This window comes from Ammodytes marinus (assembly GCF_949987685.1).
Source record: "Ammodytes marinus genome assembly, chromosome: 1".
In the NCBI taxonomy this organism is placed as follows: Eukaryota; Metazoa; Chordata; class Actinopteri; order Uranoscopiformes; family Ammodytidae; genus Ammodytes; species Ammodytes marinus.
In genome coordinates this window covers 29,092,551-29,164,639 of record NC_137230.1, presented here as the reverse complement: position 1 = coordinate 29,164,639, position 72,089 = coordinate 29,092,551, and the positions used below count along the sequence as shown (strand labels likewise).

The 72,089-nt window shown below is 40.7% G+C and overlaps 4 protein-coding genes across 6 annotated transcripts in view; 2 read left to right on the top strand and 2 right to left on the bottom strand.

The window, feature by feature from the left end:
* Positions 1 to 15,941: 15,941 nt before the first annotated feature.
* Positions 15,942 to 23,537, top strand: e2f8 (E2F transcription factor 8). Of its 3 annotated transcripts, none has more exons than XM_080025290.1 (14): positions 15,942 to 16,172; positions 17,292 to 17,349; positions 17,515 to 17,775; positions 17,874 to 18,027; positions 18,479 to 18,802; positions 18,937 to 19,098; positions 19,482 to 19,619; positions 19,791 to 19,997; positions 20,094 to 20,175; positions 20,556 to 21,051; positions 21,306 to 21,572; positions 21,703 to 21,838; positions 22,059 to 22,375; positions 22,700 to 23,537. In XM_080025290.1, the coding sequence occupies exons 3-14, from the start codon at positions 17,605 to 17,607 to the stop codon at positions 22,865 to 22,867; spliced, it is 2,622 nt and encodes an 873-aa protein (XP_079881416.1). In that variant the 5' UTR covers positions 15,942 to 16,172; positions 17,292 to 17,349; positions 17,515 to 17,604; the 3' UTR covers positions 22,868 to 23,537. The 3 variants fall into 3 exon arrangements, with proteins under 3 accessions (XP_079881416.1, XP_079881417.1, XP_079881415.1); XM_080025289.1 differs by lacking the exon at positions 15,942 to 16,172 and adding an exon at positions 16,857 to 16,911; XM_080025291.1 differs by lacking the exon at positions 17,292 to 17,349.
* A 2,720-nt stretch (positions 23,538 to 26,257) lies between these two features.
* On the top strand, positions 26,258 to 28,525 carry csrp3 (cysteine and glycine-rich protein 3 (cardiac LIM protein); the record flags this gene model as incomplete). Its single annotated transcript, XM_080033547.1, has 5 exons — positions 26,258 to 26,369; positions 27,148 to 27,319; positions 27,560 to 27,689; positions 28,224 to 28,317; positions 28,452 to 28,525. The coding sequence occupies 5 exons, from the start codon at positions 26,258 to 26,260 to the stop codon at positions 28,523 to 28,525; spliced, it is 582 nt and encodes a 193-aa protein (XP_079889673.1).
* A 995-nt stretch (positions 28,526 to 29,520) lies between these two features.
* zdhhc13 (zDHHC palmitoyltransferase 13) lies at positions 29,521 to 38,939 on the bottom strand. Its single transcript, XM_080031069.1, has 17 exons — positions 38,853 to 38,939; positions 37,203 to 37,408; positions 36,027 to 36,149; positions 35,509 to 35,586; positions 34,964 to 35,108; positions 34,752 to 34,816; positions 34,230 to 34,392; positions 33,938 to 34,063; positions 33,681 to 33,814; positions 33,455 to 33,558; positions 32,890 to 33,014; positions 32,732 to 32,794; positions 32,548 to 32,641; positions 32,173 to 32,256; positions 31,918 to 32,075; positions 31,155 to 31,252; positions 29,521 to 30,059 (listed from the first exon to the last, which is right to left on the bottom strand). The coding sequence occupies exons 1-17, from the start codon at positions 38,874 to 38,876 to the stop codon at positions 29,921 to 29,923; spliced, it is 1,929 nt and encodes a 642-aa protein (XP_079887195.1). The 5' UTR covers positions 38,877 to 38,939; the 3' UTR covers positions 29,521 to 29,920.
* Positions 38,940 to 69,892: 30,953 nt separating this feature from the next.
* The window catches only part of mpped2a (metallophosphoesterase domain containing 2a), a 50,921-nt gene continuing 48,724 nt past the window's right edge, over positions 69,893 to 72,089 (bottom strand). The window contains exons 5-7 of the mRNA XM_080027997.1: positions 71,489 to 71,604; positions 70,516 to 70,629; positions 69,893 to 70,032 (exon numbers count right to left, since the gene is read on the bottom strand). Of these exons, the coding sequence (XP_079884123.1) occupies positions 69,914 to 70,032; positions 70,516 to 70,629; positions 71,489 to 71,604 (349 nt within the window). The 3' untranslated portion in view covers positions 69,893 to 69,913. The remainder of the gene's footprint in view (positions 70,033 to 70,515; positions 70,630 to 71,488; positions 71,605 to 72,089) is intronic.

Sequence of the window (72,089 nt, the reverse complement as noted above, 5' to 3'; positions counted from 1 at the left end):
GCTATCCAATTGCGTGCAGTGGTATTTGAAATGCAAGCGTAGGTGCTGTCCCTTAAGTTGGGAAGGTCTATTGATCGTGGCCAGACCCTATATCGTTCTAGATGTGGGTCTGGATTTCCAGGCTAGTCTTCAGTTGTGCCAGGCAATAATCACTCCTAATATCAAGCCATACATGAACCATCATTTTGCAAAGTGAGATCCCGTCTACAATAGGATTTTTTAGGCCAAACCTCATTTCAAAAGTTAACTTTATAGCTTTTCTCATTTTATACAGTATAAACACTACTAAATACATGCAAATATGGGTTTGTAGCATAGAAATAACAAGGGCAGAATTAACAACATCATTCACCGTTCTCTTTACAAACAACAGAAGATGTGACATTCAGTAGGCAATGGGCAGACATACATGTAGGTGCAGTTTTTGTTTCCAATGTATAAATTGAATGTCTGACCTAAAACCACACCGACAGTAAATTGGATCCGCCAATCTAATTTGACATGGCCTTCCGACTCATTACAATGTGGTGGTGTACATACTCTTCTGTGAGCTTTTATGACCTATTAATCCCCAAAAAATCCTTCTTTGTGTTATCCACAAAGATGATTACCTGTGTATTTGCAGAACTAAAATTTATGTTTGGCTTGTGGCAGAATGCTCACTGTACAAAACAGTTAGAGATACTGAATTGACTAACAAGCTGATGCTGGTTCATTTCAGATTAAGAAGTGGCACATTCTGCTTATGATCAAGACAACACATTAATATAATTATATGTAAAATGAGTCAGTTATTGCACTGAATTGTATAATAAAAACTGTTACATTAGGTTTCAAGTAAGTGGCCCTGCATGGAAGTACAGTACACATCTACATTATTTAATATATTTGGCATCTGCACAAAACTCCAAAAGCCTTGTAATCTCATTTATTACTTACTACATGTTTTTAGATGTCAAAATCCATCCCTTCATCCCATTAATCAATGCATCGTTGTTTACTTGGTTGGAATTGCGTTCTAATTCCGTTCCGAAGGTGAAGCCATTTTCTTTGCAGAAGACATAGACCGACAATGTAAGACATTCTTTTAGTGCCACCCAATTTTTAGTGGATTATTTTAGCTTGAAGAGTTGTCGTGAAGTCACTCCAAAATTTAAATAAAAACCTCACTTAAATGCAGGTGTTGCATCACACCAGATGCAAGCGTCTCCAGAGCATACTGCATCATAATTATCCTAAATTAGGCTTTCACTACTCAACATTGGCCCTCGTCTCTATGTATCCACTATCTAGGAAGAAAGGAACCAGCAAAAACCATCTTTAATGTTAGCTAATCAAAAGGTCAGTACTAAGTCTGTATAACTCCTTGCAGTTGCAATTCAAGGGCACACTTCAGTCATTGACCCGCCACAAATAATTTCCAAACAAAAACTGATTAATTGTGCTTGAATAAAGCATTTCCTCTGATGTCTGTATTTTCTCTGGATCCCCCTGTGCTCAACACATCTTGGAGATGGCTTATGAGAACCAGGTGCGGGTGATCAAGTGTCCTTTTCTGGGTTCTTGATTCCAAGCAGGAGGCCACAGTCTGGGCTAAGCAGCTGTGTATACACCGTACCTGGATCAATAAAGAGGAGAGCCTGTATTGATTATGTGTGTAAGTGATCCTAGAAGTGTTTTTTATGGAAGAGGATGAGGGAGGTGGGAGGTAGCGGGCTCGGATTAAGGTAACAGGGATACAGCCTTGTGGTGACTCTGGTTGTGTGTGTGTGTGTGTGTGTGTGTGTGTGTGTGTGTGTGTGTGTGTGTGTGTGTGTGTGTGTGTGTGTGTGTGTGTTGTGTGTGTCAGTCATAGAGGCAGGCTATATTTGTAACAGACAGCGATTTCATATTATTCACTACAGGTTTACCCCTGAATTCCAAGGCTATCACATACCTTACATGTCCTTGTCTGACCCCGCAACACATGCTTCACTTCACATCAAAAAATACCTTAGACTTAATAGCAAAAATATCTACACTTTCATTAATGTTATAAACTGCCTCAGCATAAAACAATTTATCTGCAGCACTCTGACTTTTCATGAAATGTATTGTAAATTAAATGTTATTGTAATCCACTTTCTTTAGGTTTTAGATACAGCACACAGTAGGGCATGAACATTTTACTCAAAATGTAAACGCTGAAAAAACAAATCTATTAATAATTATTCTTATACAGTAGATATTCACAAATGAGCATCCCCTTCCTCCTGAAATAGAAGCCCTGACCCACCTTTCATCCCAGAGGCCCACATTGATTGTGCCGTTGCGTAGAAAGAGTGACATGAAAAACATGGACTAAAGCCAAGCTTAGTGCCCTCCAAGGAATTGAATAGCTCAATTACAGCAGATCCCCATATCTGCAGCACTACCCTCCAAAATAGTCAGCATCCGGCGGCCATCGGGGGGACCCAACATGGTCTCCTGAGAGCCAAAACGTAAGATCCTCTAAACATTCAGGCAGTGTCATATTGAGTATCTCTGTGGGATCCCCGGTAATGTGTTTCAAATGTGTTGTTGTGAATGTACAATCAGTTCCCTTCTGCAACTTCTGACTCTGGAGCATGGCTGGTACAAGGCAATATTTTGAATTACCATTGACATGAGAGTTTGAACCCTGGGATAGATGCACTGCATAGTTTACAGTATATTCTAAATCGCAGCAATTGAGACTTGCTAATCGCATTGTTACATATAGAGATATCAATTTGAAATAGAAAGCAAGTCTCCAATTATCAAAGTGTTAAGGTGATCATTTCAAATGAGATCGTAGTGGTACATATAGTTGTTGTTTGCTGTCTGACAAGCAAAAGCAGAAAGAAGAAAAAAGCAGTCATAGATAGCCACATTTACCAGAGAGTGCATTTAAATGCAGAGAAAGGCAACATCAGTGTCTGGGAAGGTGGAGACAGGTGGGGGAAGGTATTGGAGACAGAAAATCCTTCTCTGATTCATCACTTCGGGTTCAGCGGATTACACACTATGAGAGACACTGGTGAAAATCTTCTCCATGAATAAAACAGGATTATTTATTCATGAATATAAAAGAAACATTGAGTTCTATTCTCTACATTGGATTGCAAATAAATTCACACTTTGTTATCTGGGTACCTGTGTTATATGTGCCTAGGTTTATGTTTTTGGCTTGGTCTAAATATTAACCCAGATGGTGCCGAGTAAAAATTGACAGGCCTTGACAAAATGTTTAAAGCAAGGCCCCATGTTCCCTTAGTACCACGGTTAATCATCACAATGCCAATTGTGTTTCCTTAGCCCCGCAGGCAAACACTGTCCAGCAATATTTCATTGAACATGACAGAAATCTCTATTTATTGTAACAAAGGAGGCTGTTAAAGTCCAAATTAATTCTACTTCTCTTTCCTTTATCTGCAGCTTCCAAATACAATCTGAATTCCACTTCAAACACAACAGATTTACTCTAAAGGTGCGAACACACTAGGCACTTTACACGCATACAGACGCGTATAAAATCGGCCGTTTTTCCATAGGGAACCATTGGTTTACGCGCGTACATGGCGCGTAGGTGCGGCACTCACGCTAAAGCAACATTTTAGCCGCGTTAGCCGCGTAGGAGCCGTGTATATACGCACCTACGCAGCTACGCGAGGAGTTCAAAAAATTGAACTTTTTACGCTCCTACGCGTGACGATTAGCCGCGTTGGCCAATCAGCGTTGGGCTTGACCCGACGTCACATACATTGGCACGGTAGGAGAACAGTGTACACAGAGGAGGAAAATGGATTGCGGGCGGCCGGTGCTGTATGAAGCCACTCGGGGTTAGAAGACGTGGGGAAAGTAAACCAGGAGAATGGACTTCCTGGTTAATTCAGTGAATATGTGTAGCTGTGCTTTAGCCGATAAAACAAGTTAGCGCCGTATAGCATTAGTTAACTTGTTGTGTGCGGGCGGCTAGCGCCTCATATTGTGAACCCAAACATGACGACTATGTCCGCGGGACTTTCACGACAAGTACACGAAGCACCGGTGTTGATCTACGCCAGCCACGGTCCCCTGTCACGGTCCCCTGTCACAGCCAGGTAGGGTAGTTTTGACTACTTGCCTTTATGTTGTGCCGCCGTGCACCGATGCTGCTGTAACTGTGTTTTTTATGTAGCTGCCGTGAATATGCAATGCTGTTTTAATGCTAGGCTATTTGTGCTGTTCAGTTTGTCTTTTGGCACAGTTGTTGGCCGTGTTGTTGTTGTTTTTGTGCGGACATGCACGCTGTTGTGTCGGGTTGGGTCTGATCGCAGCCATGGTTGATAAGGGAAATACAATATCGGGAGGGAGACTAGGCACGTTACGCGCGTATAACCATTTTTGACACAAAATGATCAAGCAACATTTTAGCTGCGTTACGCACGTAAATCTTACGCGTGTAAAGTGCCTAGTGTGTTCGCACCTTAAGGACTCAACGATGGACATAGGGCTATAAGGGTAAAAGGCTGTGGAGTGTGTGTCTATGTGTGTGTGCTGTGTATACTGGTTGGCAGGAGGAATTTGAAAAACCTCCAGCTCCACACTTGGGGCTAAGATGAAAAACAAAAATGTTCCCCCTCATTCCTTGTTATCACTTGGAAAATTCCTGGTGTGTAAAGTTGAATTCAGATTGTATTTCCCAGGATGATGAGGAGAGGGCACGGATTAGAAAAAAACAATGTGTAGAACCTGGGACAACCTAAAAACACTTCTCAATCCCACTCTTACACACACACAGCTACACACACACACACACACACACACACACACACACACACACACACACACACACACACACACACACACACACACACACACACACACACACACACACACACACACACACACACACACACAAACTGCAGACACAAGATAACAGGGGTTCTGTCTTTCTGTAACAAAAACCAAAATGGACTAACAATAAGCCAGTGAGACAAAGACTAACTTACTTCCATCATCATAGTTTAGGCTGATCTGGTGACACTGTGTTGTTGCATGTGTTCACACAACAGCACCGACAAAGGACATAATGCTGTTTTCAATCTTGAATCTTACCTTCCTGTTTCTATATATTCGAGTCACACATACAGCCTGAGCCTCAAGCTATTCTACCAGCTGCTGCACATGAATTGTATATGTTTTATGAGTTTGAAATGAAAAAACAAATGCATATGTAATAATATTAATTAAATCCACTGGCAAAAATCCAACAAAGTAACTGCTCTTAGAGGAAAAATAATGAAACTGTTAAAGTGGAAGCAGCATTTATGTCTGAAGGTAGACTGATTTTAAAAATCATCTCTCTCTCCCCATAATATGAAAAATGCTGGCTATCAGCTTTAATTATAACTGAATTATTCATTGAAATAAAACCAATGACAAAAGACTCCTTTATTTATTAAGATGGTTCACAATTCACACCCACCTGCTGAAATGATTAACCAACAAAAAAACATGCATGTGTTTGAATATGTATAAAGGCCACAGCAAAGAGGAAATCCCATCACCACAGGAGTGAGCTGAAGCACCTGTTCATCAGCAGAGCACGTCCCCTGAACCAGACTGAACCAGATCCTGCACACTGACCCCCCAGACAGGGATTACAATGTTGTGTAAGTCAGGACAGCCGGACCATCACACAACCTGCTGGGTGTGTAACTGACACCATTTGTATGACCATATAGACTAGAGCTGTTACAAAAAGTTTAAATCTACTGAAAATGTTTGATATATTTGTAGGATCCAAAATCAGTGTTATGTTTTACTGTTGCCATTTCTGCCTAATGAAAGAGAACAAGTGTATCACTACTCTTTTCTCAGCAGTTCAGAAAATTAATTGAGGCTTGGGGCAAAAATACTGGTTAAATTAGAAAAAAACTGTTGTGGAATTAAAATGAGGGGGGATCATGCAGCTTTTATGTGTTCACTTGCATTTCAATCAGTCATTTCATCTTTTATGTTGTTTGATGAAATTTGGTGAGATAACACTCAGTTTATCTCTAATTTTGTTAAATTGTCGTATAGGTTTCTGATATGTTACAAGTTTGTTCTCACTTACAGAAGATTAGGATATTTTTGTTATAACATATATTGTATAGTCTGAAGTAGTAAAATAAAACTTGTTATAAAACTATAAAATGTCTATATTTTCTATCACTAAAATACATGTATTACATCCAATTTGGCAAACAATTGAAAATAAACAACACAATAACCTCGAATTACAGACTGAAAGCAAAAATAAATTGTATCAGGGTCATCAAGGATGTCCTTGCTGACATGAAGCTGAGCTGGGGTTTGGTATGTGAGGGGCTGGCATTGTAGGGAGCCCAGTTAGCCAATCGTGTTGTCCTAAAGCTGAAGTCCAGGCTGTCCCACCAGCCCCTGCCACCTGTCCTTCACCATCCCTCAGGGTGCGGGGAGAGGATGAGGGCCAGATGGCTCTTGAGGTTCCAAACAGCATCCTGAGTGCAGCAACCTCCCCACCCCCAGCCTCAGAGCTACTTGCCTGGTCCCACCTACACCCTCTGACCCACTCCCCTTCCACAATCCAAACCCCTGAGCCCCAGCGCTCGTCAGTGCTGCATGACTGGGCAAACACAGTCCTTCACCAAAATAAATCCCCTGTCTCTCCTCTGCAGCTGCCTGGTTTGCAAGAAAAGCTTAGCCAGAGCCTTAAAAAGCCCTCATCTCTTCTGGCAAATCAACAATCATGACATTAACATGTTCCCTATCACAAAGTGCCAGAAACTGCTCCTCAGGCTGATTCTTTACTGGTTAGCTGAAATTTTTTTAAAGAAAATGGTCTATGCATGCTTACGCTATAGTACCTGGGCTAAATGAGAACAAGAGAGCCAACCACTACGATAACTGAAGATGGTAAGAATCACTTATCTGATTGATCTAGTCAGGGGGTAGCTAGAAAGGGGCAACTGAAAGGTGGATAATGTCAGCAAAAGGTTCTAAATAATCTCTCAAGGCTGCTCATTTATCATCATGCTATCCTATCGCTCAGATATTACATTCAATTAGTATCAGATAGCAGCAGTGCAGGGCACAGGCATGGATAATCAATCAAGCCCTGTCAATGACAAAATGACAGCCCTCTAGTCCCTCTCCATATCTAGGCATGAGGCCAAGAAAACAGTAGAGATATTATTTGGGGGCAGTGATCATTAAGTCTAATGGATTTCTGAAGTTGTTCCAGCTTTAATTATGTCTGAGGACAAACACAGGGGTCATTATTCTAATCTATTCAGGTAACGGCAAAAAATAATCATTGCAACTGGTCAAAAAAGGTGTGTGAAAAACAACAAACAGAGAGATGGCTAGCTCTCCTTTTAGTCTTGTTTATAATGAAGAGAATAATGTAAGAGGCCACTGACTGCACCATTCTGAGAGGTGGTTAGCACAGATGTTGCAGTCCTAATGAACAGGTTGGCAGCTCAGGGAGGGTACAGCTACAGTGACCTTCCCCATATGTCTGGCTAAGTGTCCACTGTTGCAGGAATCACTGTATAGAAAGCAGTAAAAGCAAGTTTTGTTTCTGTTGCCATGATTATCTTTATGGTGAAGAGCTCAGACAACCGGAAATATATAATAGCAGGGACAGGATGCCACCTTGGTGCCTCCCTGTGGAGGTATTCCACACTAGTCTAGCAAACGCCCCAGGGACGACGGAGAATCTGCTACTGAACGGATTACATATTCAGTCTGCAATGGGTTTCCTTAATAGGAGCTAGGGGGAGTATAGGGGAAAGGGTCAATGGGCTACTATGCTTGGCCGGCTGCCACCATGACAATGGATGGATGGAGGTGTTGCTGGTGGACATGTAAACATAAAGTACAAATAAACTCGGAAGGATTCTTAAGATTTATATCTTACTAAAGATATATTTTTTTAATTAAATAGATTTTTTACCACAATGTGGCTGACTGTAATTGTCTACCATAATGACATATCAAAAGACGTATGCGCCGTGAATCAGTCTAAAGCTCCATTTTCCAGTTTACCTAGAGACAAGCCAATGTCCAATCATCATTTCCTACCGATCCCAGGGTGAATGACACTAGAGCATGCCAGCCATGGGAAGACACCTTAAGCAAGTGCCTTTTCCACTGTGTAAGAACTGTATCATGAGGTTCAGGATTTAGCCCATCTTGTGAAGGTAATAAACAAAGCCATGTAGGGTTTACGATCATCGGTGTATCTTGGCTAATTACGAGAGAATGTTAGAGAATGACTGCAGCAGAGCAGTCAGCAGCACACACATCTACTGCAAACACCTCATTATCCTACAGAACTCCACCCAACCATATCAAACGCCCCTTAATGAGCATTCAGAAATGACTAGTGAAAATAAATACATGGTTTCCAATAGTAATGATTGAGCAATTAGTGTCAGAATACCCTTCATCCTTAACGAGTTGAATCAATAATAGATTCCATAACAGAATGCTCCGTCACCGTGTGTATGCCCTTCATCATCTCTATCAGATGCTAGTGGAAGTTGCTGCGATCAGCTATCAAATATTTTAGTCCGTTTTTTTACTGATATCCTGCAAAAAAAAAAAACTTGTATTAAAAAAGATATTGTTGCATTGCTTTCTCACAAAACATGTAGGTAGCTAAGAAACACAAGGTTATGTCAACACTGTCTGCACTCTTTCTCTGTGTTCAACATGAGTGTTGTAAATCTATACTGTATGGGAGGCAGGGATATGCCAACAGTCAGTTTTGCTCTTCGGACATGGTTAATCTAAGATCAGCCAGCAGCTACTTTTCTCTTATTTGACTGCACATAAATTAGGTTGGCTGTCTAATCCTGGAGTTCTGGCATGTAAGAGCCAATAATGTTACAACAACTTTCAAACCAAAATAATTTGCTGGCTCGCCCAAATTTGTGAAACAGAGGAGATGCCCAGGACGAATAAGTCTAATTACCAACTACAATGTTGAAAGGAGTTTAAGTCTTGACTCAAGTGTCTCTGTACTACCGTAAAATGTCTTACAGTGTTCCAGATTTCTCTCAGACCTGTTGGTAAAGTCACCGTCTGTCCAAGCCTCCATTCACCAAAAATACAATGCATCTAGGTTTCCCCACTAAAGCTTGCTGCTTTCCTATGTAAGTCCATCATTGCTACAAAGTGAACATTAATATAAAGAGCTGGGGACATGTCGGAGAGTAAATCAAAAAAAAAGGGAACAAAAATCCAATTACCCCCTATTGGGGAGAGTATCACATAGGATTGACCTCACGGGGCCCAGGTAATTGTCATGGGAGATTGAACCTTGCTGCATGGAAGCATGTGGTAATTCTCCAACAATGGGAGCCCGTGTGTCAACCATGCTACCTCAGTGCTTTCAATTTATATAATTCGGCTGATGTCCATTAAGAGGGAAGGTGAGTATTGGTTCAGTCTGGGACAACCTCCCTTCCCTGGAGAGCGTTGAGCGTCTGGTCTCGTCTGGTCTCAATTGATGATGCTGCCACGTCTGCAACTGGGACTTTTAATGAAATCTAAAGAGGTCACTACTACTGGTAAGTCATCATGCATACAATCGGAAAAAATTAGAGGGGGGAACTACATGAATATTAAGCTGAATACAAATACTAGATAGAAATGCTGAAGTCCTGGGTTTGCTCGTGGTGCAGTGGTTAGAGCGCGTCTTCATCTCTGTCTCTCCACACTATCAAATAAAGCTTGAAAATGCCCCCCAAAAATGCTGAAGTCCCTTTGCTCCTCCGTGCTTAGCATCTTGAGAAAGGCTGTGTAGTCTGGCAAATTGGAAAAGAGCAGCTGGGACTTTAGTTGCATAAATTAATATTCATGTTGTACATAATCCCAAGTGACTAATTTAACACACCTGATCAAATCAATAATTAACAGGGCAAGGAGGGAGGAGTAACCCCCTTCTTAATAAATGTGATCCTGGGATTCCTATAGCAGAGGGAGTTATGTCCAATGAATCTACAATTTGAGACAGAATCATAATTCTAGCAAAAGTGAACAAACACAGTCATGCATGTTGTGACATGGTAAACCTTAACAGCTATCAAATATTCAGCTGCCTTGAGCAGTGAGTGGACCATATGTTTTTTGAAACCCAGGTGAGGACACCTCCCAGAGGATCTGGGGATACCTCATTTGTTTTGATGTATGAGGTAAAAACACACCATAAACAGAGCATTGAATGGAACATGAAAGCTGTAGGTTTGCTGATTCAGTTAGTATGTTTACACTACGTTAGAAAAAATCAATCAATTGCCTTATTATGACTTTAAAAATATATGTAAACATGTTATTCCGATTGAAATCGTAATCAATCGAATTTTCTCAAAGTTGAGCTAACACACAGATAATGTGATTTGGAGGGGCGCTTCTATTGCATGTTGTACAGTATACAGTTAATCGGAGCGTAACCAGCCTAGGCGCTCTGCGCATGCTCCACAGTCATGCCCGGGCTTTGACCCTCAAGAAAAAGCTGTATAGCACTGTATACTAACAGAAGAACAACAATAAAGGAAGAAGAAGTGAGCCTTGCACACATACAGCACATACTAAATGAACAGAGGTGTAAAGTTATCTATAACACCGCTCAACATGGTACCAGTTTGCCAATGGCGAATGGTTGTTTGGTCTGTGACATAAAAGGTCAACCGGGTAGGGTCCAATCATAACGAGCTGAAAGCAGCTGAAAAGGAGCAAATCGCCACCTATCGTAGCGGAGTTGGAAATACTGTACTTCAATACGGTCAATAAATTGATCCCCCTCCCATGCGTGTGTACTGGGACAAGGACACAAGTCCAATTAAATGGCTTAGTGGAGCTATAACTGTAGCTTGTGTTAACTGTGCATACACTGAACCAAGTGTTTGTGATTCAGCAGTTGATTCAGACCTAAGCAGTCTGAATCAACACAAACTATCTATTTAGCCTGTAAAGTAGTCAAATGGTGCGTCCATCCAAGTCTATCACAAGAGAGCATTGTCAAGTAAAAAACTTGTATGTCCAGAAATGTCAACTCATTTAGAACTCATCACGGTAAGAAGAGGTAGGGTTGAGACAAAACATTTCAAAATGTATCTGACACAGAGTAAAAAGGGTTCATACCATACACCCATTTTATTCAACTAGCAAACAAGTAATCCTTCATCTGAAGTCAAACTACAGCAGTGAGGTTTACATACAACAACAGCACTACATCAACGTCAGGAGGAAAATGCAGAGCAAACCTGAAACTGGGAAAATGAATTCCGGTATCAAGTACTCCATCAACCCTAGACTGCTGGAGTAATTCTACAAAACCACAAAGCATCACAGAAGACTACACAGACTACTTGGCTTTGAATTAATCCAGTTTTGGATCCTTTGAAACTTATGTTGGGTTGTTTCTGATTAAGGTCAGAATCGGTCGCCACATAATTGTACCATTCCTTGTGCAGGTATTCAAATCTCCTCTCAATGGAAAGGTAACCACATTTTTGGTTTTGCAATGACACAAACTATTTTGGAACTAAAATCAACTGTCACAATTTAAACTCTATATTCAAACATTGCTTATCCATGTCCACTTTACACTCCACAGTGCTCACTCAGCCGCTGGGTGCTCTTAAGCTGTCACACAACACAGAGCAGACAAGTAGACCGGGTAGATAAAGATAATCATTCATTAACTCACCCTTTTCTGGTCATCCAAGCAATGCAGCACAGGTTTCCTCCTCTGATGCTGTTGTGGACTAGCCTCTGCTCCTGCCTCCATCTTCCCATAAGTGATTGCTCAGGCTCTCCCACGGCAAGATATCCAGTATGTACAGCCAGGCTTCTTAGGGAATAAAGGGAAATACCTGCTCAAAGTATTTAAAGTCCCCTTCCCAATGGATGGTTCCCAGTTGTGGTGCATGAATGTCTATGGCCAGAAACTGAAAAGACTGTCCATCAACTTTGCTTCATGAAAAAATTGACACCCACTCTTTGGGAGGATCCAACCTCTTCCACACGCCTTGTCTCAGTCATATTGTATCTCAAAGGTTTCTCTTTGCAGCTCTTGGTCCTAAGTGGCCATCCTGAAGTGAACATCAGTGCAGAGAACGAGATCCTGAGATAACCAGGATGGGCCTCTCTCCCAAAACCATCACCACTGCTATGGAGATTTGATCTTAACGGAGGATGTGATCATCATGATCCTCTTCAATCTGTCTGCCACTAGAAAAACTCAAAGTTTTAAGATAAAAATAATAAAAATGTCCAGCAGAAGCAGACGAGTATGCTGGTATCACTTGCAGCTTGAATACCACGTACGGTCTTCTGACAGTGAATGAGAACCTGTGAAAGAAAGCAGAGTTAAAGCATTAATGCAAACGTTAAGTGTCACAGAGAACTTAAGACACATATTCAGAATTATAGCTAAACCTAAACAGCCATTGACAAACTAGTTAAACCACATCTGATGAGAGAGCTAATTTGAATATTTTTAAAGCATTTTTTTTCAATCTAATTCTCATTATATTGGTTTATCATTGGAGGAAATGACAACAAATCAACAGCCAGCTAGTTGCAGCAGGTGTCGGCTTTCCTCCCCTCATAACACGAAAAACAATTATTTAAACATGACGAGCTAACTTTTTATTGCTCATTAACTTGCTGTGTTTTTTGCTGTTTATATTCAGCATATAATTGACAACGGATAAACGTTAACTCAAGAGTTACAATCTGGAACCAATTGCATGCCGAAGGTTTGCACTACTGCAGCATCCCTACCCTACAGGAGAATATGCAGGGGCTCAGAGGCTGCCTGGCAGGCTGACTGCTGCTCTGCTCTCTAGAAACTGTTCGTTAATTGCCTCCCTTCAACAACAATAAACACACAATGCGGAGAAATAAACATTAGAGCACGGAATGTTATTAAGGAAATGATGCTCACCTCGCACTTGTCTTTTTCTTTCCCTCCCGGTGGAGATGGTCCCTGCCTCGTGCGTATAGCACTGTCCGATCCTCTGACTGCGAGCGGAGCAGCCAGCTGCTGCATTCGGGTGCTCTCGGACATTTCGCGCACGCTCGGACTGTCGTCAAAATTTACTTTTTTGCACAGATAAAAACGTTTCTTCTTCTCTAAGTTTTTTGTTTACTTCATGTGTTCCTACGTCTTTTTACCAGACAGAGATCGTCATGATAATTTTTTTTCTGCTGTTTGGCAGTTTTCTTTTCTAATTAAATAAGGCTAAATTTCTATCTCTACATCATAGGGCTGTAACTACTTTATTTCAATGGTTTAATAGCCTACACAATAATGGTAGGCTATAGCCTCCATTTAGGAATCCCATATCAACAGCATTAGGCCTATGTAGATAGCCTACTTTCTTGGCCCAAGACGTTTACCATATTATCCATTGACCGTTTATGTTCAGCCTATCTACTAATCAATGTGTGGGTCCATTGTATAATCAAACCCCTATAAATCGTCGTACTTACCCAGTCGAAGTGAGAAGCCTAATTTACGAGCAGTTACTGAAGGCAGCATCAAGGTCCCACTCACTCTCACATCCGTAACATTACGTCAGTGGGTGCTTCAAGCTCCGCTCTTCTCTCCAACATCCTTGAAGGCGCCCGTCGGTTTCCATGGCGACCCTCGGTAAGCAGGGCTCTACCGCCACCTACCGCCGACAAACAGACATGACAATGAAGAGATGAGGCGCCAGTGCGCGCCACTATAAATAAATTACAATTAATTTATAATCTGATTATCTATTTTTATCTATAGCCCCAACTGCTTATCCGATTCACATAGAGATAAGAAGAGTATAGCCTAGGCTACGGCTTAAATGACTAAAAGTTTATGTTCTAGACCTCACCTGTTTGTTTTTGTTTCAGCTTCTCAACTGCGTAGGCTAAGCCCATAGGCTTAGACTGTGGGACTGATAAATGATTTGGTAAAATAATCAGCACATTAGCAGAGAAAAAGTTTGCTGTTGGTCCCCTAAAGGCTATAGGCCTATCCCAAACATAGGCTATCCACCTTATGTGTATTGTGGCCTATGTCCTGTCAACACCATGTTCCTTAAAGAACAGTGTACACAGCTAGGCCTAATTAATTATTTGCCGAAAGACATTGAAACCAAACAACACTCCTATGCTGGAATAATAGCGTATCTGGCCCAAGCCACATTGTATTGTGATGCAGGGCCATACAATTAGGCCTATATAACACATGACCTACACTAATAGTTGCTTTAATGGTGGAGATGCTCAAACAACTGGGACATTAGAGACTCCGGGGTTCTGGGGACGTTGCTTGATACTCCAACCTTCATCAACTCTTCATTTTCCATCTCATAAGCCCCTTTCACACATAGTTCCCAGCAAATTACCAGTATTACATTCCTACACATTTCCTGCACCACTATTGATTTTTACTGTTCACACACAGTTTATTCCAGCATATTATAACACTCTTGTTCACACATGTCATGGTAATGCCAGTAATAGGTTTTGGAATGTTGTTGTTTTTCTGCCACATGTATCAACTCCCATTCATTTTCCATCTCGTATTTAGTGCTGCAGGTAAAATGTTTCCTGTAAAGATCTAAACATCGTTTCACATGACACAATATTCAAATCACACAAATCTGAGTTTACCACAAACCATGATATGACTTTAAACAAAGAATGATGTGAATTTGGTTACTTTATTTAATCAATATTATGGTTATCCATGTAAAGTTTAAAACACACAATTCAAAGCTGTGCTCAGCCGGAGAACCAGAGACTTGTTTCCCAAGCTCCTCGACCATGGCAGCTAAAATTACAAAGGGCAGTTCCGCCCTGTATTTCTGCAAGAGATATACAATCCAAGAAGCCTGGATCATTTTATCATGTGCTCCACATCCCTCCAGCCTTTCAGCTCAGCAAAGAACATCTTATCATATAAAAAATAAACCTCCTCAGACAGTTAAATTACAATATTACAGAAAAAGTGTTTGGATCTCCTTCAGCTTTGCTATACCCATAGATAGGCTATATCAGACAAACTGGTACAATGCTACCAGGGTCCCCAATAGCCCAAGGGTAAAACATTGTGAAGCTAAGAGGAGTACACTACTATTATACACTAAACCATAGTTTGGGGTTCTAGCTTGTTGAGTGTTCCTGCATGAAACATTTAGTTCAAAGATTTTAATATAGTTTGTGATGTGCTCACATCGTCCAGGATACAGAGCAAAGTTGTGTCCAATTAAATGACCATAAACTAGGCTACACATAACACTTTAAGCCAGGAAATATTCTTTGTGTATAACGTTTTTAGATGGTGCTGCTTTGTGATGTGCTGTGCTCTCTGTACCTGGTGCATTACATCTATCATCCCAAAAATCAAAAGGTTGCAGGTAGGCCTAGAAAATAGTTGTAAACTTTGATTTATTCTTTCAGTTTTTCAGTGCTGGCAGAGAGCAGGCTATATAAAGCCATTTCCATTTGAATTCCGCCGCTACACGCTACAATATGGAGTTATTATAGGCTATCGGGTATGATGATGTTGGTATAAGGCTAAATGTTTCCCAGGTCCTTCTAAAAAGTTAAACCAGCCATGCTTCCTGCAAGAATATTAGGCTATAGGCCCCTACTTAGCCCAAATCTGAGTAAGAGCAAAAAACGGGCAATTGCTTTAACATGTAGTATCATTTACTAGCCATATTTAATTATACATTTTGTCAATCTAGAAATGTAGAGCTATGAATTCGAAGGCAGGGCCTACACAGTATCTGAAGTGACCCCGCCTATCTCCCATAGGGGGGTGGGTTTCGGGCTGACGTGAGCGCGCATGGTTGTACTGGGCGGGCCAAATGGTGGCGGTGGTCAATCTCACAACTGGGAGAACTTTTCACAACTGTAGTAAAGTTAAACAAGAGGCCATATGCTTATTGACAGAGGGATAAATCTGAGAGCTGGGCACATTTGGTAGACTGCTATTTCACTCTTGGTCTTTAGGTTTTCTTCTGCGTAGAAAACGTGTGGTCTTGTGTCCAAATCCCCTTTCTTTGCGCTCCGACTTGTAATGTAGCTGGTAATCCATAACATATTACCGTAAAGATGGGAAGTTTCTTCTGAAGAAAAGGCTTGTTTCACGGATTTGGGTAAGTCAACGCTTGTTTGTATTTTAACTTGCTTACGTAGACCTATTGGGGTTTTCAAATAACCAACTCTGTTATATCGACTTCTATGCTGGAGTAATAGCTTGTAATTTCTAAGAGAGACGACTAAGATATTTGACCTAACTAAAGCTTTGTGGCCACGCAACGTTATTTCGCGGTATTGTATTTTAAAACAAAGCCTTTAGTGTATGATACGTTTCCTGATTATCCGGTTTTACTGTGTTTTGCTCGTTAAATTAGCCCCGGGTTGAGCCTTATCAGACGGCGGGCGCTCGCTGCAGGCTACTTGACAACAAACCTTAATTTTTGATAGGGGTAGTCTTACGCTTTCATAACTAGTCACCTTATGAACGCAATGTTCTCCTTGTAGTGAGTATTCAGACTTTGCCACAGACGTATCAAAGTTTAAGCCGCTGTTACCGCACAGAGGTTCCGCGCCAAGGATTCAAAAACAGTTTACCTGCGCGGGACACTCTTTCCACTTCCTCTAAGCTTCCTCGCGCGGTGCTCTCATTGGCTGAATTCAACAAAAAGGGCGGGACTGCTGTGTCCGTTGAGCCCGGGGATTCGATGGAACCCACGTCAGTTACCGCCAATATCAAGCTCGTGTTTTGATTAGATTTAAACTGATTTTGCGATAAATCTTTCAAACCAGGGAAGAAAAGGAGTCATTTAATGTAAATATGTTGTTACCCGATAGATATGTTGAACTCAAAACGCGGTAAGGCTTTCTCTCCTTATAACTTTGACTGTACTAACTGCCATTGGCAATAATCCTGTAATTATTATGTGTATTAATATGGCTAAAACCATATAGCCTTAGATTAATGTTGCTAATTAATACGGCTAAATAAACATGACAATAAAGTAAGAAAATATGATTAATCTGTCTAAATTTCAATACATTAAACATACAATGTGAACTAGTTTAAATTAATATATGCTTTCTGAAGTTGACCCACACCATAAAAAGCAAAGCATAATGGTTTAAAAGATATTAAGCGTTGTTTGATATACCATCCCTGAGCTGAATCTACTGTCACTATATTAAGGCCTAGTTTACATGAGCTAATATAATCCTTATTCAATTATTATGCTAAGGTGGAAGATACCAACTACGGCGTCTCAAAACCTGACCCAGAAATCTCATTCAACAAAGGTCCGTAAATACAAAGGAATAGACATGTTTCTTATCGAAAAACATATGATTCATACACTGTTTTATTTTATTACTATTGTTATATATCCCAATACACCTCAGTAGACTACAAATGATTGTATGTCATTTCATATTTATGTTTTCTTTTCTCCGTATGCTGACTAGGATGGTGGCTTTGTAGCACCCCAGGTTCCGGTAAATACACCAAAGACACTGTTTTGTCCTTGTGCTGTGTCATTGGAGAGCCAGCTAATCATGGGTCCCCTCACTACACCGAAAAAAGGAAGGGAAGTCAGATGTGTTGACCCCTGGACGCCGACTTCCAACCTTAAAATGCTGATCAACGCGGCCAGTCCGGAAATCAGGAACCGGGAGAAAGCGCTTGGCAAGGACAGTGATGGCAGGGAAGGGGTTGACTCTACACAGGTAAGAAAAACAAATCTAAGATTTAGCACATGATTGCCACTTTGTGATAAGGAGAGCTGTCCGGAGGAAGACATTTCTTATCTGTTGTCTCCCTGTAGGACACTGAAAATGGAGAAGAGTCTGAGAAAATGATCAGCAGGAAAGAGAAGAGTCTGGGTTTGCTCTGTCATAAATTCCTTGCCCGCTACCCGGATAACCCAGACCCTGCCCTCAACAACGACATCTGCCTGGATGATGTTGCCACTGAGCTCAGTAAGTCTCCGTTCAGATATTAGGGGAACCTTTTCATTGCTAGATTGTGTTTTATTGTTCAGTTATACTGTATGAGGCCTATTAGAAGTAAAATACATTTACAAATAGCTGTCTGTAATAGATAAGCAAACTAGTTGATAAAAATCTTCAATGTAGATATTGTGTGTTGCATTATAACAAGACTGTAATACAGAAAATGTGTGTATCACGTGTTAGATATGTGTCAAAGCAGATTGTCAAATATTTTCCACAATGAGCGTGTATTTGATATCCAGTTTTTCTCTTATGCAAGTTTTTGACAAATGTAAAGACGTGATCATGTAACTAAGTTGTTTTAATTGGTAGGAATTTATATATAGACATCCTGTCCTTTTACTAGCAGTGATACTAGTTATTTAGCTTACTGACATGAGAAATTTGTTTTTGTGCGTTTTTTTTTTTTTTTGTCTAGATGTTGAACGTCGGCGCATCTACGACATCATGAACGTGCTGGAGAGCCTGCACATGGTCAGCCGCTCTGCCAAGAACCGCTACTCGTGGCACGGCCGGACTAAACTGGCTCAGACGCTGGCCATTCTGAAGCAGGTGGGCGAGGAGCACAGGTACGGCCAGCAGATGCACCAGATCCGGCAGCGCCTGCTGGACAGGGAGTTTAATTTTGAAGCGGCGGACGAGAAGGAGAATGAGAATGAGGAAGTGGTGGACCTGGAGAGCGGGGAGCAGGGACAGAGGGAGCTCTTTTTTGTGGAGCTTCCGGGAGTAGAGTTCAAAGCAGGTGAGAAGCTGGGATTGCTGTGCGTCATGTTTTAGGACCAAACTCGCTTTCTATCTTAATATTAATGTCTGGTTTTTGTGGAGAAGTAATCTGATTTTGTTTTTTTTTTACTTTCTGTTTATCCTCCTGTCTAGCGTCTGTAAACAGTCGGAAGGACAAATCTCTGAGGGTTATGAGCCAGAAGTTTGTCATGCTCTTCCTCGTATCGAATCCCCGCGTGGTTAGTCTGGACGTGGCCGCCAAGATCCTAATCGGAGAGGACCAGGGCGCAGATCAAGACAAGAACAAGTTTAAGAGTGAGTACAAGTAGCAGGCTAAAGATATAACAGTGCTGGTGTGAGATGTAAGCTCTGTTTCTCTTTCAGTGCTGAGACATTCAAAATGTCTTGTACCTATCAGCTTTCGCAAATCATGAAATGGTCAATGCAGTGTGTCAGAGTCAGATTATAGAAGTCATTTTAATAAGAAACCGTGTTGATTTTGTTAACGAAAACTACGAAGAGTAAGACAAGAGTTTGACTAATTTATAATTACTGTGAGGTCTATGTTTGATTTGTAAAAGCATTTCATCGGTGTAAAGTTTTTTAAATGCATGTGCTGTGTAATTTTTGTCAGAAAATGTTCTGTCTCTCTGTATTGGCAGTCGATAATCCTGCTGTCTGTCCATGTGTTTTTACAGCCAAAGTGCGGCGGCTGTACGATATAGCTAATGTGCTGCGGAGCTTGAAGCTCATCGAGAAAGTCCACGTGACAGAACAGCGGGGGAGGAAACCAGCCTTTGAGTGGGTCGGCCCCCAAGAATTCCCACCAGTCAAAGGTATCACCAGGCCCCTTTTTCCTATTTCCTACTAGTTCCTATACGCAACTTACTGTATAAATTGAGAAACATTTTCAGTTTCTCTATAGCATTGATTGCCGGTGCTGCTGATATTATGCTTAAAATACTCACTCCTAGTTTCACAGACTAAACATTGGACTCTTGTTTCAGACTTGGAGAGCTCCACATCAGGATCCCCATCTAAAACAAAAAGTGTACTGGAGTCCCGAGCGTCTGTAGACAACTGTGCCAAAAACCTATTTTCATCGTCGGGAACTAAACGCGGCTTCACCCGTCACCCCTCCCTCATAAAGCTGGCCAAGAGCATCCAGGAAGACCGCCGAAAGATCAATTCTGCCCCCAGCAGTCCTGCCAAGAGTGAGTATAGAAACGTATTCTTTCACACAGGGTTAATGTTGTGGCGCATGTTTATGAATGACGTTATCATCCAATATTTTCCGCTTCTGCCTTCAGGCGATTCATTAAACACGGACTTCCCAAACAGAATGGCCCAACTCGCTGCTATTTGTAAGATCCAACTTGACCAGGAGTCGGGGTAAGTTTGATTTAATTTAGACTCCTATTCAACCCTTCCTGTTATGGGCTCCTTTGAAAGGAAATATTTTGCTTATGTCTCTTTAGTGGAGCGACTGCAGAAAAAACTCTTCATTCTCAGTTTATTTCAAAGTTAGCTGCAGTTTGCCTGACAAGCTAATGGATTTTGGGAAATGAGAGTTGAAATCATTTTAGATCCAAGCTTATCAAAATGAACAAATCACTCAGCCCATTAAGGCAACCATTTCCCCTGTCATGTCACTGTCTCAGTTTTCAACTGCATAACTGACAAAGACAACAGCAAACATTTTCTGTGTTAAAATTATAATAGAGTCATTTTATATGCTGGAGTGTTAAAAGAAAGTCCTTCTTATGTTCCAGGACTGGAGCTAAACATCCAAAGCCTGCTGCTGCTGCTCCTGCTGCTGCTACTACCACTGCTGAGGAAGAAGCCGCTGCTGTAAGATTAGAGCCGACCTCCTCTAGTTCAGTGGAACCACCTCAGGTACCCTTACTGACTCCAACCCAGGAGCCTGGAGTCAACACCGCTGTCCACCTCACCCCCCACACCACACTGGGAGCCTTGCCCGCGGGCTCCGTGGCGTACTTCCCCGCACACTGTTCATCCATGATCCCTGTCCTGCTACCTCAGCAGCGAGGGGCCGGGCCCTTCGCTGTGTATTTGCAACATTCTTCTCCCAGGCCGAACCCTCTGGCCCGGCCGCAGCCGACCAGCCTCGCCGTGCGCTCTATGACCTTTGAGGACAGGACAGGGCAGAGCCAGGCGGCCTCCCTCAGCCCCACAACACTTAAACGGCTGCGTTCAGACTCAGGAAGCAGCCCTTCCAAAGCCCAGAGGACCGACCTCGGCTTTAAGGTATTAAAATAAAACTAATTATATTTGAGAATTCCCATGATGACTGTTACTTATTGTCCAAGATTTCTTCGATATTGTAAACATTTTCCCACTTTGGTGTTTTTGAGGAGGGCTGTTTACTTTCTCAGTAAGCAGATGATAAAAAAATAAATAAAAGTAAAATAACACTTTATTCTTAAAAATAAATAAAACCGATTTAAAAACACTTGTTTTGTTCAAATCAATGACACAGTATTTTCCACCCTCTCCTGTAGGACACCTCTCCTAAGCTCTGTGAGATCCTGCAGGCCAGGCTGAAGGCCCGTCGCGGCACCCAGCTTTGCAGTCGGCCCTCGCCTCGTGCCCTGCACCTGGACCCAGAGTTCGTCAACACCCCTGGCGGCGCTGCAGCCAATCAAACACTAGAGCAGAGCCTGGAGACCTTCCTGGACAGAGAAGACAGGGCGGCCAACTCAGACATCGAGGGGGGATTAACACCAGTCAGAGCCATACCCATCACGCCAGGACAACTCCACACCGAGGTAAATGCATAAACTCAATGCTTACTGGGATTTAATTAATACCTGAAAGGCTTTTGAGGCCCAAAGACCTTTGCTGTGTCCGTGGAATAAACAGCATTATGTGTGCCATTTCATTTCTCTACCCGTCCAGGCATTGATACCAGCAGGCTACCTGATCCCAATCTCCCAGCAGTCCCTCATCGGCTACAAGGAAATTCAAGGTTCGGGGAGAGAAAGCAACAAGGCCTCAACTCCCACTTACAACATCTACCAAACACCAACTGCAGGTAAACATGGCAGTCATTAACATGAGGATTTGAGGTCCAAGCATACACCTTGATTTTGACTTTTGTTTAAAACCATGGAGATTTTTTTTTACATTGTAATATCCAGATTAGTGCTGCATGTAATTATATTAATTATCAGTTAATTTGTCACTTACTGTCACGATCGCTTTTAATTTTAATCGAAAAGAGAGATAAGACCGTTTTATGTTGTCGTCCACAGGTTCCAGACCTACCCAGGCCCTGGAGGTCACACCCACCAGCCTTCATCAGCAGAAACCCAGCGCCTCGCCACACGCCCACCACCTCCACAGCCCCAGTCCTGCTATCCTCAACTTCACCCTGCAGAACCTGGGTCTGATCTCAGGCTCCAGCCCAGTAAACGGCTTCGCTGCCCCCCAGACTCCAGAGTTTGCCAACACCCTGACCAGCCCGCTGTCTCTGCAGCAGAGAGGCATGGTGTTCATCAAGCCTCTGTCCCCTGTAACTGTGCAACAGTCTGTATCCCCGCACCCAATGGCGCTGATCAGTTTACAACAGGTGAAAAAATAAAACATGTATCTCTAAACCTAACTGCTCAAATCTAAGCCTCTGCTGCATTGGTTGTTTAATCTGTCAGTGTTTCAAAATAATTGGAAGTACAATATTAAAATGCTGGAGTACCTACTCTAGGTTTAATATCAAGTTGACTGAAATACTTGAATGAAGTCTTGAAATGTTCTTCGACAATTCGGACTGGTGAAGTAACTGTTGGGTGGTTAATGTTTATCAACCCATTTGATATATTTTGTTCATTTACGCACGGACAATTCATTTTTCACATGTACCCAACAATAACCAAACCCCTTTTTGTCTGTTTTCCAGCCTATGATGACCACCCCCAAAGGGACAGGGCTACCCCAGCACAGCTACTTTCACACGCCGGGTCCCCTCTCCCCTCTTGCGGCCATGGTAACCACCGGTGGACACCTGGCCGCCAAAACTGTTTACATCCCTCAGAGGAAGCTGGACGTCAACACTGAGGACTCCTGAAAGCCCTGAAGCCCCCCCCCCCCCCCCCATCTGATGTCTGTACATTTTGTATGTGTGTGGTGTTGCGTTTGTGTCGTGGGTGTGTACGTGTTTAGCATTTTTAGCAGTTTCCATTACTGCCTTCATTCTTATCACAGCCACCTCTTAAAATAACTGCCATGCAGACTTTTAGCTGTGAACCAGTGGACACATGGATATAAGATTTCAAATAGAGTTCATTGGATACTCATAAACACTATTGTCATTGTCTTTGTGATGCTGGTAAAAACTGTTGCATAACCTAATGGAGGAGTATTAATTGTCTTTTTTTCTTTCTTTTTTTTGTTACTAGTATTAAAATTAAGATCAATGCTATAAAGATGACTGAGAGATAAGTTTGATTGGAAACATGGTTTGATTGATAATTTTGTCTAATGAGTGGACTTTTGCACATATGTACATGTTAACTGTGACCCCTGTTCAAAAATGTCATTGTTAAGAATATGTGAATCATTCTAAGACTAATCAGACATTTTGTTAAGTTTAATTTATAAGGAAATTAACCTTAAATTCTGATGTCCTGATAAATGTAAAAATGCTGAATACATTTAAAACACTTTTTCCAAGAACACTGTGTGATGTAGGTCTGTGTATTGGTCTACTGTGACATCTCCACCACTATCTTAATAAGTTGGGCTGCAAATGATGTTTTATTATGAATGAATCTGGTGGGGTTCTTGTTTTATTTTTTCCCCCATTAATTTGTTAAAATATGTGGGAAAAAATGCTGATGGTGACACTTTCAAATTACTTGTTGGTTTGTTTTTCTTAATAAACAGCCCAATACCCAAATATACTCAATTTACAATGAAATATAACAAAACAAGCTTGCCATATCAATTTAAATGTACATTTTAAGTTAACCTTTTTTCTACTGCCACCAAGCTGCCAAAATAATAATACATTTGTATAGCTTATAGGCTAGTGTTAAGTTTTGTTTCAAAGCCAACTTGGCAAGTGTTTTCTAAAACTGCTGATAGGAGACACATATTTCTATATCTCCCACTTATAATTACAACTAAGATGCTGTTTGTCATTGCCTGATAGTCAGACCGAGTTCCTATTTTGTTTAATTGTAACTATTTCGTTTAAATCAGGGGTTTTCAAAGTGTGAGAGAGTGAGCCCCCCCCTCAGAGAACAAATTTCAGCGGAGCCCCCCCCCCCCCCCCCCCCAAAAAAAAATAAATAAAAATTATTTAACAAATTTAAACGTTTTTGAAACATTCTAAAAAAAATTGTGCGATTTTAAACACATTTAATACATTTTAACATCTTAATCCAGTGTTTTAATCCTGCTTCCTTTAAGCATGGATAATACTGACTGAGTGTGCATCGGAGTGAGAAAGATAGGCAGACAGACTTGCCCAAATTATTGACTAGTTAAATGTCATTCACACACCCAGTGTTTTTTTGCTAGTGCCTCCAATGTCCTGCTGGAGGAGAATAGCAGCCAGTGGAGAACCAGACCCTCGTAGGGGGGTCCGGGGGTATGCCCCCCCGGGAGATTTTTTTTCACCTTTGTAAAGTGAAATGCATGAATCTGGTGCACTTTGAGAGGATAATTAAGAGGCTAAATATGAGGAATTTTGTGTGAACAAATAATTTGGAGACACTGGGTCTGATGAATTAGAAGCTATTGAAGAAGGACACATGGATTTTCCATAAAAATATTAATTTAAAATAAACAAAATGTATGCAGGGTCCTCTGGGTTGGGCTTGGTGCTCTTTTTCTTTAACGAGACCTATTTCTCTGTAATTTACTGAATGCATTTAAATGCAGTGAGGGGAACGAAGCAGAAGAACTTTTGTCCAGCTATGCCGTGATCTTAGTATAAAAAAGAAAAACTAAAAAAAAAAAAAAAAAATCTTTTTTTTACATATTCATCCGCGCCCCCCCTGCCATAACCCCGCGCCCCCCAAGGGGGGCGCGCCCCACAGTTTGAAAACCGCTGGTTTAAATCACTGAACATATCAGAGATGGGGGGGAGGGGGTCAGAGGTCTGGAAGGCCAATTGTTCCCACTTGGCTGAATAAGTTTAATTTCTTTAAGATATGATTTGAATGTGGCAAGGAAATGACTTAAAATGGCCACCACACAGATGACAAACCATTTTGATGTTGGTCACAACATGACTTCTTCTCTGGAGCCACCCAGAGGCCAGCACTTAATATTAATCACAGTAGTGGTGAAGATTCATTTAAAGCACTGCATTTTATAATCCATCAAACCAACCACTTTGTTTTGTGGCGTGCAATGTGCATGGAGCTTAACAGGCTCATGCAAAAAGTGTTGAAACTCAGATGTGCCGTTGTCAGTGACATGCTTTGAATTCCCGTCATTAATGTATATAATCCTTTAAAGTACCACTTCGATGCCTCTGTGCAGCTGCCAGACAGAGTTTTGTGGAGGTTATAGTTTATGAAGTTCCCTGTGTCTGTGAGTGCAGAACATATGTTGAAGTGGCTGATGTACAGCCTGTGATGAAGGGGTCAGGGGGCTCTGCTCTGTCACAAGTTATTTTAGGAGGATAGTTTCACTGAAACGTCACCGGTGGACTGTGATAATGGCGAGATGGACAGTATTTAAGCTGCCTGCATCATTCACTGCCTTGTTAGGACAGAAGTACAGAGGCTTGGATTCAAGGTAAGCATCTCCGTTGTATTATTAGAGCCACCTGTTTGTAGTAGAGTGGTTGATTTTAACACATGCAGGGTTAATGTAGGATAGGACTATTCCCTTATTTTAGTTTGTATGTTGGAATTAAATTTACCAAAAAAAAATTTAAAAACATGGAAAATGTCCTGTTGTGTTTGATGGAGAGACCTCTTATCTTTAGTTTGTCTGGTGTCTCAATAAAGCCTCTATTCTTGGAATATCACATACCAGGCCAGTGAGGTGGTGGGCAGCCACTGATATGAGAGGAAACTGGAATGTCAGACAGAAGGCCTAGCAGGGCAAGTTAGTGGGTTTAATGGGAACCTGAAAGTCAAACTGATCATAAAAAATGATATGGAAATATGATAAACAGTATGTAAGAATTGACAGTTGTTAGTCTTTCGGTAGATAATGGATTTTAGCAGCAGACTGCACACAGAAAAAGACAATAATAGCCTACTGGAACAAAGAGGGAAGGTTAGCTTTAAGGGTTCAGTCATTTTAAAAACAGCTTCAGATACATAGATTTAGCCTAAATGTGAGAAAACCAGATAAAATGTCTTCATCAAATAATAAATCAAAGGAATCTTTGCATCAGGGTTATGATTTACAATGCTGAAACAATTAGTCGATGACTTGATGAAATATGAAGAAATGTGAAAAGTCATAGTAAGTCTTCTTCTGTTTGTGTAAGATGCCAAACTTTGGAGGAGGTGCCAAGTGTGCCGCCTGTGACAAGACGGCGTACCATGCAGAGGAGATCCAGTGTAACGGGAGGAGCTTCCATAAAACCTGTTTCATCTGCAGTGAGCATTATCTATCTATCTATCTATCTATCTATCTATCTATCTATCTATCTATCTATCTATCTATCTATCTATCTATCTATCTATCTATCTATCTATCTATCTATCTATCTATCTATCTATCTATCTATCTATCTATCTATCTATCTATCTATCTATCTATCTATCTATCTATCCGTCCGTCCGTCCGTCCATCCATCCATCCTGCCCTGCTGCTTGTTGTTTTACAGTTTACCCAATTCTCTCAGCAACCATTAGCAATTTTTCTTTAAATTTTTTATAAAATGTATTTTCTTCCTTGAAGAAGTTTGAGTGGTTCTCTTGGTTTGATAGCCCTCATCATTTGCGGCCTTGTTGTAATAGAGCCAAAGTTCTTCTGACCATAACCATAATCAGCTTCAGCGGTCTAATCCAGAGGGTTAGAGAGTGGACAACTTATATAGGCTTAGTGTTCTCTACACACATGTGTGACTCCTGGCTGGTTCCAGTGGGGGCTCTGAAAGGCCTCTGCGATAAGATAATCCATCTGCTAAGTGTTCATCTCTTCTCAAACACTCACCTCACACTCTTTCCACAAATAGAAACACAAGACATCTGACCATGTGTAATGCCACTGTTGACTGATAAAGCTAGCTGGATGGAACCTTTATTTAACCCCCATTACTACACTAAGACACTCCCCCATTCTGGACAAAGTTTTGCCCTGCCTCATAGTCAGACAATAACTGATTCAAATGTGTGAAAAAATAAAAACTTAATCTGTGTTTCTTTGACACAGTGACCTGCAGAAAAGGGCTGGACAGCACCACGGTTGCAGCACATGAGTCTGAGATTTACTGCAAAACCTGTTATGGCAAGAAATATGGACCAAAAGGCTACGGATACGGCCAAGGAGCTGGAGCTCTGAGCTCTGATCCTCCTGGAGAGAATGAAGACCAGCAGCCTAATGAGTATGTGCTCTTACTGCTTTAAGAGATACAGGCCAAATCTGGGCTTTCATTAAAGGGTAATATCACCCAAAATACCTTGGCAATATATTTTTTATAATAATAATAATCAAATTAAATAAAGATCTTTCTGAAACCCTTCTCTCTTCTAAAACTCATGAAAATTAAACTACAGGTTAGGATGTCAAACACCAGTGACCAGTGATGTCATCCCAATGTTTTTTTTTTCTTTATTTCCTTTAGCGCTAAACCTAAAACCACTTCTTCAAACTCCAATGCCAGTAAACTTTCCCAGAAGTTTGGAAGTTCGGACCTTTGCCCACGCTGCTCCAAAGCCGTTTATGCAGCAGAGAAGGTGATGAGCGCAGGGAAGGTAAGACACTGTGGTGGTGGTTTTTAGTATGGGATTTATCTCTGGCTTTTAGTTTAATGTGATTCTCTTTACTGTACTTTTTATTTCCATGCATTTTAAAACACATCATTCTTAAACGTTAAGTTGGTCCCATTTGCTTTCCTATTGCCCCAAGCCCAGCAGAATTACAACAATCTGGACTTTAACAATCTAACAACCTTGTTCTTTAGAGTCCAAACAAGGTGGTTGTGTGCATGTTATACTGTTTATTGTACAGAAATACTTTCATACTTTCAATGGCCCATCTTGACCGAACTTTGCTCCCCTTCCATCTTGCTGCATCTAAGCATGAATTGACCCACCACCTCTTATTCATGCCCATGCAAACTTTGAAGACCCTAGAAGACACAATTGAAGCTTAAGCAGGACTGTTAGTTCTATTTAAAAGCTTGTTTTTATCTTAGATAAGCTTTACATTTCATAGTCATTATTATCTGTGACGCGCGCGCGTGTGTGTGTGTGTGTGTGTGTGTGTGTGTGTGTGTTTGTGTGCAGTCCTGGCATAAAACTTGTTTCCGCTGTGCCCTGTGTGGTAAAAGCCTGGAGTCGACCACAGTGACAGACAAGGATGGAGAAGTGTACTGTAAAGGTATATACACAATGTGTGCACACACACACACACACACACACACACACACACACACACACACACACACACACACAGATCAGATTTGAAATACTATTTATCATTAATTAAGCATTGTTTTCTGATTTTCCCTTCAGTTTGCTATGCCAAAAACTTTGGCCCGAAAGGATTTGGACTGGGGAACGAAGCCATGTTGGAGGAAAGAGAGTGAATAATTCTGGTTTTAAAAAACTGAAATTTATATTCACTGTCTTACACGACAGCTGTTGCCTTTGCCTTCACACTGGATGATGTTTTTAATACATGAAATATGCCATGTTGGGCAACAAAAGAATTAAGCAATATTTTAAGGTTGATGAGTCCAAAATAAAAGTATTTTGTTACCTTAACATGTGCCTTGAATGGAGTTATAATGGGAAAAAATATGTTAATACTGCAGACTTTGCCAGCCCTGCTCATACTGTATATTGATGAATTAATTTATTCCACTGCTACCTTCTGCAGTGACAAGACAATTAGCAGTGCCTCATCTTAATTATTAATAGGATCTTATTTGCATTCATAAATAATTATGTGCAATAACTTATCAAGGCAACAAGTTCAAGTGACTACCATACGTAATGTATTAATTTATCCCAAACAATTATGTGTGAGCAGCCGTGCAGAGCGGTATGGGATTAGACCTTTTTGTTGAACTAAAATTGGAGCCATTATCTCAAACTGTTTAATTAGCTGAGATGACAACGCAAAGGAGAGAACGTTCACAGAGTTAAAGCAGCGCAGGGGGTTAGAAACTTGCACAACCACACACTCAAATTCCTTTTCTTTATCTTTTTATATGAAATGTGCTTAGTGGAGCTTTAAGAAACTAGAATTCAATTGTCAGGCCCGTTAATGTTAACACATTAATTTGATTAATATGACTTACACTACTTTCCAAAAGTTTGGAATCACCTTTTATATGAACTTGTATGTTCATGTAACCTTTTATATGAATGTTTTTCTTCTTTCTTTCAATACCTATTTGAACAGATACAACTGTATAATTCAGACACCAAATCTACCATTTACATTTCTATTAGTTCTGGCACCCAAACAATAGTAATTGAACGCTTAAAACTTGCAGTTATAAAGACAGGCACAACTTTGCTTTATTGAAGTACGACAGTGGTCATTCATTATTAAACACATGCAACTCTTACAAAAGTCATAAAATCAACTGTTTACATTTACAAATACTTCCCCCCCCCCTCATAGAACAGATGATAAAAAATAGGCTTGATATGTTGATAGAAAACAACCATCTTAAATCTTTAATTGCAATTTAGGCTTTTAAAGGTTTATTAACCTTACCCAAACTGAAACATTAGTGATTTTTCTTTTTCACTTACATTGGTCAAGTATAAGGCAGCAGCAGTCTGTACAAAGAGCAACCGATTCAAACAATATCTACACAATGCTCTGTGTTTTCACAACTTTAGATATCGTGGTCTCTCTTCACAAGGAGCAGAACTGTTAAAAAAATAAATTATTACACTTTGTGCTTTTGGTCCAGAACCACTGAAAAAGTCTGACCCTTGACCCTGAGTGCAGGGTAGCGGAGAGGTCAGACCATGTCTGTATGTCCGAACATGTGTTGTTCACGGCCGGGGGGAAACTGCTGAGTCCAGTCGATGACGGCCGGTTTGAAGAAGCCGCAACAACGCAGGTGGAAGAAGGACACCAGGTTCCGCACCACGCCCAAGCTGCAGAGAGAACATTAGAGACAGTTCAGGAGACTGACCTTAAGACCAAAGACTGATGATGTCTTTGAGGAGTTGCATATTGTTGGTCAGCTATTTTCCACTTTAATTGAACCTTTCTAAAAAAAAATCTTGGGATATTTGTATTTTGAGATCGTTTTATATGTGAGAATAAATCGTTTGTGTGGGTTCATGTGTCGCAAATTAGTTCCCCTCAAAGTGTCCCATTGAGTGACAACTACAGTATGTTGAATTGCACAGAGTTAAATGATATGGACAAAGTAACAAGAGATTGGATTTATCAAAATAAAATCAGGAGTTTCTGAATCAACCGGGTCCAGCACGGTTTACCAGAGCTTTCAGTGCTGACCAATCCTCAAACATTTTCAAAAAAATTATTCAATTGGAGATTTAATTGTATACTTCACTATACATATATACTGCACTTTTCTTCACAAAGTCATATCAAAATAACTCGCCAAAATACAATGTAGAACTTTTTCAAATTGAACCACCTCCGACTGAATAATGGACCAAATATTTTCATGATCATGTTTCATGTTCTGTTCAATCCAGTCATACAATCCAGTCATACAATCCTAAAATAACAGCCTTATGTTTGTCAGATCTGTGCTGAGACATGCTGTGAAACAGTAGTTCAATGGAAAATACATTTTCAGATCCAGTTACAGGTTAACAAGTTGAGGCATTCATTAGCAGTTCCAGTTGCACAATCACAAACCACTCAGTAGACGTTTACAAACACCAGCTTACACATGTTAATACGATTTGTCCTTGTTTTATTTGCATAGAGACTAATCTCACATTTGGCTCTGTCGTAACAGTAATAAATCAGGGCTTATGTTAAATGAGACGTTCATTACTGCACAAGGCCTTGACTGAAAAGCATAAATCTCCGCCTGCATCATAATCACAACACAGCCATTAATTAAAGACATTAAGCCTCTGACATTGATTTAAAATGTGTTTACCAACTGAAATAAAGGACATAGCTTTATAGAGACAATACAAATACATTAAGAAAGTATTTCAAAAAGAAGTGCACTAAACAATGCCACGACTTATATAGAAACTCACTTGTATGGATTCTGTCTCAGGGAGCCTGATTGTCTGAGTTTCATCTGGTGGAGTGTCAGGTTGGTCCGCTCTGCTGTGGTCAGACCCAGGAAGGCAATCTGCTCTCACACAAAGGAAAAACATCAATCACCACCACGGAAGAAAAGAATCTCATTGTGTTTTCAAATGCAACAGATAAGAGGAAGTCAACGGAGAGACATTTCAAGAACTAGCTCAACAGGTTTGGTCTTGCCACTTCCAACACCACAACCACATAAGCTATGCTGGTGTATTTCCATGATTTGACAATTTCAGGGACGTCATTCTAGTTGAGCTGAAATTAAAATGTCTAAAGCTAGAAACAGGGAAAGCATGTTTTTGAGATATTAGGAATTCTAGCTTAAGGGGGCGCTCACACTAGGCATTCTTACCATGCTCAAACACAATCAATGGCTAAGGTCTAGTTTGTTTGACCAGTTCAAGCAAAGTACACTGCCTTGGCCCCGGCACTGTTGGAAGAGGTGTGCTTCGGCGCGGTACGGATGCTAATGTGCGGGGGAGGAAGGAGGGAGGACAATCGCGCCTAAGCACGGCACGGATGAACCGTGCTAAGTGGTAGTGCTCCCTTAGATAAGCAATCTGTAACATTACTTTATAGCCAATATTATCTATTTTTATATTCTGATGATATATACACACTTATTATTATTTCCTCGCACAATTATTATTATTTTTTATTTTTTTTAAATAAAAAGCAGTAGGCTCTTTGAGAGTGGCCGGTCACCTGGTAGAGCTGCAGTAGCAGGGTCAGGCCGGACCAGCAGGTGTGATAGAAGGCCAGCAGGAAGACACCGAGCAGCCAGGGAGAGCAGCCCACCAGGGCAGAGACCACACCCCACACGCCCTGGTCCGCGTAATGCAGGACGCAGTGGGTCGACCAGTCTAAAAAATAAAATAGACACAGCACGGTCATATGTAGCCGGGGTAAATGTGAAACAGTGTCGGTGGTTGTTATTACGATGTATGTGGAGTCACTTACACTTGAGACAACCGTAGAACATCCAGGCTCCCATCAGCATGAGGGAGAGCACAAAGAGGACAAAGTAGTGATGGTTCCTTGCACCTGAGAAGGACAAATGTGTAAAATAAAAGATGGTGAGCACTTCTAAAAGGTGCCGACATTGTACTGCTACTATAATAACTGGTCACATCCTAGGGGTCAAAACGCAAGTGTTAAATGCTGCCCTGGATATTGAAATAAATGAATACAAACTACTTAATTTAAAGGAAAATGAGCTGACACAAACAGTTCGTACAGCCTCAATAATATGTATATTTTGATGCAGATTAAACATTTTCAGAGACTAAAATAACAAAAAAAAATCTAATCTAACATGCAATGTCACTTTCATACCTATGCAGCCGTTGGTCCAGATTGAGTGGTGGTCCTGCTTGGCCACACAGGAGTCACAGTAGAAGCAGTGGTTCGTTCTCATCGGTTTCTTTGTCTGTAAACAAATCAATGTCAAACCGTGTCGGTTGTGTAGGTTGTAAGAAACAGAATTGTAAAAAGTTAAGGTTGTGTGTTCAAACCTCACCATGCAAGAGGTGCAGAATATTCTGGGGTCCAGACAGCCGGCCTCAGCCAACACCAACACATTCTGACAACACAAACAAACATCCGCTCATTTGTACATCTTACATTTACGAGTGAAATTATATTTTAGAATGTCTTAATTGTTAATAGCCCTCCAACCATTTTCTTCTCTTCTTCGGTTGCCTTGACGATGCCTGGGTCGCTCCTACAGGTGCGGAGGTAGTAGTAGAGCAGAGCAGTGGCATTCAGGGTGAACAAGACCTGAACAGTGGCGCTCTGCCCATGTGGGGTCAAAGGTTAAGGAGCGCTTCATTTATCATCTTCATCAGAAAGGCTAAAATATCAAACTTTAAATTACATAAACTAAAGGAACATAAGCTTCTATCTTATTCTTTACTAGATCTTCTTCACAGTGTTTACTTCTCAGCACCACTTGGCGTTCTTTTACTTCCAATAAAATCCACAGTAGCTCCTAAAAATGGGTTTCTGACCAGCCATCTAGAGGGGCGAGACATGCCAACCCCTAAGACCGAAGTCAATGCAAGTTTATTTATATAGCACAATTCAGACACATGGCACTTCAAAGTGCTTTGAAATATATATTTTTAAAGACAATAAAAACAAAGCAAATAAAAAGTTACAGGTAAGAAGCAAACAGAAAAAAACAAACACTGACCCCAATTTGGAGGGAATATAACAACTGAAACTGTCAAAGAAAGGATATCTGGCAGGAACCAGAGGCACCATGTGACGATCATCCAGAAGACTGAGGCCATTAGACTTGCAGCTGGTAGCAGAGACTGAAAGGTTGCTGGGTTTGGGAAGTTCCTGTATAGAAAAAAGCATTTCTCAGTTTTATACCACATGCAGGTCTACATGAGCACTGGAGCACATTTATTCATTTTTTATTTGTATTAATCAAGGCCAGCTCAGTGGAAGTGTGTCCTCACCTTGATGCCAGACTGACTACACCCATCACACAGGCCAGCAGGATCCCTTTGAGCAACCACGACTCTGAGTTCATATCAACTATGGCGCCCACACTTCCAAACATGGCGGTGCAGAGCAAAAACAGAAGAAAGACCTGAAAAATAAAAATAAAAAAAGTTGTTTCTAGAGATTAGTAGAGATTTGTGTTTTATGTATACACTGAAGTTAATTGCATTTTCAGAAGGTGTGCGTCTGTTTTTTTTTAGTATCTGTATACCTTGTATCTGTTGACTATCCGTAGGCAGCGAGAGTTGGAGCGAATCCTCTCCTGTTTGATGCGACTGAGCATCTGGATGAGCAGCGGGCTGTGCACCTGGTGGGCCAAGTCCAGGGGTGTGTGACCCTGAAGAAGACATTTAGAATTTAAAGTAATATTAAGCATTGATTATGGACAATGTTCGCACAGTGAGTTCCTGAATGGACAGGCTGCTCTGTTATTGTACCATAGCACATGCACACCATCAAAACGTATTGATTTTGAAGCATTGGTTTTGCGAATTGAAACTCACATTGATGTTTTCTGCATCCACACTTGCCCCGGCCTCAAGCAGGATGTGGGCAGCGTCTACGTTTCCCGCCAGCACAGCGCAGTGAAGCGGAGTGTTCCTATTCACTTTGTCCACAGCGCTCACAGAAGCATTGTTTTTGATTAAGAAGTTTGTGGGTTCAGGCCTAAGGCAGAAGAAATGGGACGTTTTAGTTCTTGACATCTTCTCCAGATACATATGTCAAGGGTTTGTGAATACATTTTTGTTAAGTTTGTATTAGATTCTTAACTTCATTGACTCCTCTTTCCTCAAACTGGATTACAATGTCTTTACATATGAAGAATTATTTCTTATATTGATCTTAAAAGAATACAAAACAAACATCAAAGAAAGCCAGTGCATATCTTTTCTCATTTGAACAGGTGTTTCCAATCTCAACATTGTGTAAAAATCCTCACAAATATGATCTCCATTCACAATATTCAATAATATTTAGGTGTATACATATTTACTTAAAAACATTGGGTTTGAAGCTATGCTTACCCAATAATCTTCTGGGCTGCTAACATCAGGGATGTCTGTCCGTTGCAGTCAGGCCCATCAACTTCCTAAAGGCAAGGAGGGAAATGAGAAGATTACCAAATAGGAAAATTAAAATAAAATTTGCACTTTGTGAAAAAAAGACACAAATGCATTTATAAAATACTGTTTAAACACGAGCGAAGCTAAAGTATACAGTGTGTGTGGAGTCTGACCTGTCCCTTTGCCATAATATAAGCTGCTATGGCCATGTGCTGGAAGAGGATGGCGAGGTGGAGAGCACGGTAACCTTCTCCGTCTGCGATGGTGGGATCTGCTCCGTATCTCATCAGCTGGATCACCATGGAGAGGTGGCCCTGCCTCATCATTGACAAAAGCCACAGACAGCTTTATGGAGGAAGCACTGAACTAACTAAGCCTCAAAACAAGTCAACACCGTGGGGAAAACACATCTGCTAATTGGAAAAACTAAATGCATAATTCTGAGTATTCTTTTTAAGGGTTAAAACAAGTTTGTATCTGCATTTCTGTCTTATTGTGCATATATTAATTTTTCTTTAATTTACCTTTTTATCCAAATGTAACAACAACATATCTGAAAATATATTATAATATTATTGTAAATGAATTTCAGTAGCTTAAAACTGCTGAAAATAAAAAATAATATATTTAAACAATTGCAGCTGGATTTAATAAAATCTTAAAATAAAAACAACAAGACAAAGCCTAGCAATGAACACCTTTATGGTCATTCAGTCACCTTATGGCCCAGTGAAGAGGAGTCGAGTTCAGGTCTCCTCCAAGCTGGTCAACTATGGCCCCTTTAGAAATATAATACCTGTCAGGAAACAGCAGGGAAGATGCATAGCAGCAAAAATCAGTGTCAACCGTTTTGAACATTTCTTGGTGGAGCAGAGCTTATTGTATTTCAGTTCGGCTGTCTCCATTTCTTTTCTGGACGTTGTGGATGAAGCTGATTTATTTTTTACTTAAAGCACAGTGCTTCGTCTAATACACTTCTTACAATAAAAGATAAAATACATGAAGTCCCTTATTCTCAGCCCAGTGTAGAGCCGTGCAGAACAGTCTGAAATTCCAAAATTACCGTCATAGATTGATACAGGACTTCTACTCTGATCAGATAGCCTTTGTGTTTGGACAAATATAGCAAGTAGACTTCAGGATAACGCTATAAATATATGTTTGAATGACATATTCCTGGCCTCCTCCGGGTAAGTCAGTCATAATGAGACAGAAACTATTTCTTGCGGGTCTTACTTGGCCAGCTCGGCACGATTGTTGATGGCCGCCCAATGCAGCATAGTGACGTTCTCTTTGTCCGGCTGCCTGACATCATATCCTGCTTCCACCAGCTCCTTACAGCGCTCAAGAATACCAAACCTGAGACGACACAGAGAAAAACACTTCAAACACAGCAGTAATAATAACTACTTGAAACTGTTAAGTCCAAAAAAAAGAAAATACATTAAAAAAAGAACACCAAATAAACGATGAACAAAAATACTGCTAAAGTATGGAAGAGTTTAAAAAAAAACTAATTTCAAACTTATAGCCAGTTGACATTAATTAAATCATAGTTTCAAACTTTGTGGAAAAAGAATTGCAGCACACATGGTTTTCTTTTATTGATGTTTAAACAGCCAGGAGGAGCTCAGCAGATTATTTTCCTTTTTCCACTCTGTTTTACAAGAAATGACCTTCGCTCTGCTGCACCTCAAATCGGCTAGCAAATGGAGTCACCCTTAAGTACTGCTGTGTACACATCTTAACTAAAGCACATTGACAAGTTTGAGCAACCTTTTTTTTTTGTTACACCGTTTCTTGATTGTTGAATTAGTTGAAAAAAAGAAGAAGAAAAAAAAGATGGTGCTGTGATTTCTCAGAGAGCTCTGAAAGCCTTGGTGCATTCCTTGAATTTTCTCCTGTGCAAATCTATAGTGATCATATGCTTGTCAATGGCAGAGTTTTAAAAGGGCATTTCAACTATGTGCTTCAACTATCCAGTAAAAGGTGACAACACCAAAAACAAATATACTTAAATGAACTTTAATTAATTATAACTAAGGTTTTATTTTGTAGTTTGGGCTATAATTCCACTCAGTAAAGATAACATTCTTACATCTGGGACACAAACCAACAGTGTAGCCAAACTAGAATGAGTCTGATTCAACTTCTGCCTACTGTACAACCAGGTTCAGTGATTTACTTAATCTGGCTAAACTGTTAGCCTGTGACCATATTGTCTAACCGCTTGTGCTTTTATTTATTTATTTATCTGAAACACAGGGAAATTAATCCCAAATTGCAGTAAAAGGAAATTATAATGGTTTCCTGCTTACTTACCTTCTTCAACAACACTTCACATCGTATTTAAATTGAACTGAATGTAACAATGTCCACTAGTTGACACAGAGCTAAGGTTGCACCACTTACTGCGATGCCTTGACTATGTCCCAACTGCCACTGTCGTCCAAGTGCGACCGTTTCTTGGGCTGCTGATTGAGGTTCATGGTCTGTTCTGGGCTTTTGCCGAACTGTCCGTGAAAGCCCGTCATGAAGGGGTGTGCCGCTCTCGGCCCGTGACTGTGAGAGTGACCTGGATGTCCGTGCTGACAGCCGTCATGCGAGTGACTGTGAGCCTGCAACAAACACGCAAAACAAAACACACAGATTAGGTCCACATATATACATATGGAGTCAGTCATACTATATACACTACTGGGAACTTACAAGGGGCAAAAGCTGGTTTTCTGATTTGAGTAAAAGGAGGACAATTTCTTAAAAAGCATGACTTAGTGATAATGGAATCACAGCATCCCCCGCATCATGCTCGGCCAAAGTCCTTTGCTGCATGACATCATCATTTCTTGACAGAGCTCTCCTGTCTCTTATCTAACAATGTCAGACTAAAATCCCCAAATTCTTAAAAAACACAGACACAAGATGAGCAGTTAGTCAATTCAAATATACTTTATTCCAGGGTGCTTTAATGCAATATTAGACATTAATACATTTTCTGCATCAATGTTATACCCTTGATTTAGTTGTGTCAAATGCCCCAGTTTGCTGGATTAGGCCAAAAAGCAATTTAAAAAAAAATATTAGTCTTAAATGAATAGACATAGACATTAAGTGACATCTCTAATGGCCATTGGATAAAGTGATGATTATATTCACAAAAAAAGACATTGCTTGATTAGTTACCGTGCTAAGAAAGTACTTCTACAGTGATAGAGGATTTTCTCCATTTCCCAGATGATATTACACACTATTTTGGGTAAATTAAAATATTAAATAGTTTGATTAGTATAATATGTGATTACTTGTAGTGTATTGCTCCTACACAATGCAATGGAATTGTACTACCATGGATGTGAAATAGTAGTATTCTGGGGTTACAACCATACAACAGCAGCAGCAGTAATAGCAGTCTTTTCTTTTATCTTCCTGGATGTTGATGCTGATGGTCATACTACAGGCTGATTCCATGATACAGACAGATGGCTAACTTCACAACATATGGCAAAGGCTAACCACTGTCTGCTTTAAGTATAAACACATGTGGATTAGGATGAGCACATGCGGCAAACGACTTACTATTAGAAAACAGCCCGGGGTTCAGTAGTGACAAAAGATTTCAGTTTTGCAATAACAGGCGTAGGTAAGAAGAGGGGTAAGTAATCAGGAAATGGTTTAACACGCGCTGGCCGTCAATTGCATCATTGTGTCAGACAAATTAAACAGACTTTGTGTAACGTAAACGCCATTGGCTTCATACAAAGAACATTTGCTGAATCTGACCGCTGAGGATGAGCAAAGATTAGTTAGCTGACAGGTCGTGTGTAACCAGGTAACTAGCAGCATGCTAACTACGCCCACTCAAGCTAACATACTGACAGTTGAACCGCCTATGTCGGTCAGTGGAGACAGGTTATTCCGCCTCTCAGCAACTTATAGTAAACGGCAAGCTAGCTGCTCAATGCTAACAACCCTCTGACATAATCGTGTTAGGATATATCGTCTCCAACAGACGAAGCGGTAACAAGCGCGATAGAAGCAGCTTAGAAACACAAACCGACTCACATTATCCTCCTCGCTCCAGTCCATCTTGTTGCGAAGGAACGAAGGAAAAGTTCCTGCTGTTGGACGGTTGATAAGGGCCAGAATCAACGTACAACGTCCGGTGTGTTTTTCAAAATAAAGTCGCGAGGAAGGACTTTGTTAACGCCTTTTGGAAAATGTGCATATTGTTTTACTTTTTATTTTGTTCATTTACATATATTCTCACGTCATATATGACAGCTCTACACATCCCCAATACCGTATTCTGTTTATTTCTATCTTAAACCCTATCAGTTCTGCCCTGCCTTCCCTTATCCTGTTATTTTATTTTGAAGGCAAAAGTGTTAAACAGGAAATCTTTCTGGCAATTTGTACTTCCTTGATGCGTTATTCTTCCTGAACATGAAGCCGGCATTTTCATTGGGCTATTCTTTTACCCACGCCTACTGTATACATTATTTTATATAGATCTATGATCATTACAGAAAAATGAAACAGAATGCATAAAATCAAGGATTATGCATAAACTACATTGTCTGGAATATAAACGTGTAATGAAAATAAATGGTCAAGAGAAATTCATCATACATTTGGGGTTTTAACCTCTCCGAAAAAAAAGTCGGCCTGTGAATAAAGGATTAAAAACTAAAAAAAATCTCAAGCAAAGTGCAAGTTCTTCAAACTTGTTCCACACTGTACGGTGTCATTACCAAATAACCAGAGACTAATATGGATTAAAAAATAAACAACAGAAATGTCATGCGGTTGCCTACTGCAGCATATGGTCCCACACACCATAGGCTCACTGACAGCTTCATCTTACAGGCCATGATAATGTTGAACCTTTAGGCTTTTATATGTTGGATTGATGGAGGGAGAGCCTAAAGTATAAATCATTGCATTGCCAACGACTGCTCCTTGAAAGTTGAGGTTTGAGGCAGTAGATGGCGCCATTGTTCAATCCATGATCAGATGAGTTGCTGTCTGCCAAAGAGTCCTAAATGTAGGCCTATGTGTTATGCTGTCAATGTACAGGATTTAATGGACTGTTCTTATACATATATTAACATTTAACATTTCAACATTTAGTGATAAATCTGGTGTGTCATGAATAAATAAATGTTTTCAGACTAGCTTGAAATAAATAATCCATCACAGTGAATATCAAATCTGCTTTGATTGTTTTTGCACAATAGAAAATCTTATTGTTGCTGGGTGATGCAGTTTGATTCGACCTTTCATAACATACATGAATTCAATACCTACCTGAATGGAAAAAATAAACAACAAACACAATGATAAGCTTTGTAGTAAAACACTGCAAAACACTTGCAATGTTAAAAGAGAGTGTACACAGTAAACATTTCAAACGTTGAGTGTGTGCTGCAAATTATTATTATTTTTTTTAAGTTATGCCACTTTGGCAACTTTCTCACAGTGACTACCTTGGTTTGATTAACAATAATTTATCAACTGCACTTTTAAGAAATTACGATTTCAACATCCATTTAAGTATTATAGGTTTTCTGAGCCCGACTAGCATGACTTCACTCACAGTTTCACACATCCACACCCCGAAACTGACAACTATATTTTGATCGGCTGGCTATTGAGCATCTCCATCGAAGCGGTTGCGGTTAAAAGGCCTTGCTCGAGGGCACCTCGGCAGTGACAATCCTGGAGGAGGCAAGTGCTGCTCTTTCACCTCACCATATAGTTTTATCCTGCCGGCCAAATGTTAACATAAACATGTACAGTATATCAATTAAAACTCAAGACTGGAGGACTTGTTGAAAAATACATTTTGTGTTAGAAGGTGTGTTGGGGCTACTAATGTAGCTACTTGTTACTTGCATGTTATTGTGGGTGTATTGATCACTTATACAAAGGTATATGAACAGAATAAATAAAAATGTGCATGACCCCAATAGGATTTCCGTGGGAGTATTTCCTTGTGAAAATCAGATTTGTAATGGGCTTTGTCAATACAACACTTTTTTATGTGATACATTTTTTATTAGCAAATCTTGTCACGTTCATTCTTTTGTTTCTCTCTCTTTATGAAGTCTTCTGAGACTTGCTCTTGACATAAGGTGCACTTCATTTTTAATAACAGTAAACTCTAATCCCAACTTTTGTGTGTTTTTTTAATGGGTTAAAAGGCAGATTTTCAAAATTACAAAACATTTTCCTGTTGATCTGTTCCACTCTGATTATTTATATTTGGATGATATTGTTCAAAATGTTTATTATTTATTAATTTAATTTCCAACTAAAATACATAAAACACATGCAGTATAGAAACTAAAGACCAGCCCAAGTGCATGTGCCAAGCAGAAGTAATTGAGCTGTCAGGAGGAAGCCATAAGAGTCAAGAGGACCAAGGGTCACGATTACTACCCTTTCCATGAGCAGTGAACTACAGTATTTTTATGAAAGGAAAAAAGGAATTATCAACACATATTCTGCCTTTATCTTTAGTACGAGTCCATATCCGTCAACGAGCTGACACTGGGGTCATTGCAAATGGAGTGATTAAGGAAGCAGGTCCATCCAATGAAAACATGTAGAGGATGTGTGTTTCACAGCTGATAGAGTGGCAGAGCGAAGCTGTCGGAGTAGACTAGACTTTGCTCCCATTAAAGCCTTTGTGGAATTTCTTAAGACTGATGTGTGAAAACCTCATAAGTCCAATTTGGGGTATTAGAACTGTTTTTTGGAATGCTGTGAACAACACTTTGGCCTTTTGTAACCTTAATAATCAAATGTCTCATTACAGTTTTTTTCGATTGCCAAACCACAGTGGGCACAACTGGAGTGACATGTGCAAAACTCTAACCACAGTATGCAGAGCAGCGGTTCATTCGGACCAAACTGTAGCTCGTTTTTCATTGCTTAAACACAATTTTCAAAACCTACACACCTACAGTATCTCATGGCTTAACCACAGCCTGCACAACACTGTGGATTTCCAGCACTTTTTTCAAATGCTAACACACTGCTGCCACAACTGTAAACCACACATTCAAAACAGAATGAATGCCTAGTGCATTTCAAACACTGCGGATTGCAATTTCAACTGAAACACTAAGATGTCTTGTTTTAGACTTGTTAGTGAACATATTTACAGTATAAAGGGAAAGCTGAAAAATATATATTTTTTGGAAATGGACCAATGAAGACAGGTTGTTGGAGGGAGAAGAGTGGCAGTGAGAGTGTGGATGTGTGGAGGAAGACCTAGAAGACATAGAGCTGTAATGTCTGATGAAATACAGTAAGGGCTAAACTGATAGACCCTCTCATTGAGAGAGGCAGGGTTGAGAGTGCAACCCAATCTGCAAAAATCTAAAGTTGCATCTGTAATACAAATTTTCCAGCAAACAAACAGCTTAGAGTTGCCTTTCCTTACAGTAAATGACAACATTACAGGAATTGATTTCTGTATTACAATTATAGAATATTTACACAGATAAATACTGCATTTGGAAATGTGTTCAATAAAATATACAAAATGTGTATCTATTGAAGAAAACTTCTGATTTTAATTTATTTTTGTTTTCCTAAAAAAACTGGTACGTTATAAAATAAACAATTTCATGTGAAAGAATTTCACTCTTTCATGAAAGAAAATCTTACGTAATTTGTGTGAAATAACTCAAATTATTCAAACTGTAAAGATTAAAAGTATGTAATATGTGTATTGGGGTTTGATGCTAGGGTTTGTACTCTGAGCATGTTCTGAGTGACAGTGTGTGTTATGTCAATGAAGCTGGATCATAGTGTTTGCTGCACTGAGCCTATTTTGCAGGTGAAGTGAACTGTTCAGCTCCAGTGACTGTTGGTAGTGCAGACTGTCGTTAGAGTTTTGCACATTGAGCTACAGTTGTGCCCACTGTGGGTTAGCAATCGAAAAAAACTGTAAGTTAAGGACATAGTTCTGATTAGGTCCTTAACAAGTGAAATGTGTGAAATAGTCCTTCATTTTCATTGTTGAGTTCTTTTAAATTTGATCAATAAACTCATTACCAACAGGTGTGCCGAGTAGGTGCCAGTACCAGTACTCAGAGATGACCTTGGACCTGCCTCACTACAAAACACCCTTTCCAGAATTAAATCAAAATGAAAAACAAAACAGCTACATGATCAGACATATCTGAGGTACGCTACAATGAAAATATCTGGGAAACCAACCGCCATGACTCTTTGTAAAGACTGATAAATCATGGCGTAAAAAATGTTCTACAAGTTGTTACATGAAAAGGAGACAGGTCACAATCTTCATTCAAATGAGCTGAATATCCTAAACTTTGTAGATTACCACCTGTATGTGGTTGGACACTCTTGGGTTAGGAAACAGAATATAATCAAACTAAGAGCAATACTCCAAACAAAGCTGTTACGGCAAACATGTCGACAAACAATTGTCCATTCAGACAGCAAACACAGAAAAACATGAGCATTCCCAATATATTTTTTTCTGTGTGTATGAATGGGATTATTTATTTTACATTCTCCTTTAAGTGACTCATGAGAACATTATCTCTGCTTTGTGGTACTGGGCAGGGAGCATTCAGTGGGATTATTAAAGTTTTGTGCTGAAAACAGCTGCTTTCTGTAAAAAAAGAAAACACAAAACATTTGCTGAAAGAGGCTAACAATGTTCTGTAAAGCTGAGGCTTAACGCAGAAAGTGGCTGATAATTCTCTGAGTTCGTCAATACGAAAGACACCTTTCACATTACACACAGGGAGACCAAACTCAATTATTTTTCCCACCCATTAGACGAAAATGAAAGGGGTTTGCAATCTTTTTCTAAAGGATTGTTGTTACTTGAGAACACATCTCACCCTGAATCTGATACTGGACTGTTTGATCATAATGAGAATGAACAAATCATCAATATGCTGAGCAATCCAACTGTGTTCACAATGCGCTTTGCCCGGACTCTCCAGAGATACTCGCAGATATGAAAGTGAGAAGACCCCAGCTGATGAAAGTTAATTACGGTAATAAAGTGAGCGGTGGCCGGTGGGACTGAACATTGTGGCTCAGTTTGTTGTGGCTGTACTGTAGTCTCTCTGCTGGTTGCTTCATAAAACAAAGGAGCAAGAAGAGCTTTACTTATAAAGCTTTACTTACTAAAAACTGATATTTTTCTATCCAAGACTGTGAAGGAACAATAGAAAATCCTTAAAAACTGTATTATATCAAACCAGAAATATGCACTTCTGTTTCGTTAGGATGACACACCAAAGTATATCCCATGTAATCTTATTTTAAAGGGAACTTAAACCCTATTTTGGTTGTTAATGAATATGACATGTGAAACACCCACAGTCGAGCTTCAAATATTTCAGCAATCATCAATCATAAATCAATCAGGTTTTTCTTGTGTCAGTAGCCCACACTGAACAAAAAAATCAAAGGTTTCCTTCTAAAGAACAACCCATTTTCATGTTTCTCTGCATCATGCTGTGCAGCCTCCAGTGCTACTGTCTGCAGAAGAGAACACCAGAGAAGAATAGAGAATACTGCCTCTATAAGTAAAAGCTATTCATCAACATGAATTTTGCACCGGAAAAGTGCACACCAAGTCCAACACTTAATTGTGCACTTTTCATGTTCTATTTCCTTTCATGCATCTTGTCAGCAAAGAAGCGCTAGCTGCAATAATGATGGTCTGCTCTTCATGTTTCTTATCAAAAAGAAAAAGAAAGTAATGCTATTTCGCCTGGCAGTGTGTTTCCAAAGGTAGGATTATAATGTTTTTTATTCATACAATTCATACATACTATATCTTAGTTGTATACAATCAAAAAGAAGATGTTCCAGCCATTCCCCTTCATATGTCAACTTCAGCCTGTGTTGGTGACGCAGATGATTCACACAATAAGATGTAGGCTTATTGAAAAGTCTCTTTATTGTCTCGCCCTCCATCTTGTAACAAACTGAAAAAGAGGTTGGTAAGTGAGAAAGAAATGGTCCACCAAACAAAACAAACTAAACTATATGATTTCATGACAGACTAATGCCGGGGTCAGGCTACATCCTCTTTTTGTCCGTTACGATGCTCACTGTGTCAGATTAGGCCATTATAGAGTCATACATTCCTGCCGCGTTGTGGCCGAGAGACATGACGGAATTCGCGTTGCTCCCCAACCAGATCGTTTGACCAGATCTTTCACGAGATGCATGATGTCACTGGAAAGGAAACACACAATACTTACTTCCAGGGGAAAGAATGTAAACAAACATGGCGTCCGAAGCGGTGTGCATGACTACTAACTGTCTTGTGGTCAGGGGTGTTGTCGTCAGAACTCGACAAACCTCTCCTTTGTCTCAGATTTTCTCTGGGTCTCTCCCTGAAAATCAGTGTTTTTTCCCAGTTATCCTTTCAAATATACACACTTAATATTTTACCTTTATCTCCTAACCAAGCACAGAATTAGGATATAAATACCACCATTGCTTTCAAAAATGTTTGCTTGCCAGACAATGAGACTACTAACCAGATTGAGTCGGCTTCTACTGGTGAAACAATGAGGTGAGGGGGCAAGAGCAGATACTGTAGTCTATTCCTCATCCTGCTCCCCCTCACATCCTCTCCTCCCTGTGGGAGTTCACCGTCTGGGTCAAGCTCTGCTTTTGAACCCAAGGACTAGTGGTATTCAGGGTCAAAGGTTGTCCCCGAACACCGCCGACTATAAGAGCCAGGGTCACCAACTAAAACCCCGCTTGACCTCTTTAGCACTTTGCATGGTAATACTGATAGAGGGCTTGTGGGAGTGGGGGTGGGTTGAAACGTTCGAAATGAGTCTGTTTTAATAGACAGTCACAGACACACACACAAGTAAATCAGTGTGAATATGGGCAGTTATGTCTGCGTGGTATGGAAGATTTACAAGGCTAGAGTCGATAAATGAAGCCAGAAAATCAAGACACTTGATGAAGAATGACACCGGGTGAAAGACATTGAGCTGAACGGTCAGAGTTCAGGGCAGACGAGAACTTTGTTTTGCTGAGTTCAGGGACAGAGTCACGCAGCATCATTACATGATGGGATAGGATAGGTCAGGGAGCAATGTTCAAGAGAGCTCCCAGGTCATGTTCAAACAAACAATGTTGCAGTCAATCAGTTACATACCAGCATATGTGCAAGCTTAATATGTATCAAGAAACAAATGAAAAAGTGGACGATGATATCCAGATTATCTGGGTCTGTTGATCATCACTTTGGCTCTTCTGGACCTTTCCATTATAGCATACAGTCTGCATCACCTTTGTTGTCATGAAATTGCACAAGTACAAAAATCCCATTCCAATTGACATGTTTTTAGGGGCTCCTTGACCATACTTGACTGAGTAAAGCCCATCTGCTGATGAAAATTATGTGACATGATCATAACAACTGCAAGACTCACCCAGTGGTCCCCAAAAATATCTTTTGATAGGCATTTGTTGGCAGTCATGCCATCTGTGGGATGATGTAATAAAATGTAATGCATTATTTAGTTATTTCCCTCCACTAACAAGGTCAAGTTTAGTCAGTTTGTATCTCTCTCTCTTGCAGCAGCATATCTCAAACATCTGAAATTTCCAGGATTTCGGCAGTTAGATTGGCGCCTTGTCGACAAAGAACTGATTTGATTTTTGACACGTGATTTCTATTATGATTATAGAAGTAAAATGTTGACTTTTTGGGTTCCAACAAAATCCAATTTTTAATCATCCACAACAAAATCTTGACTTTGACACTGAATATATGGAATTGTAGCAACTCATGCAGACTTCAACTCTCAATCGCCTAAGAGCTTTAAAAGTCTCCCTTTATGAACATCTCACTCTTGTGAATAGATTTTCGATTTAATTAATGATAACTGCTTTAAACCTGGATTTACATGTCCGTCATTTAAAAGAGAAAACAGCCTAATTATCTAATAGAGTTGGTGTGTCTTGTTTGGTGTAATAAAATGTGTGTGAGAGTGTGTTTGCATGTGGCTGTGTATGTGAAAGTGGGGTACTAGGGGTTGGGGGGGTATAGGGGTTTCTGGTTTCCAACTTGCCAGTGGACGGCCTCTCTGTAGCAGTGCCAGGGCCGGACTGGGCGTGTGAGAAGGGGGAGGGAGGGAGGGAGGGCAGGGGGATACACAAGGGGAATGTTTGGGGTGTGTTTATGAGCGACGGACATCATAACAACAAAGGGCAGTTGGGGGGCGATAATCCCACCTAATGCCCCCTGTCTGCCCCATGTCTGCAGTGGCGCTCTGGTGAGTGGCAGATTGAGTGCACTCACGCAAAAGGTTACTTGGGTGATCAAGTGCTCTCCTCAGGGGTGGGAGGGTGAGGGGGCAGTACAAGCTGCAGCCGCGGCTTTTTTCTGCTGCTTATTCAGCAAAACTTGGGCCCGCCGTGTTGCCATGCTCATGCATTATGTAACAGGCCCTGTGTTGTCTGGACAGTAAACGCTGGCAGACTGGGACACTCTCAGACCCAACACTGGGGTCAGTCAGGGATGAGGCTGTAGTGGGAGTGTATAGTCCAGTTTACAGAATTATTGATCCCTTTCGCTTGAAGCTCTTGAAGATGATCCCTTTAACCCCTATAATCTTCAGTTTGGGGAACTTCTTTAATAGCTCATAATACACATACTTATATACATACTTAATAGTTTTATCACCTTACTACTTTTCCTTATTTCATTTGAAATACTTGTCGCGTGTTGTCAAAATCCATTTTTGCCAAAATCAGCGAATATCTTCTATACTTTGTAATAAAGTCAAAACATGTATAACAAATGGACATAATTTGACCCTAAATTGTGGAATATTCGTCTGTGTTTTGTCTGATTGGAAGGACTGAGGGCATCAAATAGTTATTGTAAAGACAGAAATGTAGGACAACACATCACCTGACTGAAAGTAGAAAAAAATAAAATAAACATGGCTCCTAAAAAATATGCTAGAAGCAACACACACCACAGACTGATATAGCAGAGTCAGAATATCTGAAAGCTGGGCTTGACATTTTGCAACAACCTGACAATTATCATATTTATGTGTTGATAAACGGCTCATAGTAAGGCCAGAGGACATGAACCCACTCAGCAACGTAATGATTCTCATTAGCATATGAATTTCAAATCTAACCTTCTTCCCAACCAGTTCACCACCACCACATGGTATTGTTGTCACATTGCTGGCTCATCTGCAGGAATACTTAAATAATTTAAAAAAAAAACGCTTTGTGGATATGTAAATCCTCTGGAGCACAGCTGACTCTGAGTCAGTGTACAAGCGGAGGTGAGCTTAACTCTGAGGTTTGAAACGCCTTCTGTGAGATAAAGGAATTTCTAGCCGTGGGATCCCAGTGAAGAGTTGGCAACCCACTTCACTGGACGCCATTCAAGTTATGTTTAATCTGCGAGTGTGAACTCTGTCGCCGTGGCCATCTGTTCACAGCCACAAAGGCAAAGCACCAATGGGCACCAATTCTCACGTCAGTACCAGTTAATGCATGGTATACAAGTGGAAGTTTTATGTCTTTGTAGGATTCCCTCACCTTAACAGAGAAGGAAGCTTTATTTTGGCAACTAAAGGAGAACTGGTGCAACACTTCTCACTTTAACATAACACTAAGTTATGTAAATCGAGAGAGACCCATCGATTTGACCATCAAACAAAGCTTTGACTATATCATCGAAGCAGGAGATTTGTGGGTTCGTGGATCATTTAAAGTCCAATCACTTTTTAATAACAACATGGTTAGCCCTGTTAATCCAAGGATCATAAAAAGTAAACTATGCTGTTATAATGGATACTGAAGTTATGTCAGCAGCAGCATTGCCATCTAGCAAGGAATAACTAAAGTAAAACTAAACAAAGTAAGCTATTTAACATATAGTTACAGTATGATTTTTTGTGTACATTTGTACGTCGGCCATGAGAGTAAAAAAACAACACCATTTCAGAAAAAACAAATACATTGACACAACACATAACTGTTGTTTACACCCAATTTTGAGTCCTGCAATGCAGCCCTTGCCCCTGGTAATTCCTGCATGGTCCCGTGGAAGTATGCGGAACTGGCAGTTTTTCTTCGCGAGGAGGAGTGAGTGTGTGACCTTGTGTGATGAGGTGAGGCAGTGCAGTCAGGGGAGCTGTAGATTCTCACTTTGGCCACGACTCTGTGACTTTGGGTCGTAACTCCAGGAAAAAAGCGAACAGCGAGAACATTGCCGCCGTGTCCTTGATTGGTAGCTCATCTTCAGCCCGCGCGAGGCACACCATCCGGCACGCTGTGGCACTTTATGGCGGATCGAAGCTGCTCAAGTTTAATGTGTTTGCGGCTGTCGCGGCTCTGACAGAGGGTGCAATACATAACAGAGGAGTAATACAGGGGGACAAGCCAATCAATAGCCATAGAGGGCCGTTTGACCCGTGCTTCAAAATGACAAATTTCCAGCCGTGCATCACTGAGAGTGTCTCTCAGGCACAACAGCAGCAGCCTATAGACTCTAGACGGACTGTGTGCAAAAAAAATAACCGACATGCACATGGTGTGTTTTCATTGTGAAGAGGCCCTGCTTTCACTGGTAAGCATTACAGAATGTGTGTGTGTGTGTGTGTGTGTGTGTGTGTGTGTGTGTACGTACGTGATGTGTGTGTGTGTGTGTGTGTGTGTGTGTGTGTGTGTGTGTGTGTGTGTGTGTGTGTGTAATCTCCATTTCAATTTCAATCTCAAGAAATCCAAACTGGCAGCAAAGAGTCTTGTAAGTAAAGACCGTGGCTTCACCTGTGAAAAGGAGGCTTTTGTAGAAGCAGCCTCCTGTTTCCTGGCAGATAAAGCGCATCTGGTTTAGCAGGAGATAACAGCGCGCATACAGCGTCCTCTCACTCTCACTCAGACTCTCACCTTTTCTTTACCTTCCCCGCCTACCTGCCTCTCCTCTTCCTTCATATCTATTTCTGTAATTCTCTCTCGCTAAAAGCACTTCGTCTCAGGATTCATATTTTCTTCAGTTAACTTTTTTATCCTCTCTCTCTCTCTCTCTCTCTCTCCCTCACCTCTTCTCTCTTCATCTCTTTATTGCCTCATCTACAGTCTTTTCCCAACATGTCCGTGCACCAGCTGCTCCACACCGACACCGTCTGCTCCGTTATAATGTGCGTGTTGTCTCTCCTGAAGTGGCCTGTCCTGGAGATTACCCTGCCCTCTGACAGGGTGCAGTCTCTGGGATTAGGGTGTGTGTGTGTTTGAGTGTGTGTGTGTGTGTGTGTGTGTGTGTGTGTGTGTGTGTGTGTGTGTGTGTGTGTGTGTGTGTGTGTGTGTGTGTGTGTGTGTGTGTTTGTGTTTGTGTGTGTGTGTGTGTGTGTGTGTGTGTGTGTGTGTGTGTGTGTGTGTGTGTGTGTGTGTGTGTGTATGTTTGTGTTAGCTTTTGCTTGAAGAGGGAGCTGTACCTGCTGTTGTTTCGCCTCCCTGAGTGTAACATGATTATTTCTGGAACGCTAATAAAGGAGCAATGGGCCTTTTTTTTCAAGTGAAACTTTCCGTCTGTCCCTCTTGTCCACAAAGAAAGAATATATCAGTGAGTCATGAGAAGTGGGACAAAACAGGGTGCAATGCTGAAGAAATACAAACCCTATGTTTAGGCAAATTAAATTACATGTATGTATCCAACATATACTAAGCTACTGAGGTAAGGTTTGACACAACCTCTCAGCTTTTGTCCATTTTATCAAAATGGGCTTTTTAGCTTGTCATTCCTTATTTTGTGTCAACACCGTCAGACACCAAAACACACAAATAAATGTTCCCTTTATGCTAGACCCATGAGATGTATTAGTGATCACAACTATTCACCAAAACTGATAGAGTTCACAAAAATATTTTCAAAATGTATATGAATATACATGTTTTTGATATCTGACGGTGTTGACATATTTAACGTTTCTTAAACAGAACAAATAGAGTTTTTCTAGTAGCAGTTTGGTATTTCTGTTGATGATAGGTGCTAGTATGAACTACTTCAGGAAAATAAAATGATCAAAACATTTCAAATAACTTCTTCAGAAATTGTAAGTCGGTGTTGACGTATCATGGTTGTGACGCAGGACTTTCAAGATTTGTAATGTAAAATATTCTAAAACTACAACACATATCAGAGCCTGTCTGACTCTAATGTACTCTGCAGAGGTAGAATGTGACAAGAGGTCCTTCATGGTGACAGCTGCCCCTTATTTTGACTGATTTTATTACATTTTAATGGACTGTCTGACGGTGGGGACAAAAAGTGTCCCCCCACTTTGAAACCATATAAAACATGAATGTGTTGAAGAAAAACAGTTTTTTATTGATATGAGAGATTATTTAGTGTTGCCTTTGATGAAAAAAGCACTTTTTAATTATTAAAGTACATTTTTATCAGGTTTTATTGCATATGAAAGATTGAAACCCTCTCTGTGGACACACTGTTTTGGATGTCGTGAGAACACAAGTGTCACATATTTGACATAAAAATGATTAAATTAAATTTAAGGGGATAATTGTGCTCCAGACATTCTATTCTTAATCCCTAATAACATCTACAATTTTAAATATTTTGTTTTTGTTCTCAAGAAGAATCACTGACATTTTCAAACAATGCAAATTATAGCACATTGAAATAGCACATGGTTAACACTTCATATTTGTCATTCACTAGCTAATTTTATTTATTTATTTATACTCCCCCCACCCACCATTTTAATCTATTCCCTATTGTCCCCCAAGCAACTTCCACTCAACCAAATTCTTCCATGATAATGAGATCTGTGTGTCAATGTATGTGTGTATGTCTTTTTAACATCGGTGGAGAATTAAAGAGGAGCTTGTGACTTGCTATTGAACTGGAAACATTGCTAAACACAAAATCTACTGCGACATCACTGTGTAACTCTTGAAACAGTTGCTAAAGCATTTTAGCCGGCAGGCCAACAGACACAGTTTGCAAGCTAATGCTAATTTATGTTAGTCAGAATATGGAATTGAAAAACAAAAAAACAAAAAACATGTTTTCCATCCGATTACAGATACCAACAACATGCTGTTTCCTTGTGACTTTAGTGCAACCTGCAACTGACATTTTGTGCTTGCAAGGTGGAGAGTTTGATTACCGAGTCTGTCCTGTCTTTAAAAAAAAAAAAAAAAAAACATTACCGCAGTACAACAGTAGACAAAAGAACCAAATTAAAGAAAATTTGAAGAAGAGGAAAGCAATCAAGAAACAAAACAGAACAGCAGTACAAAAAAAACACCTCAAACAGCAACTTTGAAACTCTTGGCTACAGGTGAATGTTGAGAATATCTCCACACGATCTCACAGCAAGTGTAGAATTTTTCTCATCTAATAATCAGGCAAACAAAATGGGTCTCTGGTCCCCTTGTAATTTAAGAGCGACAGAGACAACAGGCAGAACATGGCAGCCATCATAAATCCTCCTGGGCTGCAGCCACTCTGGAGGACATTTACTATTATCGAGTGCATTTTTCCGAGAAATATCCTCAAGTGTCACGGACTGATGTTGAGCAGCAGCCCCCTTTTTGCACAATCATCCACACGTCAAGAAAATCCTTCTCCTTCCCTGCTCCTCCTTCTGCCTTGTGTTCCGTATCATTTGAAGAAAGGGAATCAATATAAGCTTTTATCTGGATTCACCTCATGTTGCAAGTATTGTATTGTAAGAGCATATTCTCTGCATTTCAATACAGTATGATAATACTGTATATATATATCATACTATATATCATACTTTAAGGGTCTGGCTTCGGACTGACTTCCACTCCTTAGACATCAGTGCAGGCAGATTTTGTAAGTTTTAAGTTAGTTTTAGGCATTTCCACACACAATATACGGTAAGGCTATAATATGTAGGCTACACTGTGGTAGACATATGGATTCCCGGATTGTTGTTCTAAAGGATGAAGCGACACCACAGTTTGTCTGCTTTGGTCGTACAACCAGAATTAATCATTTGATTTAAAGCGTTTGAAATATAGGTTGACTGTTTGCGCTAATGACATAACGTCAGTATTTTCCATAACAGTACAAACATTATCTTTCAGGTGACCCTCATTCTTGGTCAGTGATTAAGTCTGAAGTCATCTTATGGCATTTGTTCACATAATGGAGGTTTTTTTAGTGTTTTTTCGGCACAGAATAATTTCTAATGCTGCAAATGACATCACAAAGCAACACGTTTCTATTTCTAAATCTCAGCAGGTGTATCGGCGACATGAATGTGAACATTTTCTATCCTTAGTCTGAGGAGAGACAAAGTACAGCAGGGGACACGGAGGGACATGTCAGATGGAATAAAAGCAGCATCAGATGCACAACACATTGATTTGACAAACAAGACAGAGCCACCGCCATTGATTAGAAAATCCACTATTAATGACTTTGCCCGGGACAGTACACAGAGTTATTGCTGCAGAATCACAAGTGGAATCACATCAGAGAAAAGCAAACATAACTTTGGTTTGAGGGACTTTCAATATCAAAGCATGTGTTAATTTAGTTTATATATATATATAAATAAATATGTTTTAGCGCAAATGCAGATACCGCAGGTTGGGTGTGATGGGGTACGGAGAGAGAGGGCGAAGTGTGAAGGAGGGGGTGGCGGTGTGTGTGTGTGTGTGAAGGTGGTATTGGGGCGTTGAGTGGGGGGCGGTAGGAGAGGCTCATTCATCAAGTCATTACGGGAGGTGGCTTCTGTGGTATTTCAACCTGTCCATCAGTGGAGGAGGACTCTAGGACGGCGAGAGATTCCCTAGAGGAGGATCGGGCTCGTTCGTCCTTCTTTCATCTTACTACTAACCCCCCCCCCCCCACACACACACACACACACACACACACACTACCACCACCAGTTCTCTCCCACCCCTTTCCACCTCCTTGGACCTCCCTACCCTGCTTCTCCTCTGACAGCTCACCTTCTGACTGCTATTACTCCCCCCCCACCCCCCCACCCCCCGCCTTCCACTTTATATGCCCCCTCCATTACATCTTCCATCTCTCTCCGGCTCTCTCACACACACACACACACACACACACACACACACACACACACACACACACACACACAGACCATCCTCCCTCCACATTCTCCGTACATCCCTCACTCGCTTCCTTTTTACATTTCTCCCGGGAGGCAGCCCTTGACTCTCAGATGTCCCTCGCATGCCAAAAATTACTATTGACATTTCAATTCAGTGGGGTTTTTTCCCTCACCGCTCTCTGCTGATGCCTTATAGCAGGAGGACATTTACATGTCAATGGGCCAGACAAAAGAGAGGCAGAGTGTGCCCACGGCCTGTCCTTAACACAGTGGATGTAACACTGAATTTGTAGCTTCTGTGATGACGAAGAAGAAGGCTTTGTGGCGCTAGATTTCTGCATTAGTAAATGGAAATATTAATATATGAAGAGTTTCACTGGCCTACAATGCCACAGCACTTAGAATAAGTACCTCTCGCATTTTCTTTATGCAAAGTCTCTGCGCAATTTGTGGCTTTACAAAATGTGTTGTAGGAAAAACTGAAGCCCCAAATAGTACAAACATAGCGATTTATTAAAATGTTACCAAAACAATTAAGGATCCTATGTTCAAAATGTGTAGATTGACCATTCAAATGTTTCAGTGCTTGGTGGTGTTTTGTTCCCCCAACGGAGCCTGCAAGGCAGCGCTGCCTCGAAGGCCCAAACCCTGACCCTAGCTCTAACTTGTGTGCCCCCAACAGTGCCTTCCAGGCAGCGCTACCTTGAAGGCTCTGTTGGGGGCACAAAACACCAAACACCTCTTTCAGTAAAGCTTGTCACTGGCAGATGAAACAAAGGCTTTGCTCTCTGCCTTTGAGTTTGGCCTTTGGGAACAGCTACAAACACATTTTGACATCAGTGGGATTGGGGAACTCATTGTACAGAGCAGTACTAAAAAGATTGAATTTAAGTTCTGGATGCTCAGGTGGGTGAAGAGCAATATGAACTCTTACTGCTGCAGTTCCTGGCTCCGCACCCTTTGCAATGACCCCACTCACATGGTCCTTTTCAGCCTATAGACTTGACATTGATATGACCAAACACACAAAGAAAAATTATTTTCTGGGGCTGTGGAGAGGTTTTATATATAGGGGAAGGTGGGGTGATTTGTGCATTTTGGAAGTTGCAAAACCCCTTGTTTTTAGAAAACCGTGGAAGAAATTGGAAATGTGACCACATATTTAAGAAGAGCCGTCCATTTGACTCATCCTGTAAAGAAGGGAGACACAAGGAATAAGATATAAGCACGTTTAAGCTCAAAAAACTGTGTTTTGCCTTTCAAAGTAAAATTTCCATGATCAAGGTTTTTTGATTATTGTGTCTGAACAATTATAGACACGTTTGAAAACATTTGACACATGTTTTAGTGCTTTGGTATGCTACACTTTGAGTCTATATAGTTAGCACAATGTCAACCCTAAATTGCTGCATCATGCCTATTATCCAAAATTCTGGGGATGGGGTGATTTGTGCGCAAGGGCCTGGGTGAGTTATAAGTAAGTAAGTAAGTAAAATGTATTTATAAAAGCACATTTATGACAGTTTGCACTGTCCAAAGTGCTGTACATAGTGCATTCAGTAGGTAAACAATGAAGGTACAATAACAATAACCAAAATAAAAGACGTAAAGCCCATACATCCACATAAACACAGATAGTAGTGCAGAGGTAAGATAGTTAATGGGGAGGAAACACCAGGGTGTACATATGGGTTTTGAGCCTTGATTTAAAGGCAGAAATGTAGGGGGAATCACATTTGTCAGGTGGCAGTTGGTTCCACAAGCACGGAGCAACTAGTGCAAAGTACATTTCTGAGAGTTGTGCCAGTGGCATGGCTGTATACGCTGGTCACCAAAAGAAAGTGATTGTCTACAGTAGCTCAGAAGAGAGTGACATCTCAATTCCACTTAACGACACCACTGATGAGAGTTCAGATGGCCAGAAAGATGATGATGGTGACTTTGTCATTGTGACACAATGACGCACAAATCACCCCACTACGTGGGGTGATTTGTGCGACAAGACAACTTTTTTTCCGAAAGCTATATTTCTTAAACAGTTTATTCCAGATCCAAAGTTTTTATTGCCAGGGATGCACAACATCCTGAAATATATGTACATATTTGAGTTGGAGACATAACTGTCAAGGCCTCACTTTAAAATCACTTTGAGTAAAAAGTTGCACAAATCACCCCACCTTCCCCTACTGTAAAACCATAGAAAGAAAAAAATAACATTCTACAAAGGTTAATAATGATAATTTTCTGCAGATCAAGATAACTTCACAATGATATAACTGTCATCTTCTTCTTGATGGTGGTGGTCTCTGGGAAAAAGATGTGTGTTGCAGTACCGTGGTTGGCAAAATGGCAGCAATAACCAAGTCGATGTTTGTTAATACTTCTATGCATAGGCATAGGCTTTCCTGCATTGCTACTTACAGCATGGATAGAATGCTGGTGCAGCAAGATAAGTAGAGTTGACAGGTGGGAAGCCAGTGAGGGATGGCGTCCTTTTTGTTGCATAAGTGATTTCTACAAGTTTGTTGCGGCATCTATAGGGTATCTACCATAGATAGTAGGTATCGACCCTGCCTTCATGTTAAGACTCAACGCTGGCTAGTGAAAAAGCATCTAGAAACATCGTATGAGCATGTTTGTCTGTAGCCCTCCACAGGACATTACTAGAGATTGCAAAGACAACGATCACAGTGAGTGGGGGGGAAATACAGTTACATTTACATTATGTCCAATGAGAGAAAAACCTTAAAACTGACTAAATCACTTCCAAAGCCATCTTACCGGCAGCTCCATATGCATTATGATGGGCTAAATATATCGATTGCTGGCGGAAGATGAGTGGGGGGTTGTTGTGTGCATACAGATTTTAGCTGTGTCCCTGCACCTTAAACATGAGAGGGGTTTCCGTGCTTCTGGTTTCAAAGTGTCTTTACATAGAAATTGCCTGAAATGGGCTTTGTTCATCATGCATGCAAGAGTGTGCGTTTGCATGCGAGCACAGCTGAGCATATTTCCCTCACCAGAGGGTTTTGAAGACATGCATCTTCATTTCTAAAGCCCTGTAAGGTACCAGCACCTGACTGCTCCCGAGGCGACGTGGGCTCCTGCCTGGCTGTGATTATCTTAAAGGAGATGCATTGCATATGTAAATGTCCTGTTTGGGAGAGAGCTGGCTGCTTCTCAAGAGAAAGAGAAAAAAGAAAATCCCTGCAGCATTGATCTGCCCTCCTGCATTTAGTCTGGGTTAAGTGTTCAGCTTCCATTAGGACAAAATTCATGCAGGGGTTTGTATAATTATGCCAAAGTCAATCCCCATTACTCCTTAGCGCTATCGAGCAGCTGCTTACTTTAATAAAAACACATGTCAAATTCAGGGAGAAGAGCCGCCGTATAACTGTGTGTGTGTGTGTGTGTGTGTGTGTGTGTGTGTGTGTGTGTGTGTGTGTGTGTGTGTGTGTTTGTGTGTGTGTGTGTGTGTGTGTGTGTGTGTGTGTGTGTGTGTGTGTGCGTGTGTGTGTGTGTGTGTCTGTGTTTGCCAATGTGTGTGCATATCTTTGTGTTTGCACATAATTTGAATCAATACACAGAGGAAAGAGGCATTAAAGCGGCTAACCAGTCGCAGGCGGCAAGAAGCGGCGAGCTGAACCTCGTGTACCAAATATTCTGTCAACTGCACAATCCTTTCAATCAGTGCAACAAACAACTCTTTCAACATTTGTCTCTGTCTCCCCCAGGACACAATTCTTCTTTTCTGTCTGCTTACTGGAGACCATCAATCTGTAGCTTCTCCCTGTTGCCCTTCTTTCATCATTCCATCTTTTTTTCTGGCAATGAGAGCTTTCAAGCCTGACCTTTGTGCACTCGGAGAGGACTGCTGCGGGTTACAAAGACCGTCAACCAATGGCGTATCGGTCTGAGTGGCCTTGGGTATGTGAGCCTCATTCTTAATGATATGAGAAAGCCTGAAATGGATTTTAGGGTGGCTGGTGATAACTCCTCACATGAACTCACATGCTAGCACATGCTCAGATATCCCTTAGAACTCTTTTATTCTGTTGGGGAGTTATCCACATTAGCTCCGCCTCTTAGTAGATGATAAGACTGGCATACGTACGTTTTGTATCACTGTCTCTTTGTGCTGGATTCGGGTTAGAGAGGGTGCTTTTCTGTTTGACAATGCCGAAAGTAAGTTCAATGTCTCTAGGAAGGCCTACAGTATACTGTAACCCTAACCCTAGATATACACAGAGATAAAATGGTAAACCCGCATCTGCTGCAACGAGGACTGAGCATCTACACACACACACAAACAGATAATGTGGACCCTTCCTTCCCCCCTGTCTGCCGCCCGAGACAGAACTTCCACCAATCACATTTAAAGAAAAGTAACGTGCAGAGCTGCCTGAATCTTCTGCCGGTTTCCATCCTGCTGCTTATCCCCTGATCTCACGCTAGGCTTACATTCATCAGAGGTCTGGTGCCGCAGTAGGCTGACAATGACTTCTGTTTCCTTTGACAATCCTCAGATGTCTTACTGCAGAAGTAACATGAAGACAAATAGAGCTGATGTCGAGAGAGAACCATATTTGTCATCATGAGGTCGATGTAAAAGATCAGATGTTATCTTGTTTCACTTTGAAGCTTTTGGTTTTCATGGAAAAGTAAGGGGGGAAAACTTACTGCCAACAAAACCTGAGTTTTTTAAACAAACTAATTATTGCTTGTGCACATTTATATCAATATGTATAATAATTGTGAAAGTGTGGATGTGAATATTTGAATCAGTGTTGAGCGGAAGTCGGTAGACCTGGTAGAATGACAGCAATTATAGCAGTGATGTGTAAACTCTTTTCAGAACATTTAACTTTCATTTGTTACATTCAGCCGGGATACTGTGCTCGACTGAAATAGAACAACAAAATCACGTTTCCAGGAGGTGAAAAAGGTGAAATTGAAAGCAGATGAAGCAAATAACTAACAATAACGCCAGACCTGTCCTTTGCTACTCACTTCAGGAGCCAGAAGAGCAATTACTTTACTTTGCTTTTCCATTTTTATTTTTAACAACCTGATCCCCTTTGTTTCTTCAGGTTAGCTAGCTAAGGCTAATTAGTGAGTTGCATAGCAACAGGAGCAGTGATGAACGCTGCTTTGAGCTCCTGCTCTCTCTGAACCCCACAGCTGAGCTTTGTGTTGTGGATGAGTTTAAAAAAAAGAAAAATCATGATGCTCATCACATTGTCTCTCCCTATAACCCTCTGGCTCTATGAAATATGTGATGAATGTTGTCTGCGTGCATATAGATCCATACTGCCCCTGAACCTCTCTTCATCTTTTATTTTTCCTGACATCCTCTGCAGCGCCATAATTACTGGAGATTTAATTAGTCAGAGAACAAAGGCAACTTGACCTTCTCTGCAGGTTCAGGAAGGCTGTGTTCATCACTCTAACAGAAAGCACATTCTGTATAGTTAACTTCAGCCTGTGTTATTCCTGCAATAAACCAACTAACTTCAAAATTTCGGGTCAAATACACATTTTAATATTAATTTACAGTGCGAACACGAGGAGAAGCGTGATCCGTGTTCCCAAACATCGCAGGTTTTCCCACCGTCTTGTCTGAGTTTGAGGGGAGCTGGGGATTTCCTTGCTATCTCCCTGGCGCTCACAAAAACAGTAAGTACACAGAAGGAAATTCAATTAAAGGAGGCCGCGCACCTCTTGTCACATTAAAAAAGAGAAAAAGAATCATGGCTAATTAAATGAGTCAACCCTGGACTCAAGGCCACAGCGCTGAGACGCAGTCTAACACAGAAAGGCTTTGGTGGGAAGGGGGGGTAGTCTGGGTGGGAGCCAACTTTCAGTGAATGCTCAGCACCTGAGAGACACAGGGCACTAAAAAGCAATTAATCATTTTTTTAGACTTCTTGTGCTCAGAAAACTGTGCTGTAAGACTTACAAGTAGTAAGTCACCAAAAATTACCAAAACCAACACCAAAATCATGTGGCATATTCAAAAGAGCCAGGTGACCTGTTGGTGTGGATTAATATGGTTATGGTTGAGATCATATTCATTATGGGTCAATTGTCCCATATAAAGGGGAAATTTTTTTTTTCTTATCTACCACCTCCATGGTAACGTTTGAGTTCAGTTTAGGCAACTCATACTACTTGGTTAAACCTGCAATAACTGAATTTAATGGCCACTTGTGGGCGACAGTAACAACAAACAGCGAACGCTTTGAACCCATCAAATATTATAATCTTTTAAATTGACATGGCAAACTTGCTTATTGCAGCAAGAACCTTTTAGTTGGGGGCGCCCTTAGCTCAGTTGGTAGGGCGTCCCCCCCATGGGCCTCGGCCAGCAGCGGACCCGGGTTTGATTCCAGCCCGCGGTCGTTCTCTGCATGTCACTCCCCTCTTTGCCCCATTTCAACTCTGTCTCTACACTATCAATAAAGCATAAAAATGCCAAAAAGATATCTTAAAAAAAAAAGAAAATAAGAACCTTTTAGTTGAAGGAAAATTGTGGTTCGGCCTGACTTGGAGCATGAGACACAAGGTATCGACATTCGACCAGAACCACGACCTTTCCCTTATCTTAACCAAAGTGCTTTTAATGCAAAAATAACCATAGACTGGACTCAGGATGCGAACTGTCTCTGGACTCAACTTCCAGTGGATTGTACAACCAGTAACCCATCCAGGATACCTTACTGCGACTCTGGTGCATTAAATACATGTCATGTTGGTGCTTGACAGAAACATACAGCCGTTTGTATTTTAGACCTTTTACAAGGGAAAACAGCTGCCTGCAGAGGATGAAAATGATGCAGATGAAAGACATGTGACAGAAACCAAAACATAAAGAAACATTTAACAGGCTTGAAAACCCAGACAGCGAGCTGAGAGAGGCCGTTATGCTCCATAGTGTTGAAGGGAACTGCAAGAATAGGGGTGCTAATGATCTGTGAGTTGGTCCATGAGCCACAGTGTCTGGTGTTGCCCAACAATCCGCCCTGACCTCTGCCCTGAGACAGTTTGCCGTGGTACAACGTCTCACTCCTTTGGCCTCAATATTAACGCGACTGCAAGAGCTAGGTTGTTTCTGACACAATATACAAATCACTAAATTGCATCCAATGGGTATGTATCTAATCTTCATTGACCTTTCTTTTTATAGGCTCACACAGACAGGAAGAGGAGATAATACGATCTAGCTTCATCTCAAAACTATACAGGTTTTGGGAAAGCGTAAAAGGAACGAGTGACGGGACTGATTTTTATTTTACAGTGTTGTTGTAAAGAGCTACTCAAGAAAGGTTACTTCATTCAGCTAATGGAGACTTCAAATACTTTCACAGTCTCTGGTCAAACGTATTGAAATTCACTGTGTGCCGTGGAGAACAGGAGAGCAGTTGGATAAACAACTGTGACACCGAGGTTATCATACTCAATTAAGCCGCCATCGCCGAGCTAGAAACAGATCTTTTGTCATGTGCAGGCAAGAGGGGCCGAGGGCAAGCGCCGTCTCATGTCGAGTGGCTGCTGTTAACTCCCAGGGCAAATACAATTGACACAGTGTGCCAACTATAACAGCTGTAGTTCGTCTGAGTAAGCCTGAGTGTATGTGTGTGTGTGTGTGTGTGTGTGTGTGTGTGTGTGTGTGCATGCCAGGAGTTAGCGTCATCGGGGTAAAGGAAGAAACACTGGCGCCAACTGACTGTTTCACAGGACAGAAGGAGAAATTCCACTGGAATTCTTCTAACACTGTTACGAACGTTAGATCCCCGCGATATATGTCAGTTTCTTTTCTTTAAAAGTATTCTCAATATTGAAACCAAAAAAGTACACGTTCGATTTTTTTGGTGTAATCACTTTTCTTGTTAAACCAATTTTTTTACTTTTCTAATTTTTCGAAATGCATTATATTTTAAAAACTTAAAGGAGCTGTAAGCGGAATGGTTCTTTTAGCTAACTTCCGGTCAGTTACTGCAGTTAGCAGTCCCCTCGCTCGTCCCTACATCACCACATTAATGCACTGCGGTCTTCGAGCAGCAAGTTATCTAGCATCATCTCAGATCCATAAGTGTGATAAAACCATCAAAACAGACATTGGGAAGGATTTTTACCTGCTCCGCCATTGTAGGCGCATAAACATTCACCCATGTGTCGCTCTGGCGTGCACCGGCAGTGAGACCATGAATGAGACGGGTGCGGACGGGTGTCGGTTTGTAGCGTTCTCTCTTGTGATTGGATAACATTTCGGGATACTACATAAAGTTTAATTGCTTATTACATGCAGAGCAGCTGACTAAGAGATTGGCTTTATGAAACGCGCACATTGTGTAACTGATTACTGTATGAATAAAGAGCGATTTAACACTTATATTAATATAAATAAACCGCTTACTTCACCTTTAAATGTTTTGAAATTTTAATATCTTAATCTGAAAAGTAACTAGTTCTCACACCTGTTGAATAATGTAGTAGAGTTAGTAACATAAAATGGAAATACTCAGGTGTCAAGTATCTCAAAGTTATACTTAAGAAGAATATACCGTATGAGTTAATGTACTTCTTCAGTCCAGAAAAGAGCAAGCTGTATTTGAGCCGAATATTGGGCAGAAAATCGCAGCTGTGGACAGAAGTCTGTCATAATTTATGAGGAACTTACATACAATTCTGACACTTAACTGAATATATTTTACACTGAAACATCATATTAAAGTAAACAAATAAGTAAGAACACATCACCTACAGTTGGAAGATACAGTGTTACACCAGATAACAAAATTCTCCTTGATATGCGGGGCACATCCTCATTGGATGTTACTTGGTGCTATGTCATTGTTAATTCTGGTGTATAGCTGAAGTAGAGGAACAGAAAAAAAAATGTTAAACAAAACTTGCAACATCTGGTTTGTCCAGTTTGTACAAGAATTTTGACCCCTCCCTTTTTGTCTCTTATTTAAACATTACCATATTGTGAGCAGAACCATATCCAAAAATGTTCACAATTCATTTCAATAGACAGCCAGACCCCATTCAGCCAGGCCTTGGCAGTTGAGTCGGTTCATGGTGCAGGGCAACGCTTTTTTGTTTTTACTCAAGTATTTGCCAAACCTCCCACCTCTCCTAGCGTGAACTCTTGACCCTCCCAGTGCTGTGGTTGGCATCCCCGTCCAGCCAACACAGCCATAATGCTCCCCCATATGGCAGACAGCATCTCCTGCTGAGGGACTCCTTCACTTCTATTAATACACCCAGTGTAATAAAGGGCTCAATTGAATTAATCAGCTTGAAGACATTAATCAGACATTAATGAAGTATTGACCTCTGCACCGCGCTGCTGTTCACCGAGTCTGCCTGCCTGTTTATGTCTAGAGTCGCATCGACCGCCTGCTCGGATTCTCGAGAGGTTTTTTTAGTTGATTGTTGAGATTCTCCTGCTTTTCACTAAAACTGACATTGTTGTCAGTTTTAGTCAACTGATTTCTGCACTGTATGCCAACAGCAACGTCTTTCTGAAGCAACACAAAGGCACTCAGAGTAAAAGTAAAATAAGAAAAAAAACAGACATTTTCAGTTCAACTATATCAACAACATTTCCTAAGCTTAATATTAGTCTTCATGAGTCCAAAACACGTTTAGCTTCTGGCTATAACTTTTTACATTTTTGCAGTTGTTTTTAAAATGTTTTTAAGCCCAAGAGTTCTGGGGATTCTCTAAATTCATAGCAGAGCGTTAATTCTACAATTACAATTGAAAAGTAATAAAGCCACCATATTTGCAGATGGGCATTGTAGGTGACAGCAGTACTTTTCACGCATTATGTCACTGTCCCAACCTTTTTCAGTTCCAGATTCCAAAGTAAAACTCAAACCACCACTTACAAAACAGAAGATCAAAGGATAGAGAGAGGGAGGTGCAGCAGGGATGAGGGTTGAGAATTGATCTCACAAAAACGGATATGTTATGCTCTGATTGCTTTTATAAGTATGACATCATCTGCTGCGACAGATCTGGGGAACAACACTACTTCATTGAAATGGCAAGGATCCTGGACAAGAGGCTGAAAAAAACTAAATTAACAGCCAACATCAGGCCAAAACCAGATACAGCTTGAACTGAGTACGGATACAAAACCATCTAGAAAGAGTCAGTGGACAGCCACAAAAAGAGCAATGAGGACAGTCACATCCAACACCAAAGACAATCCTTTAACAGAGACACTGGTTATTATCACCTCCCTTACGATCACTTGTTGTTATCAAGCCTGAGCAAGCTCCAATCCGCTGATGAATACCATTCTATGTGGATGACGGCTCTGAGAAAGCGGGTAAGTTAACCTTTAAGTCAAGGTTATTTGGGCACAGTGATTAAACTTGCATTAGTATTTTGTCATTTGTTGATGTGCAGATTTTAGCTTTCTAGGTGGCGAAGCTACAATCAGGTGTGCGATTGTCAAGGAGTTTGATTGTCCGTTGGGCGATGTTTCTTGATTGGTGAATAATGGAACAAGGGCGCCCCAATAAACTGTAATAACGGTCATTTTCTAAACGCCACACGATTAATCAGTGAGGCGCATGCAAAAATAAAGAGCAAGACAGGAGAGTGAAAATCAAGAAGCAGGTAAATTACATACCATTAGACAAATGTAGCTTTTTTGTCTCTACGGTTATGTAAAGAAACAGCGGAGGTGCTAATCATCAGGCGTCATTCAGCGGTCCCACTGATAATCACGTATTGTTAGTGGAGTAGGAAGAGGTTATTGCTCTTCCATTTCAATCTGCCCTTATAGAGACTCCTTTAAAACTCGGAACGTAAAGAGAAATGACAGCCTCCACCCACTCTGCAGGGGGAAAATAATTAACTGTAAAAATAATTAGGACATCTCTATCATTAGCCAATGAACTTTCAATTTAATTTAATCAAGTTTTACATTTGGAGCTGACTAAATTAAAACTGAACCAATGCTCGCCTAATTAGCATATTGGCTGCATATGGCACGTTCCTCGCAGCATATTGGTTTTCCTGACAGAAGATACTGAATTCCGATGTGTCTATTTTAATAAAAAAAATAAAACACTCAATATCTCCATTTCTAGCCTAAATATCTTCCTCTAATAAACCCCCAAATACTATAAACTGCAATGATAAAATATTGATTCTAAAAAAGATCTTAAATAAGACCACATGGGGAAGATGAGCTCATGGAAAGCATGTGTGCTCTGTTTTAAATAATTATTTCATAGCATCTCAAACTGGTGCCAAATGAGCTCCAGATTACAATAATACCACTGGCGGGCAATTAAGTCCATATAAACACTGCATGCAGAGCACTGGCACCAGGGTAAGCCGCACACATGCAGGCAGAAACACATGCACACATACACACACACGCACACACACACACACACACAAACACACACACACAAACACACACACACACACAAACACACACACACACACACACACACACACACACACACACACACACACAGGGGTCGATGCGGGTGCTCAGCCTTCACCGCGTCTTGCCCCTTATCCATCAGCAGCGTACGAAGGCTAACCTGACAAAGACCCAATAAGACCAGCAGCTGCCCGAGCAAGGATAATTAATACAGCCAGCAATGTGGCAGCGCTATAAACGTCCTGACACTGAGACATGAAAGGGTGACGGCTAGAGACACTATCGCTAACAGAGAGGGCAGGACATAGAGAGAGAGAGAGAGAGAGTGGCACTGACAATCCAGGAAACATAACAGATATTCTCTGTGTCAGACAGAAGGATGAGCGTTAATAAAACCAACCTGATTGTCTTTACCAAAGTAAAAACACACTTAGGAAAGATTCACCCCTCAGTCCATTCTCAGGATAAACATTAGGTGTTTTCATCCACTCATTTATACACGCAATCCTCAAAATATGGCAAAATAAAAAAATATATATTTAAAGTATGTGGTAAAAAGTAAAAGTACAAGCCATGTACATAAAAATGTAAACTGAACTATGGCCCCCAAGGTGCATTTCAGTAACTCTGACTGGCTTTTTCTTCGTAGCAATGCCCCCTAAGGCTAATGACTATGATAATAATTAAAGCCACTTTACCAAACTAATACACATACCTTAAGTGTCTTGTTATCATCGAGCAGGGTCCAATATCTTTGTTTATTATTTTGTGTGTTATCCTCTTTAAGTTTGGCGCTCTGGTGTTGCCATTGTATTCAAATTTGATGTCCTAGCTGCATTACCATATCATTATTTTGTGACGATAAAAGCTTGGCGAGCCATATGAATCTCTTGAGCTACGCGATGATTAACACTGCTAATGTTGTAACATGTGTACAATTAGTATGTACATAATCAGTACACAAACTCCAGTATGTCTAGCACTTTGCCGCCTGCCTGCCAGCTCAACCATTCCTGATCCCGTGACCACATCTCCACTGTCCTCAAAACACCTCCACTGGCTCCCTGTCCCACAGTGGATCCAATTAAAGGTGGAGTCAGCAATTCTGGAGAAATAATTTTTTGTCAAAATCAGTTAATACTTCCTCACGATCCGCTGCCTGAATGTACTGTATGAGCGCTAAACAGGAAATCTGGTGTTAATACACAGCCTAGGCTCTGTAAACTGGTATGTAAACAAAGCATATCTAAACAAAGGGTGCCCACTGTAGCTATAACATGCCAGTTTACAGAGAATACATAGGCTGTGTATTAACACTGGAATTTTCTTTTCAGCGCGCACACAGTAGCCTACAGACAGGTAGCGCATCTTGAGGAGATATTCACCGATTGTGACAACAAGCATTCTCCAGAATAGTTGACTCCACCTTTAACATCTAGCATGTTTGGGGAGTATAGGGCTATGTTAAAGGACTGGACTATGCAGAGACACAGCATGTGCAGCATTAAAGTGCCCGTATGCATTCACACACACACTAAGAGGTTGAGCGAACACAGAAAGAGCAGCCGTGTCTCCTCCTGCTCATCTGTGGCCTATGTTAATATGATTAGACTGGATTATGGTAATGTGCACAGGGGATCCGGTGGGTGTGGGGCGCTGCTTTGCCGCTCTGGTTTCGGGGAATAGTTAATTGGTTGGGTTGCTTTGATGTTGTGGTGATGAGAGAAGGGGGTTGGTGGGAAAAGGCTGGCAGAGAGGCGCCCTACTACAACTCAAGCCCATTTTATGTTCGTTGGCCTATACCAGGGATCTGTGCTGGCGGATGGTGAAAAAAGAATGAAACCTGATGAAACTGTAATGAGAAATCATACAGATCTAGAGCCCAAACATGCTGAACATTCAGATAACAGGTAAGTATGGGGAGGAACACAAGCCATCTTTTTATTCTCTCCCTGCTGAGTGAAGTCAGCGGTTGATCTGCTCTCATTGAGTTTTGTTTGTGATCTGTTAAAGGTTCTTAATGTAGTAAAAACACTGAGTACATAACGTCACCGATGGATCTTTAGATGTGCATGAGTTACTAGAAATAACTATTACTAGAGTTCAGTAATAGAGGATACTCCAATACGTCTTTGATTATTCATTTGTGTGTTATCCTCTTTAAGTTTGGCACTCTAGGGTTGCAACCCATTGTATTCAAATTTTATGTAATGCATTTGAAGAGGTCAAAAATGTGCGAAAAAGTTGAACATTTCGGCTTTAACAGCACCAAAAAAGAATGCTTCTGCGCTGCCTTCATCTGTGTGCCAAGACTTCCAATGTGGCATGTTGCTCCTCTGGTCTCTACACAATCAGGGCCAGCAGGTGTTCTACCTCAACAGGCTAGAACACCTGCTGTGACAGTGGGCTGTACAGATAAGTATACATTTATAATATACCTTGTAAATAAGTATGCAAATGGCTCTCATAAATAGGCCAAGCTTTGCTGCAGCTGGGTCTAAAACATGAACATCAGCATCAGTATTTACTATTTACATTTCATGCTTATATGAATTTTACATTTGCTGATGTAAAAAAAGAGAACATTGTTAATGTCTTCATTAAATCAGCCAGGTTCTCTCATTCAACTGTACAGCAGCAGTGTTTTTCCAGAGGTTTGAAATTGAATCAAAAATCAACAATTAATGAAAAAAATAACTTTGACACCAATAAATCGTGTTATCACTTGGACTTTAAAAAGACTTGAGGCCAAACATGTATGTGATTAATACATGTGCAGCCAAACTGACAAATGATGTCATTTCAACTACTAAACCTGAACCTGAAGACATTTTCCCACCCAAAAAACAAGACAGAGCTCGATAGGTAAAAATCTTGCAATTTTATTTGCATATAAAGGCAGCTAAATATATCACAATGAACTGAAAGAGAACTAACATTTCCATGAAGAGGGGATACAATCAGAGAAAAAGCGAGAGAGGAACAGAGCACGGAAAGAGCATTTACAGCGGCAAAGTTGAGACAGCTATTGGCAACATTTTTTTTTGTGCTAGCAAGATTGCATTTACACACAGTGCAAAATTAGAAGAAGAAGAAAAAAAGAGCAATAAAACACAAATACTATCAGATTTACACTTTTAAAGGACAACTTAACCATGTTTAGGCAGGTGTGTTGTTGGGAACAAGCAGCACCTGTTGGATTGTGACTCTGACAAGTTTTTCCTCTCTCATCCAAAATGAATGTCTACCCTACTGGGAGAGTGGATACAAAAAACATTAAAGAAACCGCTGAAGAGTGGCGGGTGGGAGCATCAAAGAAACAAAATCAATCATACAGGTGCATACAAAAAAAAAACACACCTGATTTCCTTTTTTTTCTTTTTCCATCAAACCGAACTTTAAGTACAGATGTTTTACAACATGAATATATAATATATATATTTTATACATACATTTTCCAAATTAGATCAGATGTGATGTTACAAAGTTCATTTTTCAGGCTGTAATTTGATAGCTTACTGTCCCTGCGTTAGTCAGGTGTTGTTTTGCGGGGATGATGGGTAATAAATAAGGACTTTTTCTCTGAGCTCGCAGAGAGTGGGGCTCTAGCTGAGAACATTAAAGCTAGTTTAAGGCAGCGTCCCTGTCAGCCAATAAGAAAAGAGGAACTGACGCAAAAACAAACAAACAAACAAAAAAGATCTAAACACAAAATATCAGATGATACAACATAAAACGATGGCATCCATTGTCCGGCCAATGCAAACCAAACATAGAGAAATTGTACAAATTCACAAAGCATCATTTATCTTACAGATCTGACCAATATTTATCAAGAGCAAGATTGTTTAACCACAAAATCCCTCTGAAGAAGGAGAATACCGGTGTCACTCGCAGCTCATTTTTTACACTCGCCCCAAATTCAGGTTCCCCCCCCCCAAAAAAAAAAAATATGTATACATTTATGATGTAAAAAAGAAAAAAAGACCATGTTCAGTGGAGAATAACTTTGTCATGATCCAGAAAAAAAAATCTTAAAATCATTGCTTGATTTCCTCCTGGCATTCTGCACTAAGGCAACATTTTTCTGAGGGATTATTTCCTGGACGAGGTTTTCATTTCTTCGTGTAGCAATGATATATAAATGCTCAACTCTGCATGATGAAAGCAAGACAAAAGAGAAGGTTTCTTTGTGGATTATCTCACTTTATGGAAGTTTTTTAAACAAAATTTAAAACGATCGTGATAGCCTTGTTAGTCTGCACCTAAACTGTCTGTGTGCAGAAAAAAAATCTCGGAGGGACAATTCTCAAAAAAATGTAACACCGGCATTCTCCTTTAACCCTCCCAGAAAACCTCCCCGAACCCATCCACCCCCGACCCCTACGTCTCAAAATCTTCTCAATCTCAACAACAGCTTGGAGAAGACCAAAAGTTTGCAAAGAAACACTTAGATTTTTTTTTTCTCCAAATTTTAAACTTGACATATTTATAGAAAAAAAAGTAGTTTATCGTGCCCCTTGAACCCCCCTTTAAAAGCCCCCCCCCCCCTTTGTCCTCTGGTCTCAGGAGCTAGAGGGGTTGGGCAAGTCGAACACGATGGGGGGGTTGGTGGGCTGGAAGCTGACGGTGCAGGTCGACGCGTTGACGAACGTTGTGTAGCCGTCTGTCATCAGCCCGTAGCCTGGGGAGGAAACAGGCGTCAGCAACAGGAAACATTCAATCACCTGACCACCAGTGTCACAAACTATGCAGTCTGTTTTTTTTATAAATCCCCCCCCCCCCACCCCCTTCCTTTGTGTGCTCAATATACAGATTTAATTTCCATTTGAGTTTACTACATTTTTTTTTTTTTTAGACTCGAAGTATGTGCATATAATTTGTGTTTTTTTTGGCTTATAACAAAGTGTTGAGTTATCTGTTACATGCCTTACTAGTCATGGGATAAGAGATTGCTTTTCGATGTAATGACTTCAATGATATTGCAGAGTCGGTTCATAAAGGTTCCGAAGCATCAGGTTCAATAAACAATTAACCATTTGATGCTTAACAAAGTCATTTGAGTGTAGCAACTTGGAGTAACTTTGCAAAACTCATTATTCTACACTTGTAATAGATTGGAAAAATTGGGATGTTGATGAGTATTTTTAATTTTTTTTTGCTGTACCTTCGTGAATGCCTCCGAAGGCGTGAAGTTTGGGTCGGACCCTCTTCTGGACCGTGTTGAGCAGCTCCACACAGCCAACCCGCTGCAGCTCCTTAGGGACCCAGTCTCGGAAACCTAAACAAACAGACACAACAGTTGTTTTAAAGGTTTATTTTCTCCAGACTGTTCTGGTGTGGTTCATCAATGTGAAAACAATCCAATGGTTCATCTACTGCCTTCTCATCTGAGTCCAACAGTTATCTAAACACATTCTGGCAGATGAAAACACATAATGTTATTGATATTTATTCCACATTCTTGGGAGCCTGATTTCTTTGCATTTTTTGTCTCTTCTGGTTTTGGACAGCCTCCCCTAAATCTTCCCCTCCCCCTCCCCAGCCCTGCAGTCCTCTCCCCTGGTCTCTCTGCAATCGTCTGCAGCGCCTGTCACACTGGTGCAAAATCCAGTTTCCATGCAATCAAACGGCTACAGCGGTTGCCGCGGCAGCAACCCTCCGTAGGCGAGAGGGAAGGAAATCACTCAATAAAGCCAGATGGAGAACGCAAAAAATAAATAACATACACAACTGGGGCGCAAACAACTAGAAGGAACACTGAATCAGTCTGGAGTGAAAAAAAGGAAAACCAAACAATATGTATTTTCTTTTTTCATAAAGTCAAACACAAATATTGAATCAGAGCGTGTTCGGATGTGAACTCCAGATACTTTTGAATTGAAATGAAAACAGTGTCGACTTTAGCACACACACACACACACACACACACACACACACACACACACACACACACACACACACACACACACACACACACACACACACACACACACACACACACACACACACACACACACACACACACACACACACCTGCTGTGACGCCTCCAGTGTGACTTCATAGAGATTTTGAATAACGAGCAGAAAGCTCATTAGGTATGGTGATGCGGGCGCTGTGATTGGTTAATTGGACTCACCGAGCGGCGGTCCGTGGGTCATGAGGATGTCGATGCCTTCAGGGACCAGGTTCCATTTATCCAGCAGAGACTGACCCCGAGGCAGGTTGAACCCCCAGCCGTTAAACCACGGAGTCCTGCAGAGACAGAGTGGGAAAGATCACATTAAAAATTGCTCAGGTTATTAGTTCTCCCATTATGGCATAAAGCGAAGTTGATGATGCCACAAAGCAAAAAATATATCACGGAATTTATTCCACTTTTGCTTCAGCATCATGCCATTTCTAAAAAGCTGCTGCAGCGGTAATAAAAGTCTAGTTTTACTGTTTATTATCTGGATCTTGTCATTATTTACTAAGTTCACTTCATAAAAGAGTTTTTACAGCTTCACCCAGAATCTTTTTTTCAAACCAGACTCTCCCACATTATGTTCACATAGCGGAGGTTGATGCATGGTTAAGAATAAAGAAGGGCTTTTTAAGGGGAAAAATCCTAAAAAACAGTCAAATAGTCAAATAAAGGCTGTGCACACGTCAAGACAAAAAGGCTGCAAGTTGTCAAAGAGGTCCCATGTAATGTGAAAGATTCAAATATAACACTTTCACTGTACATGGCTTCACAT

Coding starts and splice junctions, on each gene's coding strand:
- e2f8 (XM_080025289.1), top strand. CDS start 16,874: ATGTTGTTACCCGATAGATATGTTGAACTCAAAACGCG. Junction 17,350..17,514: donor AGAAATCTCATTCAACAAAG/GTCCGTAAATAC, acceptor TATGCTGACTAG/GATGGTGGCTTTGTAGCACC. Junction 19,099..19,481: donor AGACAAGAACAAGTTTAAGA/GTGAGTACAAGT, acceptor GTGTTTTTACAG/CCAAAGTGCGGCGGCTGTAC.
- zdhhc13 (XM_080031069.1), bottom strand. CDS start 38,876: ATGGACTGGAGCGAGGAGGATAAT. Junction 35,587..36,026: donor AATCGTGCCGAGCTGGCCAA/GTAAGACCCGCA, acceptor GTTTCCTGACAG/GTATTATATTTCTAAAGGGG. Junction 34,817..34,963: donor ATATTATGGCAAAGGGACAG/GTCAGACTCCAC, acceptor CCTTGCCTTTAG/GAAGTTGATGGGCCTGACTG.